This window comes from Empidonax traillii, unplaced genomic scaffold, assembly GCF_003031625.1.
Source record: "Empidonax traillii isolate 1590-97213 ecotype Southwest subspecies unplaced genomic scaffold, ASM303162v1 scaffold86:size2944007, whole genome shotgun sequence".
Classification (NCBI taxonomy): domain Eukaryota; kingdom Metazoa; phylum Chordata; class Aves; order Passeriformes; family Tyrannidae; genus Empidonax; species Empidonax traillii.
The window spans coordinates 754,202-825,596 of record NW_020955279.1 but is presented as its reverse complement, the minus strand read 5'-3'; the positions used below and the strand labels follow the sequence as shown (position 1 = coordinate 825,596).

The following is a 71,395-nucleotide window of genomic DNA, read 5'->3' as shown; positions in this document are numbered from 1 at the left end:
TTTGTCCATGTAACCTGACAGATTCAAAGCCAAACATGGAAATTTCTCAGGGTGCTGATGTGCATTTTTCCTGTTAAAGTTTCTCTGAAAACTGGCCTGGTTCTTGTGAAGAAAAAAAACAAAAAAAAAAAGAGAGAGAGAGAGATAGAAGGAAGAGGATATTTTCAAATAAAATTAGGTTTGGGTGCAGCCATTTTTAAAGTGACTGTTATAGGCAATTGGGAAATTAGTAAAATAAAAATATTTAATCAAATATTTTTGGCCAAAATGTGTGTGGGGTTCTGTTGGTTTTGTTTGTTTGTGGGGTTTTTTTGGTTTGTTTTTTTTTTTTTTAAATTAAGATTTTGATCCAATTATCTAAAATCATTAGAATTCAGAATAAAACAAAATCCAGGAATGAAAAGGAAACACAGAAAATAAAATAGGGCAAAACAAAATGGCAAATGCTGTGCATTTTCATCTGGAATTTACAGCAGTGTCTAAAGCTCACTCACACCAGACAGTAAATGCTTGTTCCAAGCACAATAAAATAATCCCAGAATAAATCTTTTTACTTTCTACTGATCCCATCCAAAACTTACCCACACTGACAGTGAGACCTTGCAGGTCTGCTGGGGCCCAGGCGTCACTTTGCACACGTGAGCGATGTCATCCTGGGGCACTGGGGCTGCCAGCCCAAATCACCACATTCTGGTTCCTGTGGCAAAATACGAGAAACTCGATATTTTAAATGGATTTTGTCCAGATCATAAAGCAGAATCATGCTGTCCTAGTCCAAAACAGGAAAATATGTTAAAAACTGAGCGCAGCTGTAAACAAGACACACATTGGCAGGGCTCATCCCCCTGGCGAGGGATAATTGTTCTCAAGTTCAATCAAGGTAGAAGGTGGGGATTTGGAAGCATTGCATCCATGGCAAGCTTCCCTGCTTTGTCACATCACACTAAACACTCGATAAAAGCTCCCTTTGAAGAGGAGCCAAGTCTGTCCTCGCTTGACTACAGAGATACTGCACTGGGCTTTGCTGAGCCACCTTCCAGTTTTGCGAAGCATTTACAAGAGGTAGAAAAAGAGTAGGAGTGAACAGAAAGTGTTGCAGCTCAAAGAACACTACAAAAGACAGAGCAGTAATTAATTATTGGGGTTTGTCTCTAATTTTTTGCCAGCAGCGGGTAAACAGACTGTTGGTAAAATGTATTATGAGGAGGCCTGCCTTCTCTATAGATTTGGATATGTGTCTTTAAATATCCAAAAATCACTTGCTATCCCCAGAATCATGAGATTAGTAAGAAAATCAAGAGATTAAAAAAAACTAAGAATAACAAAGGGTTTTCTTTTGTGTCTTTGGTTCTGAGGTGTTAGTCTGCCAAGCTAATTTCAATAGAAACTCAGTTAAAAGAAATTAAAAAAGGGAAGGTGAGACTTTCCCATGATTATACCAGAAGTTCAGTTTCCCAGGAAAGCGAATCTGTAATGTGATGAGATCACTTCCAGCTGATGAATCCGAAGTTTGTTTTTAGAAGGCTAAAAACAACAAAAAAAAATAAGATTAAGAAAAAAAGCTGCACCCAAAGGCAGATCACTTGCACACTGGGTATTTGGGCCCAGCCAGAGCATGTAAAGTATGTGCCATCTCCCCTGCTTTCCAGTTAGGGCAAAGTGATGCTGGTTTTCCTTAGAGAATTCATACTTAGGCAGAGATGTGAGTGGTGACTGATCTGCTGCCTCTGCCAGACAAGGAATGCCCAATTTTCTCCTTGCGACAACCCTTTGATTTGTCCTCTGGTGTGACCCACACCCCAGCCAAGAGCAGGACTGGTTGGAGGGCAGTCCCACTCCAGGGCTTTCCTCCTGGCAGGCACAGAGGAGTCACTGTCCATCACTCACCAGCCAGGGTACAGGGAAAGCAGGAGCTCGCCCATTTCTGCCTCTCGCATTAGCACAGCCTGATGGAGATATCATCTTCCTCCTGCCTCTGCCAGCAGCCCCACCCAGAGCCCAGGCTGCACCAACAGCCTCTGCCCACCAGCTCCCTTTCAGCCCGTGCCCAGCTCCTCTGGCAGGTGTTGTTTGCTCTCCCGCCACAGCCCTTGTTTGGAGAGGAGGCGACCACAAAAGCTCAGCGTCGTTGCTATTGATTCTCAGCCCTGGTTTCGTTGTGATGACCAAAGTGAGTGGCAGGAGGTTGGTCCTTCGACTTATTTTCTGCTGGATGGGGACATCAAATATTTGCTTTCCGAAATATTTGAAGCAGCTCCACTACAATTAACAACATCAATTGAAATGCTCAAAAAGAGTGGGGGAGTGGTCCCGTGCCTTCACTCTTCCCCGAGCTTTGCTAGGATGACTCAGAAAATCTCGTTGCTTTGCCATGGAGTGCGTCTCATGGGCAACACATAGGATGGGCTTCTCTTTGGTTTCAGTGGAAGATGCCTGTGGGACTGGAGCAGAGACTCCTGGTTCCTATTCCATACCTTTGCAGCTCTTAGGGAACAGCTTTCACTAACACGATGCAGAGCAGTTAATGGACTCACTAAACCAACACTATTGCAGCAGAACAAGGCCTTGCATTTCAGGAACAAAACTGCCTGAGGTTATGTGCTAATTACAGACTACTCCTATCATTCTAGTTTACATTTCAGGACGCTGTCCAAACCACCAACCAGAGGAAGAGTGTCTTATCTTCCACGTGAGGCAGCCCCAGCTGTGATGGAGCATGGATGTTGCATTCAAGGCGAATTTAGGGAGGGGCTTCATTTTAAATGGGGAAGCCTGAGCCAAGACCTCCTGTGTATGAGCTACACAGTCTGTTCAGTAGCTGGTGTCCGTAGCAGAGTCACTGAGTGAGGTGTCTTCATGAGAGACCTTTCGAAGTGCACTGAATCCCAGGTAAGTTTTCCCCATTCAAAACACACTCACACAATGGCCATATTTCAAGAGCACACTTGGAATTTTGGAGGCAAAATTCTCCATTGCTGAGATGTGTAAAGGCCTCTGTGCTCTGAGGGACTCGCAATGTCTCCAGACACGGCAGAGGCAGTGGGAGAGGGGTTTGCTTCCAGGTAGGAATCATTGTTCACTGCTGCAATAGATATTCAAAGCCACAACTCAGCATAAGCTTTGCAAAAGGGAGACACCTACACAAACCACGGGATTGCTTGGGACTGAGTGCTGCATCCAAAGACCTGCTAGGGAAATGCCATTTACCCGCAGGGGGAAACATGGGATGGCAGAGAATGCATCCATCCAACCAGGCAAGTCTGAGATAGAGACTCTGGTGAGTGGGTGCAAGCCATGGCAGTCTCCTCCCCAGGTCTCAATGTTCTTCATCCCCTCTTCTGGATGACTGACAACAGGCAACCCTTCAGGAGTGGATTTTAACTCAGCGCCATCGATCACTGAGAGGATCAGACCCACAGAGTCTGCAGGGTGTGACTCAGTGCTAAGTGCCTTCTATTCTGCAGTCTTCTAGGCAGAGACTATGCTTTTGGCTTCATGTGCTCTGCAGTTTCTCTCTTTTCCTTCTTCTTTTTTTTTTTTTTTCCCTTGTAAAGACTTTGCTATGTCAGAATCTGTCAAACAACTCCTTGTGCCATGTTTTCACAAGAATCCTACTTGCTGGCCAGTGCCAAGCTCCCTTTTAAACAATACTCAGTGAAGCATTGCACTGCCTGTGCTCTGCTCTTGCATGCCATATTTAGACAAAAGCCAGGGAATTCCCTGCCTTACATGAGGGTTTGAATGAGTGTGTTCTTCTTCCTCCTCGACTGAAAATGTATGTGCTCTCATCAGCCAGGCCTTCTACCCAGTGTTATTTTTATTTCATGCTTTGATTGCCTACCTAGAAATCAGAAGGGGAGAAAACAAGAAAAAAAAGGAAAATATAAAGAAAAAAAAATTTAAACAAATGAATATGACCAAAGATACACACTTAGTCCCACTTGGTGCATTCCCAAAGAGGCCAAAACCCAGCAGCAGTGGAAACAAAACACCCAAACCCCACACCACCCCCCACCCAGCTGCGCAGCTGACAACAGCTGGATCATGGCCACAGATGGCCTTTGGTGCTCTGGCCCAGGGCAGGCAAACAGCAAAGCTACAGCTGATATTGATGCAGATTTGACAAGGGGGGTTCTGGCAATGCACCTGAGTCACTGGGGCATCACATTCCCATGGAGCAAAGGAAACCCCCATCAGCAGGACATAGGGCAGGGTGTGCAGAGCCAGAGCAGGGAGCTCTGTCATTGCTGCACACACAGCCCTGCACGTTCCCATTCACACTGGCAAAAGCTGGAGTGTGAGGGCTCTTTCCTGACGCTGCAGAAGTCAATGGGGCTGCAGATCCTTCTGGAGCGGCTATTGAAACACCACATTCCAGAGCACTATGCTAATCGCTTTCAGCCAGCCCTCCAGCATCACTCCACTCACTGATGTTTAAATTCTTTGCCATACTTTTGTCAGCAGTGCATGGGCCCCCCAGATTTTTTGACATGTGGTTCTTCTGCTCACTGCCAAGTCTGCTGGGAGAGGATGTCAGCCTTGCAGGACCAAAACAGATGCTGTCCATGCACTAACTCTGTTGGAAAAGCTTCAGATAAAGGCTCGTCTGTCCTCCTCCCTTGCTGCACAAACACTAAAAAATATTCATCTGCCCCAAGACCCTACTTAGGAGAAAATTTGAATCCTGAAATTGAGAGTCAGAGCATTGTCAAGTACAGTGCACATGGCCTGAAACACGGGATGAAATACTCTGAAAAACAAGGCAGAATTTGCACTTGATTTTTGTTTTCATATACATACATGCATATAAATAAAATCTAGCAAAGCTATCTCAAATATATCCATCCTGCTGGTAGTGATGACGGTGACCCTACTGCAAACTGGATACAGACAGGCACCTTTTAACTGCTGTCATTTAATTCTGCTCAGTGTGGCTTGAGCTGACATCATAACTGAGGCATCACTCAAGCCTTGACTAGCCCAGTGCTTCTGGTGTTATTGCTGCTGCTGCTGGGAGCATTCTGGGGACAGTGAGAGAGGAAAGAAATTATATGGACAGAGCTGTAGTGTTATGAAATGCACCCTTAGGATCATATGTTCAAAAGCACTCAGCTCCCATTTAGGAACCTAAATGAAGTTGGCAGGATTTCAGAAGTGCTCAGCATCTATCAGCTCCTACTGAGAACACGCTGAGCTCTTCTTAAAATTGTCAGAGAAAAACAATTCCAAGATAAGAGCCAGCTTGTGGCTTACAATTAACATCATTGTATGGGTCTTCTGAGGAGTTTGGCAAGAGCAAGAATAGCTGCTTTCACAGATACTGTATGTTAATCCACATCTCCAAGCATGGGGTCAGGTCTATAAGCAGCCACCTCACTGGCTGCCTCTTGCAAGAGCTCTGCACCCCAAGGAGCATTTTCCACTTTGTGTCAGTGATTCCTTCATAGCACTTAGTAAGTGGGAGTTTGCACCTGATCATGCCAGGAGTAACCACATCAGTGGAGATGAGAAGGACCAGTTTGAGCACCTAACAGCTCAGAACATAACCCACGGTGCTGCAAGCAGGGCGACTGTGAAAACATCTGGACAAGTGCACTAATTTAGTCCTAACTTGTATTAGTTTTTGATATATAATTAGTGGCAGAATTAAATGTCAGTTGGTACCTTTTGTCTTTGAATGCCCAAGAGCTCTTTGTTCTGTGAATGAGGAAGATGCCTTGTCCCAGGGGTGACATGAACAGTTTGCCTCACACTGTCATGGCTGGGCCAACACCATGGGAACCTTCAACAGATAGAAAGATTTGTCAAATCTCTTCAAACACTTCCAGAGGCATCAATCCAGTAAAGAACTTAATCACTGCAGCAGTACCACTTGCCCTCCTGGAACCACTGATCTATTTAAAAGAAAGGCTGTGAATTCAAATCCTCCCCCTGCTCGCAGCTCCTCCAGCCTTGAACCAGCTGAACCTTGGTACTACACCAAAAAAAAAAAAAAAACAAAAACCAAATCAAGTACAACAGCTTGTGTCAGGCTTCAGCTCTCCCAGAGATATGTTATGATTCTTGAAGGGGGTTAAGAACGAATTCTTCTTATCAAGCTCCTCTTTTTCACAGTGTCCCTCATCTTACATTGAGATTCCAGAAGTTATCTTCCAGGTAGGAAAAAGATTAAACATTGTGCCATCAAGCATTACCAGACTTTACAAACTCTGGCCGTGTTGATTTGCTTCCTGACATCTCAACATGAAGGCAGAACAACAGAAAAAAAGCATAGCACTATTTTCCACTCTAACTAAAACAAGTAGTCCAAAATATGCATGAATTTAATTTGTCACTCCTCAAACATAACAACTCATTATGATTCATTACTCCTAAGTATTCGAGCTCATTTTCTACAGCTAATTAACCTTGTAGGCAACAATTCACTCATCAGAGGATCACTTTATTCCCACAGGGAAGGCTGCACTCTGCTGCCTTCTACAGAACATGCTTGCCATGGCTTGGCCAAGGGGCCCTGCTGCACTTTCACTCCTGAATTTACCGAACAGGGACAGCCTGAGAAGACTCATTTAGAAAGAAATGGAGAATTCTCAGTGTCAGTGAGCAGCATGTGTCCAATCCAGACACAGTCTCTTTAGGAGCAGGGAAGGGCCAGTTGACCATTACTGCAGCCACTGGAGGTTAACAAACACTCATCCTTTGCACAGCTGAGATGTGCTCAACTAGGCAGGAGAGAGGAGGGTGAGAAGGAAGATAAAGAGACTAACACTCCTGGAACAGTGAGAGGAATGGTGAATAGTGCAGCTCCCTGGGATGATGCCCTGTCCTAGGGAAGCCAGCAGCTCACACAACTGTGTAGAGTTTGGACAAGACCTTGGAGTCTTTCTCTTGGTCCCTTTTATCCCTTGCTCAGATTTAAACATCCTCTAAACTTCTCATGTATATTTAGACCAAAGAAAAACACCATTAAAATGCCAAGGAGGGTTTCATGACAATTGTTTTGTTATATTAAACCAGCTCCAATTCTAAACTCTGCTTCTGTGAAATTACTCACTGGACAGAACACTTTAATCCTGAATTACTAATTAAGTGCTGCTGTCAGTGTCAGATGATTGCTGTTTTCACAGGTCAACCACAGCAGGAAGGGGAATTATAACAAAACATTGCCTGACCCCAGGGATTTACAGGCAGCTGCTTCTGCATTAGGCACCATGGTATAAAGTCACACATTCTTCATTATAGAAGTCTTCATAAAGTACCAGTGCTGAGACCTGAGCACTGCTGCTCCTTTTGAAACACTAAATGCCATTTCACTGCTCCCATGGACGCTTCACCGGCGACTGTAGGACAGCGCAGCCTGAGCGTCACCCAGTGAAACCCAAGAGCTGTGTCCATTTTTAGAACCAGCCTGCCTGAAGATATGTTGCATTATCTGGGCAACACGTAAGGGAACAAGATGAACTGCAGCTCCCCCAGCCACTTATTTACCTCCTGTTTAAACAGAGCCTCTGCAGCCACTCCGCTCCCCTCCCGTGCACCCACTTACTCGGCACCTCGTGCAGGGCTGCCACTCTATTTTTAAAGGCTTGCTGCTGGCTTTCATCTGAAGCTGCCTGATTTTTTTTTTTTTTTTTTTTTAGCTCCTGTACTCTTTAAACCTATTTAAAACATGTTGGTAGATAAAAGTAGCGAGGGGAGATATAGCAAATGCATCATGGTTGGCATTGCAAGTGGAGATTAAGGCAAGAGATACAACACAAACAGAATAAAAATGAACATCTAAACTCAATTATTAGGGACAAACAGCAGCTATCCTTGCTAAGGGGAGCATCTCCCATGTACTCAAAGGGGGGTTATCTGAAGACTTTAGAGTTTGTTCTGCAGCAAACACACTGGGGTGCTCACAGTGAAGAGGAACAGTGACTGACAGCTGTGAGGGGTCCTGTCAGTGCATGTGGTCCCTGTAAGCCACTTTGAAATTGTCCAGGGTTTGCCAGGGGGTCAAAGGCTCTGTTGGTTCCAGTTCTGAGCCAACATGAGCAGCACTGGACTTGCACAGTCACACAGGTGGAGGAAACACTGGTAGGGGAGTCTCCAGCACTGTTCTCTGTGAGGGAAGGTGGAAGAGTGCCAGAAACACAGGGCATGAAAATCCACTGTCCCAGTTGTGCCCCAAACCAGGATGCACTGAACACCCTTGAACAGGGAGTCTGGCTTCAATCTTGAGCCTAAAACCCTCAGCAACTCTCAGCTGTAACAAGAATGAGACTGTTGGGGCCATGAAGACCGACAAGCCACTAGATGTAAATAGGGATGATGGTTGACTACACTGATACATCACCAACAATATGGAAAACCACTTCCAAAACTTCACATTTGGGTAGCTTGGAGATTTTTCTACCCCGTGCCTTTGATCTCAATTTTTCTCTGCTAATATTCAGGTGCCAGGCTCTGTCACCACTCTAGAGCTGCCCTGAGCATCCTGTGGATGCTCCTGGAGTTCCTGACACACACATACCTGCCTCTGCTGCACTGTGCAGGCTGAGCTCAGCTCCATTTCACATTCAGGACATCTCTGAGAACTGGTTGAAACGAGGACTCAGTAACGTTTCCATCAGATGCTGATGGGCTTTTTTGTGCCAGGAAAATGGATGCGTGTAACAACAGCAAAAGTGGCTGGAAGCATCCCAAAGCCTGAGTGAAATGGGGGAATGTTGAGTGGCACCAAACAAAAGGAGCAGTGATTTAATCTCCACAGATGGGGAGAGGGGAGCAGTGTCAGGAAAAGCAGGAGGATGAGATTAGCTGGGCAGTAAAACAAAAATGAGCAAGAGGTGGAGCAAACTGTGCTGAGATAAGAGGAGGTGGATTACAGGGCTGGCAGATGGAAGGGGAGCAGGCAGCCAAACAGTGAACAAAAAACACGTAATAAATCTGGAAAAATTGTCATCAACAATGTTAAATACCATTTCCAACCCATCTTCTCCAAGGAGGTAAGTGGTTATGGCAGGAGGATGCACAGTGAAACCCTGTGCCATCCCCTCGGGGTGCAGTGACACTGCCCTGTGCTGCTGCACTGGCCTTCAACCCTGGCCACTGCAAATAGCCATCAAGGTGTGTTTGGTTGGACTCTAAACTCTTGTAAGACAGCCAGAATGCTTTCTGCCAATGGATAAAGCACTCCTTTAACACAAGAGGTGAAAGAAATGGCTTCTTTCTGGAGGGCTGGACCATCCATTTGACTCAGGCTAATTCAGGAAAGTGACACATCGTCTCCTTTGCTGCCGACAGGAGCATTTCCTCAAGCCTTGCTGGAGCACATTAGGCTGGGTATCTCAGTTCCGGACGATAAGGCAGCTTTTATCAAGAAACCCTCATTAATGCAGTTCAACTGGCAATAGGTGATTGATAACAAGCAGACATTTGACTGCTATTTAAGTCATTAAGCCCTTGACCACTGAATTTTTGGAGGATAATCTCTAGAATATCTTTGGCTGTGTCATTTTAGAAAAGCCATGCTGCAACTTTCCAGATCTGTCATTCCCCCATGAATCCCTCAACCTTCCATCACCCCAGGTGGATCAGTGCCTGCTGGCATCTATCTCAGTTCTCCCTATCTCAGGAGGATACTTGAAATCATTTATTTTTCACTGCACTTTGAGTCTGTGAGAGAAACAATATTATCTGGGTACTTAAAAAAAAAGAAAAAGGGAAATTAATGGACAAAGATAAGTAATTACCTTGTGAGTCTGAGACCTCTTTGGGGTAGAGACAGCTTTTTGCTTTGCACTGGTGCAGTGCCTGGTCCAAGGATTTGTGTCATGGTGCTATTGCCAGGGAAAGGAACAGCAGTGATGGCTCATATGTCATTGCAAACAACCTGGTTTGAGTTGACAACTTCCCACCCAAATGTGGGGAACGCTCAGAATAATCCCATTGCTGCTGACCTGGGTTACATGTCCGCCCCCTCCTAATTCCACAAATGGATACCTATTCTTCCTCTGCCCCTCAAGCTTATTTAATATCTCTCTAACCTTCAGCACAACCAGGACAGGAGACAAGCAGCAGAGGGGGTGCAGTTTGGGGAGAGGGATGGGATCAAGGGGAAGGCAGGGAAAGCCTTGGTCAGGAGATCATCCAAGGGCCTTCTTGAAAACTCCCACTCCTTCTAACTGTGAGGAATAACAAACATTTCTACCATGCTGAAATGAGTGCATTTAAGAGCATTTGCTTTCCTAGGAAAGCACTGTGATTAGGCAGTTCTTGGATAGACTGTGGGAGTTAAGTGCAGGAAATTCAATACTCTGTTATATACCAGAGGTCAGGCTAAGGGTCCCTTCAGATCTAAACCATAAACTTAATAAACTATTACCAAAAAAGCCCCTCCAAAACTCCCTCCAGTCTTCCATTCAGCTTCTAGAAAACTCTTAAATAACAAGATTTGATTGGTGAAAATTAGCAAAGAAACCAAAACCATCCAGACTACATCTGACTCCAGTTTTTATGGCACTCCTGTGCCCTGCCCAGCCCCAGGGAGGCTCTGGAAACAGAATTGCCTGAAGAAGCCCAGAGCTGTAACCAAAAGGGCTGAGGGCTCCCAACTCCACAGGCACTTGCTCCTCATCTGACCCCAGAAGCTGCTGTATTTCACATGCTGTTCCTCCCTCACCCAAGCTGGGAGGTGGGACAGCTCATCCTGCTGGAAACCATAACAAAAACACTGTCTAAACACAAACCCTTTTGCCGGGAGGGGAGGAGCAGTTCCCATCCAGCACAGAGAGAAGGGACTTGAATTAATGGCTGGGCTGAAAGTGGCCCAGGAGGGCAGCCTGGGACAGCAGCTCCAGAGGGGAGGTTTTACAGGAGGACATCAGCACACAGCACCAGGCAGAGCGTGCCCAGTGCTTTCTGAGCTGGGATATGCCCAAATCCAGCCCACGAGGCTGCATATGCTGTAGCTGAAATCAGTTGTGTCAGGTCCTAGCACCAGGTGTTAGGAGGAGCTGATTTCCACCACGGGATTAGCAGCAGGATATACAGCATATACTCACTGCAAAACTGTGATGATATCAAAGCTCCATCTGTACTCAGGCTGGAGCTCAGAGCTACTAATGACTACTGGGGGAGAGCTAACAATTTTTTCTTACTACCACTTAAATAAGCTTCCTACACCTTGAAAACTAATAATTATTTTTTTCTGTAATGATATGTGTATATACATACCATTTTTTTTAAATATAGATAATATATACACATGTAGGGAGAGGGACAGTCGCACAGATTTTAACAAACAGAATATTTTAAATGCTGTGTTTATCCTTTTCTTTAGAGGAGCTCAACTGTTCTCTGCTTGGATGCAAAGACACATACTTTCACTCTAGGTATTTTTGGTCAGAAGGAAAAGATAAATAGATAGTGTATTTCAAACGTCACACTTTCAGCTGGCTTTATCTAACTTTGGTCAAGAATTTAAAGCTTTGCACTGGACGCTAGCACATGTTAAGCTTGAGCTGTAACTCTCTTCTCCTGACAAGAATTCGCTGCTAACCAAGCCTATCATCTGTGACATGGGAACCAACAGGCTGAAGCTGAAACCAAGGCTGTCAAACTCACTTCACTTATTAGTTATGAAATGGGAAAAAACAGTAATCTGTGGTGCCACATGGAAACATGAGCGCAGCGGTGACACAGCCTTTCATAGGGTGTCAGCACTAAAACCAGAGTATAGATTATTTGGAAAATAATAAACACCAATCTCGTGATTCTATTCTGGGTGAGTCCACGACAAAAAAGGAAGGAAAAAAAACCCCTAAACCATCAAAACAAAACCAGAAGCTGACAGCCCAAGGCAGTTTGCAGTCCTGTCCCACCAGCCATCTCAGGAGGGCATCCGTGCCCAGGACACACATGACTCCCCCAGCCTCCCACCCCCAAGGTCAGCGCAGATGCTCGGAATGGCTCTTTCTAATCTTCAGCACGTCAAACCTTATTAGTTGATTTTATTAAATCTCTCTCCAAACATCTCTGAAGTAACACTTGGTGTTGCTGTATCCCGAAATAGCCGCTCAGTATAAGCTTTTGGCAGCCAGCACAGAGGCTGGATGAGACCCTGGAGAGTCGGATTAAGAAGTAAACTCACAGCCCAACCTGTTTTGTCCTTGAGACTTGTACAGCCTCTTTCCAGCCCCAAACGGCCCCCAGACCTCTTTTACCTTAGGCACTCTTCAAGCATCCCTGCTCCTCTGGCTGCCTTGAGCTCCAAACTTGGTGCAGGACAAAATCCTACTTACAAATAACTCCAGTTGTAGGAAAAGATCTGCACTGGACCCAAACTTTACAGCTGCAGGAACCTCCCACCACTGTGCAGCCCTCATGACTCTTCCAGGCCTTATTTCTGCTGTCTGAGAGGTGAGATATCCATGAGATAGAGGTACAGAACCCCCTGCCACTGTTAATTATTAAAAGCATTTATCACTGAATCTATAGCGATGGGCAGGTGGCAAATCTTTCGTGAGCCATAAAATTTCCATGCAAGAACTTCTCAGGGGAAAGAGCTGGAGGAAATCATAGCACATTTTAAATGTAATATGAATTCTTATCAGTGCCTGTTTTGACACAGTTTTAACCTCTGACTACAGAGGTTTACAATTTAAAAGACATCTGGTAACTGATGATTTTGCAAGGCAGACAATTTAAAAGACATCTGGCAACCGATGATTTTTCAAAGCTAGATGTCCATTGCATACATTCAAATGAGCTTGAAAGAAAGCACAGGCACATCTGGTGTCTTGAATCAGAGCTCAGAAAAATCTACATTCTCTGTTGCAATGTTGCTGGTTCTGCCAGTGTTGAAGTTGCAGGTGAGTGAAAGCGGCACAGACCTGACCTGAGGGCTGGAGGGACCAGACAGGCAGCTGCCCTCATGGGCTGAGCAGTCTGGAGCTGGACTGAGAGAACTTCTGCCAGTTCTTCACCTGCATCCCAGGCTTATGATGCCTCCTGCCTTCCCACAGGTCACCCTCTGTTTCTTAATTCCATGCCAATTTTTTTGGGATGTGCAGTGGCCATTGGATTTGCAAACCTGGAGCCACTGCATTGCTTGCTGCTAAGACCAACATCAACAGGAACAGGCCCAGGATATTCAAAATACCCTCTGCCTGCACTGTGTCAGTGCTCCTGCAGAACAGAGCACAGAGGGAACCACGGTGCTTTCAGTTACCATTTACTTTCAGCTGGATATGAACAATGTGATAACACAAATGAGTGGCTGCTCATCCACCAGCACAGCCTCCAAACTGCTGTGTAGCCTCCTCCAGGTCTGGGGGTCTTTCCACTACTTCCCATCAGATCTATAAGCAATGGTGGTCCTGTGATACAGCAGGTCTATGGCTTGATCCTCAACCCATCCTTCCTCTTAGGGCCAGGCCAGCAGCTGGGGCCACCTTGCCTTATCCTGAATATCAGCTTTCTTCACCCATCCCTAGAATTATTTACCTCTTTCCAATGGAAGAAAAATGGTCAGATTCAGCCCTGAGTCAAAAGATCCTCATTTGGTCCTGGATGTGTTGAGAGCATGGGTCACACACCAGAGCTGGAGCACAGGAAATCCTGGCTGTGTAAGTACCAGGGAATTCTGCCAAGAAGACCAGGGATTTTTTCTGTAGTTGGCCCTTGGAGAATGCTTCCTTTGACACACACACACAAAAAACTATATAGAAAAAAATCCATGTCTTGCAAGCTTTTGAAAGCATGGTCATGTGCCACAGAGGCTAATGGGCTCACCAGTAATGCTCCCCATCATATAACTCAACATACTCTAACAGGAACATACTCTAAGAAGTCCTCACCCCCTCTTGTCTTTTTTTTTTTTTTTTAATTTATTTTGGTTTGTTTTAAATAAAGCCATGAGACCCTTGAAAAAGCAACCATTACAAACCACAAAAGGAGTTTTCTAAAGTGCTGAGCAGCCCCTCACAGAACCAGAAGGAAAGTTTTCCACAGAAAGTTTTCCACGTTATCCTCGCACAGAAGAAAACACTGAGAGGGCAAAGCTCTGCCTGGGATAGTGTGGGAAAAAGGTCCAGTCTCAACTGAGCAAGGTGTGAGTTCCCTCTTCCCTTCCATTCCTCCCAAAGAGGATAAACCATCCTGGTTTTTTAGGCAGGTGTAGCTTCCCTCAAACTTGACCAGAAGTTTTGCACATCCCTCTTTAACCACCATGCCCACGCTGATGGAGATGCCACCAGCATTAGCCATTTCAGAGAGCTGCCACGCTCTGAGCACACTGGATTACAAGGCAATCCCAATCTTTCCTTCTTTGCAGGGACAAACCTTTCAGCTAAACAATCACATTTCTCTCTAACAGTCTGTTCCACCACCTGTCCAGAAACTTCACCAAATTATAGACAGTGTGACTTGTCTCCTGAGCAGGCCCTGCCAGGAAAATGACCTGAAGCCCTCTTCACCAGGGTCTATTCTTCTTCTGTTGCATTTGATGGGAATTCTCTGGTTCCAGCAAGGGGAGGCTCAGCCCACAGTTTCCCAGCTGTCACTGTTCTCCAGGGTTTGTGCTATCTGGAGATTTTCCTGCAGCCAGGCTGGCTCAATTCCAAAAACCAGGAATGAGCTTCCCGAGACATCCCTCCCTCTTATCACTCACTGCCTTAAACAAGTTTGACCTTTTGATTGATTTGAACTTTGGACAGCATTAAAACACTTGTTCTAGCAGATGAGGTCAGTCCCTCAGCTTTCTGCTGTGTGTAATGGGGCAGTTAATGCTACAGCAGTTTTAAATCATGGCATATTCCCAACTGTGAGGACAGGGAAAGAAACAAAGCTCACCAGAGGTTGTCCCCTGACATCAGGCTGGGCCAGGCTTGTGTTGCACAGCTTCAGTTTTCAACTCCTGCCTCATGGTTACTTCTTCTACTACATGTTGCAAAGAAAAAGAAACCTTTCAAATAGCCCAGAAAAAGTTCTTATCCCTCGGTCTTCCTCTCCTCTCTATCCTCCCCTCATGATTTCCTGAAGCCATCTACACGAAATCCCTGGAAATGCCTCCTGCAAAGGATGATGGTGTCACTGGTGACCTTAAGCAGAGGTTTCTAATAACCAACAACGACAAACAAAAGGAGTAAGAAAACATTTCTATGGCATTTAAAATAGACTTGGAAGGAAAGATATTTTGTCTAAACAAATAAATATTCCTCAAGCTGTCACAGGCCAGAATTTGTAACATCACACTATATGTCAGACTTGGAAAGAAAAAAAGCCCAACTGGAAATGGATTACAAAGAGCAAGTTGAAATAAATGCAAAAACCAACCACACAGGGAAAACCACATTGGAGTGAACCCAAATCTTTTCATCACTGTAAAATATTTTATGTTAACGTGAAGAGGAACTTATTCTTTTATTAATGCAGGATTTTTTTTCTCTGCCATCTATTCAGGACTCAATACAGACAAATAAAAGCACTGTCAGTGACTTCATTGCCCTCAGTCTTATATAAAGGGGTTGAACACACACTAATGGGCATTTCTTGGAGCCCTGTGACAAACAGGGGTAATGATGGGCCACTTTTTTCCCTGCTTGCAGAAGAATGCTCATGACTAATAATGTTTGCTTATTTACAGTTACGGTTCTAAAAATTACTAAAGGAAATCTTAGTTGTTGTAGGGAAATTTACAGATAAACCTCAGTACTGAGAAACAGTTTTTCTTCAGTGGTTTGTACTCACAAGCCTCCCCCATGTTGGTCACTGTGTCATTGCTGTGAGAGGTCATGGCTGTGAACGTGATCTCTCAGATTGTTAGGGCATATCCAAAGGGAAAGATCCTGGATTTGATCACTTCTAAGGATGGTGTGACCACCTCCTAATTAGATGGGCTGATGCACCCTCTGTCAAGTAAAACTTTTTTCCTGGCCTATAGATTGATTTTTAGGTGCGATGAATTCCAGCTAAGGTGCATGGAAATTTGAAATAAGCTCATCACAGCATTCCACTGTGGCTAATTTCCTAACTATTAATTTCCTGTATTGCCCCAAAGGCCTGCAACTGCCATACTCCATTGCTTCCTGCCAACTCTAGTAAAGAATCTGGTGTTACTCACCCAAAATATGCCATTTCTTCAGGGAAATATGGCTAAACTTCTAGTCTGAGGGGTCTGATGGTCAGGATGCACCAGTGGTCACCTAGAGCAGGGTCAGTGATGCTGTGCACCTTCAGCCAGGGCTGGACCACAGCACTGTGCTCTAGGCACACACTATCCCAAAACACTCCCAGGAAGGACACAGCCCTGCAGCACTGACTGCATGGGAATACAAAGGGAGGGAGGAAGGCAGGAGAGCAAGAACATTGTTTTTCAGAGCTCATCATTCAACACTGACACACAGAAAATTCCCCAGAGCCTTGCAGGGCCCTGAACACCCACCAGCAGGGAGAGAAGAAAACAAATAATATTTTCTTAATTTAATTTTAAAAACAAGCACACAAAATATGAGTGCCCATAAATTTTACATAGCAACATTCTGTCCTTTGGATCATCTCCCCAATCCACTCCCGTCTGGAAAGTTAAACAAAGCTAGTTATCTTGTAAAATATTAATTAAAGTAAGCATTGTATTGGGTCCCATGAATCATTTTGTGTTCAATATTTGCAGTGTCACCATGGTGAGGAGCTGCACCTAGTGACAGTGCATTACTTATAAAGACTGGTGAGCTCAGCTATTGCTACTGGCTCCCCAAACTATAAACCTGTCGTCCGGACTATGACAGCTCAGAGATCATAAAATGAGGCTTCAAAGTCAGCATATCTACAAAACACACATTGACTGAGATAAAATTGAAGATGGAGCCTTTCACAGAAACCTGAGGCAATAACCTGATGGGATATAACATGAAGTGTGAAAGCTTTAGTGATCACAAGAGAAAAAAAAAAAGGAAAGTAATTCAAAAGCTCCCTCACTAACGTGCCCTCCCAAGAGATTCTGTACAGCCCAGTTTCAAGGCATATCTCTAAATCACTGGGGAAAATTTCTTACAGATTATATTTCTTGGAAAGGGCTTTGCAACACAATGCTCCTACATTCCCAGAGATCCAGTGGCCACTCACAAGTATTCAAAGCAGTGTCTCATGTCTGGCAAAAATGGCACTAGTTGTGCTTCTTAGCAAGTTTGGATCCAAGGACTGGCTTTGTGTAAGGTTCCAAATGTGAGTGAGCACTGGGAGATGATCCATTGACACCCTGCCTCTGCCACCTGGTAGGCAAAGTGTTTTGTACAAAGTGCCTCATGTGGCCGCTCAGACACTTGTCTGAGTACTTCTACATTAAATCAGTCACAGCAAGAACAATTTAAAACTGTTGAGCAAAACATCTGGACCAGACACTGCTAAGGCTGTTGTTTGACCACGCTGGCTCTCCAGGGCTGGTGTTGGGAGGAGGTTTTTGGTACCCTCCCATGCTCCGTCTGGGCCGCAGAAATGAGACTGAGCCATTCCCTGGCACGAAGCATCTGACCAGACAAACCACAGAGCAAAGCAAACCTCGCACGTCCCTCCCTCCTCCCCTGCTCTCAGCCCACTGATTATCTCAGATCATCAGTGTTTTGGATGACCGAATAAACAGGATTATCCTCTCCCAGTGCCTGTTAAGTCAAAACTGTATGGCGATCCTATTAGTGGATCGCAGTGGTGTGAGTATATCCAAGCAGGAGATTAGCTTTTGCTTGCTCTGTGGAGCTGAAAACAGCACCGGGAAATTTTTAATCTCCATGAAGGGGACACTAGAGCTCACAGAAAAGAAAATCAAATTCATCTTTATTATCCTTCCCAATCAGCTGCCTAGCTCAGAAAAAAAAAAAAAAAAAAAAAAAAAAAAAAAAAAAAAAAAAAAAAAAAAAAAAAAAAAAAGAAAAAAATTATCCCAATAGACAAAGTCATAACCTTCTTTCACTGATATGGCACCGGATTTGGGATGCCAATGAAAAACATCTTACATGCATAGCCTTTTTCATCCAAACTGATCCCAGAGTGCTTTACAAGTGCTGCATGCAAATGGCACGTGGGATTAGCAGCACTTTACAGTGGTCTGCCTCTGTTCCCACTGAGGTTAACGGGAACAGAAGTGGGACTTGCTGTTGAGTAAAATGTGAACCAGGCTGGAACAGGGCCAGGACACTGAGATCAAGACTCGCATTCATTTGGAAGCTGCTGCCACAATGGCCCTATTGATCAGGACTTTGGGTTTACGTCTTGTCCAAAACAATGTACCAAGCTACAATAGGACATGAAATGCTGCCATTTAAAACCTGTTGGTAATTCACCACTATTTATTTTTCAAGCACTCAAAGATAAAAATATTGAAAGAACAAGCAACAGGGGAAATTCCCGTATCTAAATTAAAATCTTCTTACATAAACTATCTAGATTTTAACACAGGGCAGCATGCAAGAAAAGCCAGCCAGCTCCCAACCCTCTCAATACACGCATGCAGAAAAATAAGTTCCTTCAAAAGAAGCTTTGAAGAGCATAATTAGGCATGAAAGTAACCATATATTAAATTATACATCTAGTAAAAAAGAGTCATTAGCCCAACAAATAGGCTGTTAATGATTTCAGGTTTGCCTAAGGCCATAAGCTAATAAACTAGTGATGCTGCTGTTGAAAGCTGAAGCCTGGTGCCACAGTGCTTGCCCATGGATGAGAGACTGCAGAAAAACGAAAAGCAATGGAAAAAATCACAATATTTTGGACATGGAAACTACCAAAGTTTCAGATGGATGAAAGCTCTGCTCTCAGGCACTGTGAGCTCCATCACTTATCCAGACTCCTCATTTCCACTGTGTGCTGGGATTGCAAAACATGGGACTTCCCAAGTCCAAGGAGAAGCAAATAGAGCAGCCAAAACAGTCCCTTCTAAGGCAAGAAAAACTCTCCATAATGTGTCCTGGCACAGACCATGCCCAGGGAAGCCACGTCAGGAGTGTCTCCCTGTCTATTTGGAAGTCACTGCCAGTCCCTGCTTGGGACACCTCCCTGCTGTTCTTGACCTTGGGAGCTGCTACTTCTCTCCTCTGAGGCCACACTTCGGTGATCCTGGCAGCCGTTTATATGGAAAGTAATCCCATAAAAGTGTGCTTGACAGCTTCCTTCACACATTTCTTAGCAACTGGTAATAAAAGGAAAAAAACAGTGGGCCGTTTGGTCAGCCAGCTCTCTCCAAAACACCAGTACTTACTTTCCACCTCACAGTTTGAAGAGCTGAGGATGTGGGAACCAAAACTTGCACAAAGTAGTCCATTCCAAGGCTTGAAACAGCAGAAGCAGGGAGGATGGTGCCCACTCACTCTTGTCAGGATGACATGAGAGCTTATATACGAAATGAAAACACAAGCACGTGCACAAACCTCACCTCCACACAAGAAAAGGGACGTTTGTCAATGCAATTTAATACAAATAAAACAGTTTTTCACTGACAGACAGTGCACTGGGTCCAAAGAACTAGATAAATGAAACATTTTTCAAAGGATGTAATTACTCAGTAGCTTGAAGCAGAGAAAGGAAACAATCCAGTAAATTTAAGAACAAAGTTGTTCATCTCTCAACCAGCATCTTCACCAGCAAGCTCAAAGCCCCTCAATTTGGCTTTATAACAGGCGAGGGACAATGCCTGAGCTTCCCAAACTTTGCAAGAAGAAATGCCCATCCGTGTACATATTGCAGTTCACAGAATAGCCCCAAACCACTGAGAGACCCTGGAGACTGAGCCAGAATTCTGCTGGGTGCAGAATCCCCATCACACATTGTTGCTGGGGTGGCCAGGGATGCTGCAAGAGCCCAGCACGGCATTCCCAGGACCGCCCAACAGCCACCCTGGGAGGGCTCAGCTGCTCCCCTCAGTGCTGAGTTATCTGCCTCTCTCCTCTCTGACTTCTCCATCTCTTGCATCCTGTGGTGAAATGTGGAAGTGTGGAAACTGCATTTCTCCAGAGGGGCCCCGAGCTGTGTTTTGCCATTTGCTGCCCGGAGAGTTGCTAATGGTTTGATCTGACATAAAGTTCTCACACTTAAAGTAAATGCTATAAACACAGCACCCTCCAGGAAGGCCTAAAAGCAAAATGAGAGATTTGTTTGATTTAAGGAAGCCTTTCCCCAAGTATTTTTTAATGCTTTCTAATAGTTGGATGACTTTTTTTTTTTTTACATAAAAAGACAAAGTATTTTCCTTCCTAAGTGTAATTAAGGTCTAAGATTTATATCTCCACATAAGAAGACAAAAAAAAAAAGAAAAGAATTGGATCCTGTTTCAGTAGAGACCATAGCAAACACTCCTACTGGCTGCAGTTACCAACACAAGGCCCATGTGCAAATTTCAGAGGTAAGTTTTCCTGGAAACCACTTACCAAATACTGCAAAGAGTTCACAAATATTTTCTTAATGTCTAGTTTCCTTACAGTAATATTTGCAGCACAGTTTCAGACATGTTGTTGAACTGTTTTTTTGAAACTTACATTACCCTGGCATATAAGTCCTATGCATGGTTCCTGACTTTTCAAATAAATGCTCTATTTTTCCATATTATTATTACAAAAAGCACATAGCTTGATTTCAGCAGCAGTTGCATAGCCTTCACATTAAATATAGCAGTCATTGACTTTCCCTGAGATTCAGACACTTCTGAAAATAAGCTTTTTGGCACCCACTAAGGAACACACTGAACATCTCCTTTAGTTACAAGCCCTCAAAATAAAAAAGGCTTACAAAGTTCTTACATGTATCTCTAAGAATTTGATCTGAGATCTTATTTAACTCTCCTTATAAATATTCAGGGCTGGTCCAGCTCTTGCTGAAGTCAGAATATCTTCAGTGCAATCAGTGGGGGCATCTCAGTGCACAACTGGACAAGAGAGATAACTAAATATAAGAATTTAATTATTCCTTTTAACAGCCCCACCTGTCCTTGTGGGCTTGTACAAGAGAGGTCATATACAGAGCACCGACACGAGATCCTGAATGCCAAAACTTCTCCAGCACACAGCCCTGCCCTTCAGCCACAGTTCTTAATATTTAAAATGACCTTTCCAAATCTGTTTTGTTTTTAATATATTAAAAAATCTTTCCCACTGAAGTGGGGAGATTTTCCAGTGAACTCCACCACTTAACCCTGCAGCATTTTACTATTTCGAGATTAGAGCATGAGTTTCAAAACTTGTCCTGAACAACAAATATCTGCATGAAGTTATGATGACGTTGTACTGAGCCTAAGAGTCATCCTGGAATAGCAAACAATCCAAGCAACAATATTTGGCTCTGGATAGAAGTTTTCCCAGGAGTTCAGGAGTAATTTTCTCTTGTCCGCTAAGGTTACAAGTAATTCTGTCTGGGCTCCTGTGTGTGGCTCCTGAGGCCCACATGCTGTATAATCTGTCAAAATTGAATATTCTGTCATGAATAGCTTGTATTATACCTTTTCTAATTCTTTTTAGTTCCAAATATGACCTTCTGAAGAGGGCTAATCCTAAAACAGTTTTACCTTCTGTACAAATGCAAACAGACTTTGTGAGGTCCCCAGCATTTACCTTCACAAGGAACTACAAGAGATTTGCATTATTTCTTATTAAAACCATTTTGTTTTGCTATAAAAAAAAGTCCAGCAGGAGTGTTTTATTACCACAGCTGACCACAAGATGGAAATCCTTTTCCGTAAGATGCCTCCTGATTAGGAAAAATACTAATTTAAAAAAAAAAACAAAAAAACAACCAACAAAACACAAACTAGTCTTTTTCCAGGAAAGTGTTTTAGAGGAAGCAAAGCAGAGTTCTCGTCACATCAACAGCCTGTTTGGGAGGCCTCATCAAGCCTTTGCCTGAGAAGGTTTCCCTTTTCCAGGAAGGGCAGTTTCCCTCTGAAGTCGTTCTGATGGAAATCCCTCGCTGGCTCTAGTCCTTGTGCCAGCAGCTCAGATGCACCAAGCACGGAAAAGCACCATCGACATGTACTCATTGTTAAATTTGGAAATGTGAAGGATAAAGTAAACTCTTTCCTCATACCATTACAGGTTATTTTTAGAGTTAAAAAAGCCCTCTGAGGAACAGTTCCAGCCACCTAAAGCCTGGGATGGCAGAACTCAGGGAGCTCAGTGGGGTTTTATCTAACCTGCTACACTGTACCCTGCACAACCAAAACCACTGGTCTGGGATCTAAATGCTAAATGTCATTTATTTTTGTTATTGTTCACTTAACAAAAGTGTGCAGAGACTTACACTGGGATGCAACTGGACATAAACAGAACCAAAAGGCCATTCCTGTCCCCAGGGGCAGGGACAGGGCTAGTGAAGAGGGTGGCGGGTCCCTTTCCCACCTCCAAAGCACCTGTGGCATCTCCTGCAGCTCCGGAGGGGAGGGCTGGGGGTGCTGTTGCAGGACCCTCACTCAGTGCTTCATCCAGTCAACTTTGCTGTTGAACAAACTACTGCTGGGAAAGAGAATGAAAGAACAGCTTCCATGTTTTTCATTATCTGATCATGTTTTCCACTCTAAATCTAACAGAGGCAGCAAGCAGGGAGCTACACTTGGGAGACAGACAACACATTTGCATCTGTTTTGCTGATTACAGTAGTTGCACATTTTACTTTAAACATCAATGGGTTGCAACTGCTATTCAAATGATATGGAAATTGCTACTTTATACTGAAACGTCCCCTAAGCAACAAAGGAAAGGATTAGCACAGGGCTTTGGTTTTTTTTTTCTCTTCTTCTTTTCATTTTAATAAAACACAGTGGCAGTGGAAAACTCTTTGATGGTTCATGAACTACACCTGTATATTTTAATGTTTTATTCATACTAAGGTAGAGAATATTTGAATCCTTTTGTATAACTATTATGACAACAATTTCTAACAAACATCCTTCTTTATCTGAGACACTGAATTAATTTCACTTTCACAAGACTTCTTCCCCAAACAAATACTCACTCACACAAAGCAATATGAATAATTATTCAAGGTAATTAAGGTACCATCACCAATTTATGATTATTTTCAGATTTAGATGAAGGTAAGAAAATGCCTTAATGGAATCTGTCTTGTTTCCACATACCCAAAAACCATTTCTCATATGGTCATCCTCTTTCAAGCCTGAATCCTACCCACTTCTAACAGGATGTAAGAGAGTCAGTATAAATGAGAATCAGACCACAGTCAAATCACAGTGGGAATTTTTCCCACTGCAGCTCTCATAAATAGAATCAGTTCCATTTCAACAGTTTGCAGGATTGATCCTTTAATCCCAGCCCAACTCTGCACTTTTTATGCAATCCTCAAACAGCAACCTTTTGGGGAATTTTAATTGTAAACTTCATTCTGGAAGTAAGGGATATATAAAGACACCTTATTATTCTCCCCAGAATCAATTTCTTTTACAGAAGACCAATTAAAAACACTTTATACATTTGGGATGTTATTGCAAATTATTGATATGGCAGAGAAACATCAGCAAATGGATATCACTGGCCTCTGACATAACTTACAGGGACCTCCAAAGGAAAAGTTTCAAGAGGACCTCCATCCTTGTCCACTCACTGTTGTCATAGAATCTTCATCATCCCCATCTTGCACTTTATTCTGAACATCTCCTCTTCAGCAGAGCTATCCAGAAACTGCTGAGAAAAGTAAAAGCATGTTACTAACCAAATATTTTTTAAAAATAATCCCATGCAGACACATTGACAAAAACAGTTTGTCTAAAGAAACTGACTCACAGTGTTTCTATTCTGATGTCAAAGCTTTGAGTGTTCAGGGTGCTGAAAGGTGGGAAATGATCAAGTCTTGACCAAATCAGATACATTCCTATTCTCGAAATTACTTAATTATCTTTAAAACTAAAGCACTGAGCTCAGTCTGTGGGGTTTTGTGTTCCTTAAGTATCTAGAACAGACCTGGAGAGAAACCTTCAATTCTTCATAGGCAGGTTCAGAAGAGACATGTGAGCAAATACAGCAACTCCTTTCTTTCAATAACAATTTTCATCACATCACCCACGACAGACAGCAATGCCCCATCTAGAACTGCATCATGCAGGGCACAAACCCTGCTCTTACCCACGTGCCTCTGCAATCCCACTACCTTTGGTACTTTTCTTTTTTCCCTCACAAGTGTAGAAAGGACAACATTACTTTCAAACATTTACCCCGCGTTCATCACACTAAAACCACCACAGCAGGGCCAGCTACAATATATTCACACAGGAGCCCTGATAACCACACTTGCACTTTTGGTTTTGTTAGTCCCACATGAATATTTATGCACACTTCCATGCTACGTCCCCGGGTTTGCACAGGGCACAGGTTGTCAGCAGCTGAAAGCCATTAGCATCTGACAGCTGCTAAAAAAGCCTGTTGGAAACAAATAGGTGGTGCCGGGCATTGTGGGGCCGGCAGGTGATTACGGCATCATTACAAACTGCAGCTTCTTTGGCAGCTGCACGGACAAGGAGGGCCCTTCGTGCACTGCTCAGACCTGCCTGGCAGAGGGGAGATTTAATTATCATCACTACATAATGGGCAGTTTGTGGAAGGCAGAGACCTGACAGAAACAGATAGTGGGCAAACACAGGGCACAGCTCGCAGCCGACGAGGTAATTACAGTCCAAATAAGAGTGTAGGCGCTGGCTGGGAGCAGCAGATGTTGCTGTCCATCAGCATCTCCACACACAGCATATGTTCAAATGGTACTTGAAAACAAGGCAGCAGAGCGTTATTTGCAGAGCTACAGGATGCTTGGGGTGGGGTGGGGTGGATGTGTGATCAGGGAGGAAAACTGGGTTCTCACAGGGAAAATTCAGGGAACCTCCCAGGGGCAGAGAGGTAGAAGACATCCAGCACACAGGGCAGGGACTGCATGGAGGGACCAGGGAGGAAGAAAGACACCCTCCCCTCCCAAACCTGCTCCATGGATTTGATTCTCAGGGAGGGAGAGTGGGGCGGGAGCCAAGAAATTGTAACTCAGTGGAATAGAGAAATGAAACCTGTGCCCCCAGGCAGTCAGAGCCCATGATTTTCCACTTCAGGTGGGCAGCCTTGGGAAGGTGGACAAAGTTCTCCTCACATTTAACCCCTCAGGTGGAACAGTTTGCATACATGGCACATAAAAGGTGCTGCTCAGTTTTTGTTCAAGTCATGGCACTTGCTTTCTCAAAACCAAAATAAAAGCATATGTTGGGGTGGTCAAATGCAACAGAAGAGAGGTACAGTGCAAGACTGAGATGCTGGAAATGTTTGTCTTCCTGCCCCACTGGTGAACACAATTACTCCACTGAAGGCTATTTCATAAGTTGTTTTTTAAAAAAAATTATGGAAAAGCAGGAAATGCCAACATGTGCACATTACTTTCTTCCAAACCATTTTCTTGGCAACCATCCCGTCTGGCCTACCTCATTCTTTCTTCCAAAAGAGAATTAATACTCATCTTCCCAAACATTGTATTTGAAGAAGTTCTGCAACGGCTATACCTACACAGCATCACCTTCCAGACTTGTGACGCTGTTGCTTTCACCACACTTCATTCTTCCAGCATTCTTTCTTGCTTCTAAAACTGTGTGAATAATTACCATTGTAAATAAATTTATGCACCGGTTAAAAAAAAAAAAAATCCCCCAAACCACCAAAAAACCACCATAGTCAGTAGCAACATAAATTTGGGTTGTAAATTGCCACACAACACTGTCACATGATAAACAATGACGTACCTGCACAGTTTCAGTGCCTTTGATGAACAGCCAGATTCAGATCTTTTCAACATTTTCTTATTAAGGATAAATTACAGAACAAACTGAGTGTGCTTGAGTGAGGTGGCCTTGATGGAAATGGTGTCCAGGTGTCAGGGTTTCTCTGATGTCCCTACAGCCTTTCAGATATTGCAGCCTTTTCTTTGGAGATGCAAAGTCTCTGAATCAGGGGGTTTTTTAGTAAAAGCATCATTCCTGGATACTGTCCACCTGAAGAGAGAATCATGTCTTTTGATTTTGCCTGGACTCACAAGAAGGGATGGCAGAAAAGGAGACTCTGTGTATGTGTCACATGTTGGGAACTACTACTCAGTTTTACTCAATCTGGTCTTGCTCTCTTAGCAGACTTTTTGTCCCATGTTCTGTGTACATCATTAATATTATAAGCACAATCACAGTGAATGTTTGTGCAAACGATTAGCTCTTAAACTTCTTGGTACTTTATACATCTCTCTTACTATTTTTATTTTTACTTGTATTTTTGGAAATGGTGAGCATGAAAATATACCCGCTTTCCTGGAAGCAGATACACAATATGGCTCTCATTCACAAGCCTCAAAGCTAATAAGAACAGCAAACATTTATTGCTCGAATCATCAGTGAAGAACTGACCCCGGTTATCCAGTCCCAGGGCTCACAAAATGCTCAGCGCTGCATGTTTGTGCAATGTATTTTTAAAGCAGACACTGTTTAAAATATGCACAATTAATATTAACAAAGACCTGTCGTTCTCAGTGCGAGTGGCTGGAACAAGTGCTGCCTTCTGTCTGATGTGCAATGACCTTTTGAAGTATTTTTAGGCACTGTCCTATAAGCAATGTGTCTTGCACAAATTACTTCTGCCCAGACATAAAGCAACATTAACCATGAGAAGGAAAGAGCAACATGGAGTAAATCTCAGTTTTCCAAAATTGGGAGAAAAAGAAAAGTACCAGGTTTTGTGAGAGGATTTATGAACTGAATAATTTTCTCTCTTATTTAATCCTAACATACAGGATGATGGGCCACAGATAGGAACATTCATAATGGGCTGAGGTGTTGTGTGATTCTTCCATTTTTGAGTAAAGGAAGAAGACTGCAGCAATCAGTTCCTTGTAAGAAACAGAATTAACAGAATCCATTACGTATTTAATTAAGAAGCGTTTGTGTCTTCAGGGAGGGTAAAGATTAATTTAGGTAACTACTAAAATTTTTCAATCTTCATAACTTTAAGTGAAAAATTAAATTTAGAAGAAACCTGTGCGGAGAAATAGCACTCTGTGTTGGAAGTGATTGTCTCTGAGCCACAGGAGAAGTCAAACTGCACTGTGGTATATAAGTAGCTCACACAGTCATGTATCTACATATATCAATAATGAAACAGTCTAGGAAATTACATGAAGGATTAGGACAAGATCAGATAAATAAATAAAACAGAAAATATAAAATCAGACATTTTCACACCTCAGAATTTTTGTCCAAGTTGGAATCGGATTCCGGAGTCTACTTACTTACAGTTAGAAAAGTCAAGTGTCAGAGAGTAATTCTCAGCACCCAAAAGATGAAACGCATTCTAAGTTGTTTTTTTATTTATTTAGTCAAGGTTTCGGAAAAAAAAAAAAAAAAAGGTGGAGCAGGAAATAAAACTCAATATAGAATTACTTCTGATGCAGGAAAAAACTCAGGGTGTGATTGTATAAAGGATCACCTGCTTTAGGTGACACTGCCAGTCAATTTCCTTCCCTGTTACATCACCACCAGGCTCCTCATTAAGCTCATTTCTTTAAAAGACACCCACAAAGGCCCCATGCAATCAAAATAGCTTGGTTTACTGACATCAAACTACGAAGAAATTTAAAAAAATAAATTTTCCCATTAAATCGGATAAAAAGGTGTAATCTGTGGAAGTTTTCCATTTAAGACTTGGATAACAAATTCTTCTGGTGTAATGGTGCCACCAGCAGATAACAGTTAGAACTCATGTTAGCTGTAAAACCTAGACAGGATTACAAATAGCTCTATCTAGGTTATTTAAGCTTCTGAGAATGAATCCTTTAACTTCAATATTTTGATAAGAACATGGAGCTAAAAAACTTGTTCTAAATGTGAATTATTGGTAGATAAAACTTCGGATTCCTAACTCTCTGTGTAAGTTTCTTATGTGTTCCTCCATGATTTATAAAGACAGGGAAGTGTTTGGGACAGCGTGGGGGTTTTCCCACAATAGGAACTGGTGATTTTTCATGCCTGAACAACTGACAAACACTGGAACAGGAACAACAACATTAAACTCTGATAACTGAATTACTGGAACTCTTCAGTTTTGTCTACACAAACACTGATCTGATAAACACTGAATATCTCAGTGGAGCAACTCCTGTTGTCCATGGAGATCCAGGACTCTCTTCTGTTGCAGGGTGGGAATTGAGAGCACATGTTTCTCCAGACACTGCAGTGTTGACATTCCCAATGTTACTGACACCTTTCTACCTATAGCACCTTCATTACATTGGTCACTTCTCATTCATATTTACTTAGCAGGTTTAGGAATTTGGAATATAGGAAGAAGTGCTTGCCATGCAGGTATGGATTTCCTTTCAGAAAAGGAACTGGGAACGAGATCACGGTTGCAGTAGTGTCATTGAACTAAACTCAACTGCCCTGAGAAAAGTCACTCCAGACTGAAACACAAATAGAGTAACACGAGAATCAGATCAGTTCTCAGAAAGATCATTTAACACAAGTCTTCCATTGGCTGATTTACAGATATGGAATACAAGAAAATTTGTAGGAAACACACATATTCTGCAATTCTTTACAGCCACAGCCTCTCCCTGTGTTGCTCTCAAGTTTAATGGAGCTAATCTGGAGCACTCCTGGTAGCCCTGCAGGGCCCCCAGCACTCAAACCCACAGCTGAAAGTCACTGTCCCCCGTTGTGCATTCACACTATTGCACCTGCATATTTTATTTCACACACAAAAGGTCAAAAGCTTGCCAGCAGGCTGCCTGCCTTCTCAGACACACAATGCGTGCAGAAAAATAACTCCAAGGAGCTGCCTGCTGTAATTTCCTGCAATTTAAGACTATTTATTTTTAAAACTTTTGCTGCCAACCTCCCCATCTGACTGTCACACTCTTGCTGAATTTTACCATCAGAACATAGTAATTTATTAGAGATCAAATCCAACCGGTTATTTGACTGTCTTGGTTTTAAATACTACTCAGCCTTTTTAGGCTTTTTAGCTCTGAATCCTTCGGGCTCTCTATAATTAATGTTCCTTCAGCAGAGGCAGTGAGGGGACTGGTTGTGCACAGTTAACCCTTTGCTGAGACCAACACAAAACCACAGCAAGGGGCTGTGTTGGCAAAGAGCTTGCCACGAAGGTTCCACTGAATTCCTTCTACTTCTTTGCACTTGGAAATTAATCTTTCATACAAATGGGCTGAGTATAGCCACCACCTACCCACTTGATTAGAAACTGGTCTGTGCCTGCAAATGTTAATTAACAGACGGGGGGGGAGGGGTCACACACCCACACATATGGCATTTTGGGAGAGACTGGAACTTTCATAAAGCTTCTGTGGCAGCTGAAGGGATTTGAGACGAGAGAAGGGGAATGATCAAGGTAAAGGCCAAATATTTGCAGTGTCAGGTATGTATATGGGGGCTGTAATGGTAGCACAGAAGGAAACACGTATGTGAGAACCAGGGATGAGCCAGCATGGAGCATTTGAGCCAGACAGCGTGCTGGTAGGTGATCACTCCACCTGAGAGAGCACCAGAAGAGAAGAATAAGGATGCCCAGCATTAGGCACACTGATTTTCCCCTCCAAAATTGACCCAAAAAACTGAAGCTTTACTGATCCTGAGAAAGTGATGCATTAGGGTCTAGATCCACTTGACTGGGGAGCAGCTCTTAGGAAAAGGACCAGGAGGTCCTGGTGACCAACAAGCTCAATATGAGTGACCAGTGAGCTGCTGGGGCAGAGACACAACAGGCTGCTGGGCTGCATCAATAAGTGCATCACCAGCAGAGATAAAGAAGTCATTTTCCCACTTGATTCAGCACTTGTCAGGCCTCACCTGGAACACTGTTCAGTGGTTTTGGTCCCTGCTATACAAAAAAAAAAAATGTGGAAAGGCTGAAGAGAGTCCAGAGAAGGGCCACAAAGATGATCAAAGAACTGGGGAGCTGGCACATGAGGAAAGTCTGAGAGTACTGTGTTTGCTTAGCCTTGAGAAAAGAAGGCTTAGGGAGAACTCCTTACCAAGTTCTACTATTTAAAGAAGATGGAAACTCCCCTTTTTACAAAGAGTCACATGGAAAAGACAAGAGGTAATGGGTACAAATTACTGCTGGGGAGATTCTGCTTGGACACAAGAGGGAAATTTTTCACAGTGAGGACAATTAGCCGTTGGAACAACCTCCTCAGGGAAGGGATGGATTTCCCAAAGTCAGACACGTTTCAAATTCAGCCGGACAGGGTGCTGGGCCGTCTTGTCAAGACTGTGCTTTTGCCTAGGGAGGTTGGATCAGATGATTCTTGAGGACCTTTCCAACCTGGTATTCTATGGCTCTATGAAAAATATTTATGAGAAAATATTGAATTTATTCCTACATTGAAAGACGATCTCCTGTGCTCTTTAGGTCAATATTATCATAGCCCAGAGAAGGTCAAATAGCAGATATTTGGCAAGAAGTAAAGACCAGTAAATTGCACAGTAAAAGTAGGCCAATAATGAACATATTTTCCTTTAAATTTTAGCATCTTGTTATCATACTTTTTTTCTCCAGCAATGTGACCTATGCCATGAATAGCAAAAAAATATAACCTAGCATAGGAAAACAACAATATTAATCAAGGTCTACTCTCAGATATACATTTTTGCTAGTGAGTATTTCATAGTTAGGAGGGCTTAATTTGACCTCATAACATTCCAGTAATCTGCTGTAAAACAAAATCACAGAAAAATTACTATGTTTGATATTTACTTATTAAAAATTCTAACTGCAGTTGGAATTCTGAAGGGGCTGCCCTAAGAAAGCTTCGTCCTTTCTGGGTGAACTATTTAAGGCAGTATCCTTGACTGAACTTCCAGCATTTCAGCTCATTTGACCATGTTTGTCTATCACCCAAAGCACTCCCAGCAAAAATAGCTGCCAGAGCTCCTGTGCAGCAGTTTGTCTCAAGAACTCTGGTTTTTGCAGTTCTCTTATGCTGTATTTTAAGCAGATCTTTTCCCAAGTCTCTTATCAAATAGCTTTTAGTAGTGACAGATATGTTTGGTGTAAGCAGATATGTTAGTTTCCCACGAGCAGGAGCTTTTAGAGAGACTTTCAAGAGATTATTTGAATTAAAGAAACTAAATTACCATAAATAAATATCAAGATCTATGGTGGGCATGAATAAGTGGCAAAAGGCATAAACAAAACAACCATAATATCAGATTGTTATTGAAACAATACAAAAAATGTAAAATTCTATTCTGAACAACATGTTTGTTATTTCAAAGGAATTTCAACCAAAGTAATCAGAAAATCATTCCATTTTACAGATTGCATGCATATTCTACTGTACTAAATGGAGTCTGAAACATATAAACAATCTGTACTAATCTAATTATAAATGTACTAATCTATGTTGGCACAATTTTTCTTATGACTATCTTACTACCTACTTTATTTCTTAGCAGTAAAGACAAGTTTATAATAATACTTGTTTGAGAGTTATGTGATGTAAACCACAGCCTTTATCAGCGTGGAAAGTCTCAGCAATTTCACTGAATAAAAAGGGAACTTGACTGAATAAATTGTAACAGGAGAGCAAAGTTTTATTATTACAGTATCTACACTGGCATGTAGTTTAGGGACAGGTACTTGTCTTCCCTATCACACTTGCTTGGAGTTGGAACAGAAAAATCCAGGAAGGAGGAAATAACAGCAGATTAAAAAAGACTAAAGCAGTTTCCAGAAATGTTACTCTCCCCTTGCCTTTGTCTAAGTGTTGGTATAAAGGAACATGCCTCAACACGCAAACCAGCCCCAGAGAGCATCGGAGAGGAACAAGCCTTTGTTTAGAGCAACACCAGGTTACCCTGCACTTCTTCATTCTGCCAGCTTCTGGTAACCATAGAAAACTGACACAGGACACACAGAGCCTGAATGGTGAATGAAAATGTCTGTTAATAAAGAGGATCATGTGTAGTGCTGGATGCTCACTCACCTCCTCACTAATGGCTGGGGAATCATAATCCTTTATGTAGTTTTGACAGAAAACGAACACTGTAACTCTGTAACTTCTTTCAAAAACAAACATTTTGCTTCCAATTCCTTGGGCCTCTACTAAAAAAAAAATTAAAAAAAAAAAAAAAAAAAAGGAAGAAAAATTCCCCCCAACGGGCAAAGAAACAGTCCATTAAAATAGGAAGTGTTCTGTGGTATAGACAACATTCAAACACAGTTGCTGGAGGTAAAAAACCACAACATATTCTTTGTATTTGAATTAGTTCCTGCCATTTCAACTCCTTACTGAGCACAACCTCTGTTTGATGTTTCTTATTCTTCATACAGTTAAACTCTAAGGCTGACTGATTGATAATGGTGTTACTTATTTCCCCAGTTTCCAACCAGCAATGCAACCACAAAGCTTTTGGATTTTAGTCCTGTTCAGTAAGAAGCATAAGACTGGCTTGGTTTTGTAACATGACAAAGAAACATGAAATGATATCATTATTTTTGTACCTTTTGTAAGGTATGAATATAAACGGACAGTTTATCTACACTGCAGAGAACAGGTTGCTGTCAGTGACCAACACTGTTTACAACTTCTTTGTAAATGCACAGTCATAAAAAATTGAGTCATATTCAATAGAAAAGGACATTCTTAACAGCTAAGCATTATGGTAAATGTAAATAAATATACTTATGTGCCCAGTTTGTGCTGATTCCCAGGCTAGATGAGTGTCCCAGGGAGCATGGGCTAGAAGGGAACAAATTTCATCACTTCCTCACTTCCTTGCTAATGATCTCTATATCATGCAGCACAAGGACTGACGTAAATTACTTCTTAATTAAGCAAGAGTACACATGTATTTAGGGAAGATATATTTCCTCAAGTCAGAGCGCTTAAAAAAACAAAAAAAAATCAGTTTCTAAAAATAAGGATTTGATCATGAATGTCATTATTGCAAAATCTTAGAGAGAGTTTTACTGGTTTTGTAAAACAGAACAACCTGAATTCTGAAAATTAAAAATTAATCTTTGATCAATGATTTCAGTGGACATCACATGAAACAGCTTTGCCTACACCCATTAAATCGTGGGTTGTTACTTTCCCACCCCGTGCACTCACAAACAGGCTGGAGCACACAAGGTTTTTGTTCACCTGGAAACATCACCGGGTACCACAGCACCACCCACCCCTGCACAGACCGAGCCACTGATGCTTCTGAAAGTTATATTTGTACTGCATTTTGAGATACGTAAATAACCTTAAATCAGTTATGTTTTCTAGAAAATCCAAATGGTTTCACCTTCCTCTCATTTACAAGTATAAGAAACTTGGGCCCCAATATCTAAAACTGCTACCTAGCTGTTATTAGACTCTTAATTTTGAGTTTTACCTCAGAATAGTGGAGTTGTAATTTAACAGCAAGTACTGATATCCTGAGAAATGTTACATCCTTTCATCACTTCTCATTCCCCACTATGAATTCTCATCCTAGTATTTTAGCATTGCTGATTTCTGGGCCTTGTGAAAGGGTGGAATAAAGAGCTGATTTTATGGCAGGCCTGCTGCTTGTGTCTGTTACTGTTCACTCTCCATCAGGAAAGCTTTTTGTATTAAGTTGTAAAGGAGTCACTGGACAAACATAAAAAAATGAATCAATCACTGTAAGAAAAAGATGCACTTTCAAGTTAAATATTATGAATTATGTATATTCATTCATTCATGCTGCTTATTGATATTTGTTGTGAAGTAACAACAGCTTGTGTATTCATCAAAGGATTTAACACTAAATGGCAATTTTATGTTTAAATCACAATTACTTCTCTGTTTCAGAATGGGGCTATTTCTTATTCATCTGCCAACATGGCTGGATTAGGAAAAAGAATCAAGAGAACTTTCTCCATTTGTATCTCATGAAAGAACTTTCTTGATTTAAAGCACGGGATGAAGTTCACTTCCAAGTATATATTTACCAACAGAGTCACTGCCTGATGCTTTGTGACGGGAGCTGCATCCTCAGGGTGCAATTACAGCAATTATCTGGATGGATCTTCTCATCAGTGACCTTTGACTCATCTCCTACAAACTGTCAGTCTTCATCACCAAATGGGGAAAGCAGAGTATTGTTTCGACTCAATCAGCTGCTCCTGAGAAAGAGAAAACCCCACATTAGGGCAGGCTGGCTGCCCACACTGACCTCCTGCAGCCAGCCTGCATCTGCCAGGCGAGGGGAGCCCGGCAGGAACAGCAGGTCCCTCCTGGGCTGCTCCCCTGGCAGGATGAAGCCAGCAGCACCTCCACACACTCCTGCATTCCTTCGGCACTGCAAGAGAAGAAGAAATAAATCTTTTTGGATTCAAAGTGCGGAGTACTCTCATCTTCTCTTCTTTGTTGGTTTTGCGTCAATTTTTGGAAGTTTGCCCCAAAACCCTCTGTCTCACTTCGCATTTAACTGGAATGAACTCGCTGAACCAACCGAATTTACTATGAAATCACACCTATGCAAAGTCCTACCTTACCACTATTATGACATTTATTATCTCACAGTTTTACTGAAGTAAAACTCCTGCGTAAGTTTTGTTCGAGGACATGGCCTGGAGGGTACAGCTCATGAGAAATTAAACTATTTAAACTCACAGTCAGTAATGCTAAATGATGAAGGGATAAATGACTCAGTTCAAACAGCAAGACATTTAAAACGGAATTGGAAAATAGCAACTATAAACATTTTTATAACTTTCACTTTGCAGTGAAACAGCTGATGACTGACTATAACAGAAAAATTAAATACCACTTTTGCCTTAAAGGGAGGAGAGCTTAATTCTCCCAGCACACAGTTCTTCCAGAAAAAGGATGGCAGTTCTAAGTCTGAATTATAATGACCATTACCTGCTACCTACCATTTAATCAGTTGGTAATAAAAGCAGGGCTCTTCCTTATCAAAGCAATCAGCAATGTCACTCCTTGGCATTCCTCCCATTAGCTGCAAATGTTGTGATGCGGACAGAGCAGGGATAAAACCAACAACAGACAATCTGGGAAAAAAACCTCCAAAGCTAAAAATAAACAAAATAATTTACAGAGGTAACTCAGTCAACTACTAAAGGAGAAAGAAACTAAACTTTCATTGTCAAGTGTCAATTCAAAGTGAAAACAGATTGAACCAAAACTGTCCAAAAACGCTTTACCATTTTGTAACACTCACACCCCCCAACGCCAGACAGAGCCCAGCTGTTTCTGTGGCTAACTTCAAACAATAGCTGGGCTGTTTAAAAGCTCAACAACAGGGAATGATGTTTGCCTGAAGACATACTGTATTAATGTAAATTGCTTTCAAATGCACATTCAGTTCCTTAAACAAAACAAAAAGAAGATATTAAACTGTGAGAGTGGAGGTTACTGTTAGAGCCACATATAACCCTGTCAGCCATAATTCAGTCACCCATTAGGGACCACATGGGGGGAGCTTGCATTCAGAGGGAAGGACAGCAAAAGGGGCCTCTATTTCTGTAAAAGGAAAGTGTTATTCATTTTCCTACTTCAGAAAGGCCTCAAGAATATGGAGTTGTGTCTCCTCTATGAACCTTCCAATTGCTATGAGATGAAACCCTCTGTACTTCCTCCTTATGGGATGCTCTACACTCATGCCTATGGCTGGTAGTCCTGCTGCCAGAGTGCCCTCATATCACCTTAAGCACTGACCTTTAAAAAATTATAAATGTTATTTCAGCTTTAATATTCTGATTTTAGTGTCTCTGGAAGTGATTAACAGCACTGGTTTTATGTCTTCAGGTCCTTGCCTGTTTGCTCATCACCTTCTGCTAATGTAACTTAATCATTACACGCTGTAACACCCCAGGTTTCTATTTCTAGTTCACTGAAATTAAACTAGTAATAAGCAGCAGCATACTGTATCATCAGTGGGCTTTCATTGTTCCTGAAGGCAAAAGGATTAAATCAGAGATTAATTTTGTTCTGTGTATCATCTTTCTCATCTGTACAATGGGGACAACATAGCTATAGTTGAGAGAAAGCAAAGCTTCCTCACAACAACAATTACATTCCCATCTGCTAATTTTTTGTCAGTTATCTTTGCAGTAGAGTTGTGAGATTTTTAAATAACCAAATTTGTGTAACTAACAAAAAAGTGATCATGGCAAAGATCTTCAGTAGATGTGCCGACAGACAGCAGACATGTTTGCCTAATCCAGACTTGGTAATCAGCAAAAAGATTTGAAAGACAGGAAAAAGATTAGTTTGGATACAATGGAGAGGATGGCAGGAACGTTACGATGACAGTTCAAGAACATCTCTTGGAACACTCACAAAAATGGAAATCAGCTGGGAATCCACCATTTCCTCATCTACACTACTAGAATAATGCTTAGACGATGAGTAAAGACCATCTCATGGTAAAATCTTCCATCACAGCATGAAAAGACCCAGTGTCGTGGTGATGCTGACTGTGCACCGTTCCCACACTGTTGTGTCAACACTTCACTTGGAGAACATATAAAAGAAACCTACTGGGTTTGACAAGTGCACCCTTTATCAAAGGGCCAGATCACTCCTCGTGGCCTGTGTACACACTCCACCTCACCTTAAAGGACTTCTAAAATTTGTCTAATGTATCTGTTGCTTGTTAAAAGCCATAAAACATCTTTAAGTAAGGATTTCTTAGATAAGCAGCTGAAATTATCAATAAACATAAACTTTACCGATATGTTAAATTATTTATCTGCAACAGAAAATACATTAGCATGCTCCTAGTGTATATTAATTGCACGTTAACTGCACCTCCTTTGCACTGGTGGCACGCACCTGCCAACTCAGCCAAGTAAAGCAGAGCTGAAGGCAAACACAGCAAGGGCACGTGCAGGGTTGAAGAGGATTCACAGTCAGTGAACGTGGAGGGACCGGCCGTCCAGCTGAGCCTGTGCCAGCCCCACCGGGGACAAATTCCCATTCCAGGAGCAACAAGGCAGCCCCATCCCATCCCATCCCATCCCATCCCATCCCATCCCATCCCAGATGGGCTTCACAGAATATGCCACGTTGGAAGGGACCCTCAAGGATCATCGAGTCCAACCCTTAGTCCTGCACAGACCCATCCCCAAGAGTCACACCCTGTGCCTGAGAGTGTTGTCCAAACACTCCTGGAGCTCTGGCAGCCCTGGTGAGCCTATTCAGTGACATCCACCAACTTCTGGGGTAGAAACCTTTTCCTGGGATCCAACGTAAGCCTGCCCTGACCCAGCTCCAGACCATTCCCTGGGTCCTGTCCCTGGTCCCCACAGAGCAGAGATCAGAGCCTGCCCCTCTTCAGGAAGTTTTAAGTGCAGAAAGGTCTCCCCTCAGTCTCCTCCAGCTGAAGACACCAAGTGCCCTCAGCCGTTCCTCACACGGCTTCCCCTCAAGACCCTTCCCCATCTCCGTTTCCCTCCTTTGGATGCTCTCTAACAGCTCCAGCAGAAGCCAGGTGTGTACATCCCATCCCTCTTTCCTGGCGGGGGTGACTACACTTTGCGGTGACACCAGGACTTTATTACTACAAAGAGCTCTTTCCCTATCGCCGTGCCGTGCACGCAGTGACCCGGGCGGTGCCGGAGAGCAGCTGAGGAGCAATGCCCGGCCCGGCCCAGGCGCTGCCGCCTCCGGTGCCCCCGCAGCGCCCCCTGCGGGCCCCGCCGGGCACGGCCGCTCCCCGAACCTCCCCGCGGGAGCGCCCACGGCCCCGGCTCCGCTTCCCCACTGCCCCCGGGGGCAATTCCACCTCGCAAGCTTCCCCTTCCTTCCCAAATAACTCAGTCATCTGAGAGCACCGTTAGGGAATACTATAGGATACTTCAGTCTTACCTGTTTCATGACATGAACAACTCCTGCGTATTTAACAACTCCTCCAAAATTACTAACTTAAAGTATTTCAAAAATTGGTTTCTACTCAGAATATGTATTGCCTTAAAAGATATTAATACATGCATACTGGTCTGAATATACGAATAATATAATTAAATCTTTGCAAAACACCAACCTGAATAATGACAAAAATATTTGCATAGTTATGCAAATCCTTAATCGAGAAGAACAATCACTGTTTGCTGCCATAAAGCACAAGACCACTAGGAATGACTCCTGAAGATGTCAAACCATTCTTTCTTGATTCCCAAAAGGATGCATTTCCAGCTTCTAACTACTGAAGAAAATAATTTTGCAAGTTCAGATATAAATGTATCTTTTATTACTATTCATACTCCACTTCACGTAGTCTGATTCTGTGCCGACTTATAAGAATGAGTCAGCTTAGCTATTAACAACTATTAAATGAACAATATATATTCATAACATTCATCAAGTAATTTAAACACCTCTGCTGCTTAGATTTTATAACAACAATGGAAACAGTACAACAAGAATAAAGCCAACACTATTATTTAATCAATTATCATGGACAAAAGCATTCTTCAGTCTTGTCACTGGTAAGAACAAATGAGCTTACTAAAACTTTACCATTGTGAAAATAGACACAAACCAATAAATATGAACCTCATAACTCAAATAACTGTCATGGAAGGACAAAGCCAGTGACTAATTTTGATGAATTCAAGCACTCTGACTTCTCAGTGTTTGCCAAACACTACAAAACTGAATGAGGTTTCTGTCACCAAAATGGTAATTCCTGTCCATGTATTTTTCACAAAAATGCTTTTTCACAAAATTGTGTTTTAGCATCACGAATTCTATTGGAAACCAAAGTGTTTGCAGAAAGGAGGTTTAGTAAATGCTCCTTGCATTAAAAAATCATTGCCTTTCATGTGCTCACCCCAGCAAAGCACAAACCATCTGAAGTTCATGCAGCTCTCAGTGCTCTGGAGCTACTGAGGCAGAACTTTGCCTCAAAACAGTCTACAATTCTGTGAGTAAGGTTGGAGAAAAATGAAATGCAAGGTGAAACAAAACTATCCATTTTTTAATAAATTACTCTGAAATTATTTTTTTTTCATTGTTATCATATTTATGTAATAAACCAGGTAAAAATTCCCTATAATTTTCACACTTTGGCAGTGGTACTTAGGCTACACAGCAGAAATTACAGCAAGAAGAAATATGAGCGCAGAGAGGCTTCAACAGCTTTCAACCAGCACCTTTTCCAACTTTTTAACTGGAGGTAGTTCAACACTTTGAAACGATCAGTTACAACCATTGAGAACGAGCAAGACCAGTCAGTTTGTGAGTTATCTGTCCATCGTGTTGAGAAGCCATTTCACAGGTCGCTTCTGTTTTGTCTTCTCTCAGAGTTGCTGTTTCTATCCCATCTAAAACAGGAACAATCTCACTGGCACAATGTTCATTTTTCACAGTAGAAATATCTTGGAATGATTTCAGGGCAACTTTGAGGAAAAAAAAAAAATTAAATATTGTGATGATTAACTGGAAAGACAAGTAAATATTTCAATAAATTTAACAAATATGCAGTTTAATTTAGCGGAGAAAATACTGCCAATACGTACCAACATCTTTTACACTTTATTTGGGGAATGAATCTATCTTATGTCAAATATTACATTACAAGCCATGTTACTGAGTATGGTATTCTCATCAGAGGAAAACGAAGCATTATTTAACTGGAAATTTAATTCTCATATACATCTTTTTGCTTTTTTATTAGTAACAGCATATCACTGACAGCACCAGTCTCACAAGTTATCTTTTGTAAAGCCACAAAGAGGATCCCACAGATCCTTTCAAGTTATGCAGGAAGTGGACAGTGACACCCAAATATCTGAAACTTCACCTCTGGGGAAAAACCTTCTGAAACAGCACAGAAATTTCTAATATTTGTGTGAGTCAATTTATGAACTGGGTATTTGCATGAAAAACATCTAAAGATACATTACATAGCTCTAGAAAAAAATCAAGCTTTCAGATGAAGATATTTGCAAGATACCAAAAAGAAACTGTTTGCATGTAGGAAAACATTAATAAACAGCAAAATCTAATTACTGCAAAAACATAAACACTGCAGCTGTAACACTCCTCTCTAACCATACCATTACAGCCTCACCAGTGAAAACAGAAGTGTCAATGCTACTGTAAACTCAGCTGCGAATATATATTCATCAGATTCAGAAAAGCTCCAACATTTCTTCTTCTCACAATGTCAGATTTTCTCTCAGTGTCACTGGCCCCAGATCAGTGCAGATACCACCTGATATATGAAAAGGTAAGGTTTGGGGACACCCAGGCCAAAGATGTATCTGTATTCTTGTCTCTTACTCCATAAAAATCACATGAGAAATCCTATCAAGGAGACTATTATGGCTTTCAAACACCATGGGGGAAGCACAGGGGCAAATGATGGCTACTTTTTGGCCCTGGTGGCCCTGAAGGTGACCTTGGAAACACAGAACCAGCTCTCACCCTGCAACAGTGCAGAGACTGAAGTGACAGAATAAACACTCAGTGCTCCAGAGCAACCCACAAAGAGCAACACTAAGTAATTATGGGTGATTTTCTGACTTCACAGACGTGCGTGACCAAGGGCTCCATGAATGGGCCTGCTCATCTTTGCAGTGTGAGAGACGCCATTTAAATCAGTAACATTTTATTATTATTTGATCATTACCTGGTCTAAGTATGACAGAAAGGTGGTGAACAATTTCTTTATTAAGATGGGTTAGACCTTTTGTGGTCATAAGGCAATCTGAGCCCTGAAAGTGAAAAGTTTTTAATCTGGTCTGTATTAAAGCAGTGTATTATAAATCATGAGCTCTCAAGAAACCTCACTAGGGCTTAACTCAATGATGGGTCTCATTCTCATTTATAAAGGCAAAGGGAATTTGCAAAAGGGAAAAGAAAACCATATTTGTAAGCACTGCTAAGCAGGGAGTTTAGGAACTCGTTTGGAGCAGGGGAATGGCCCAGACTGGGCACCTGAGCAACGACTCAACACAGATGATAAGAATTTCTGACACACAAAAAAGCCTATTCTGAAGTATTCTTCCACTGTTAGCTTCACTATGAAACAGTAATTAAACAGCAGGGAAGACTCACTGCCTTGGCCTTTTAGTCTTGATTCTAATTTACATGATTAAATTCTAACTTACTCGCTGATTACCTTCTGACTTTACACGCTTGGGGTTCTCATGGATTTTATTTTTCCCCTTGCTTCTTTTTCTGGGTGCAGCAGTTTCCGCCCTCCCCAGTCCACAATTTTCAGCATGCTTACGCATATTTTTCTGTCAGCATAATGAAGAATACATATATGAATCAAATATTAATCTATGCAAGCAACTTAACACACAAAAAACAAATACAGCTCTAACAGACAAATTTTGGAATGCTAAGGGGAAGACTGACTCAGTTAACAACATTCATAAAACTCCTGAAGATTTTCCAGAGTATGTATTGAAATTCTGCTGTAAAGGAGCGTTGCCATTTGGTGGGTATAAAATAAAATTTATAATTTTCCGGTTCCCAGATAAGCAATAAAGTTTTACATGTAAAATCTGTACATTGAAAAAAGGTTGCACTTACTTTAAAGTGTGCACAGTTAACCCAAAATGAGAAGTATGTTCTCACTGCATAGGGTTTTGGAGTAGGCAGGGACACCTTCCACTATCCCAGGTTGTTCCAAGCCCCATCCAACCTGGCCTTGGACACTTCCAGGGATGGGGCAGCCACAGCTTCCCTGGGCAGCCTGTGCCAGGGCCTCACCACTCTCACAGTAAAGATTTTATTTTCTAATATCCAATCTCAGCCTACTCTCTGTCAGTTTAAAGCCATTCCCCCTTGTTCTGTCGCTACATGCCCTTGTAAATAGTCCCTTGTGCCAATATGATCTGCAATACTTGCTAAAGGTAACTCCACTGAGATCCCTTAAAAGGAAGTATCTTACCCTGCCCTTATCTATCTTTGCCCTTACCACATTTAGGGCATTTATAAACTGCAGGTTTAACACTACAGTCCTGGTGCTTCCTAAAGGGAAGAGTGAGAAGCTGCTTCCATCAACAGCTCTTGCTGCAGCACGAGCAAGTGAAGGGCTCCTCACCAGTATGGGTTTGTTTATGTGCAATTCAGCACAAAAATATCTGTAACATTACTACCCAGCTCTGTGACACATGTACAAACAACTCTCACAGGCACCAGAAAAGTGTTAGGGTGTTGCACAGACTCCTTATTTATCCTCCACTGTGAGCAGATGCTGAAGAACACACTGGGATACTGCTCTCCCTTGGAGAAGGTCAGAGGTTTTCCTCCTAACTTTAATAAGGATTGCTGAGAAAATAACCAGACCAGAGTAATGATACATTCCAACATATCAAGGCCAAAGCTATTCTAAATATCCTAAATGTACTCTTTAAAATAAAACTTTCAGTTCAGACTGAATTCATTCTGCGTCACTGCTGAAAATCACATTTCAGGCTCAAATCCCATATTTTGTTCTTATCAGGACATCACCAAAAGTGATTGCTCTTACTTTACACTTCTAAGCAGTTCATGCAAAAAAGATTTACCAAGAATACTTTTCTTGATAAAAAAGATTTCATTTTCACTGTTTATTTGTGAACAAATTATCCTGGAAATAAACATAACTACACTATTTTAGCCAGACCGCAGGCACAAAAGCTTTAATTCTCTTCAGGTAAATATAACCCCAAAGCCAACCACACCTTGCCTGCCAAACCACCAGCTGTGCAAGCAGGGAATTTGAGTTCTCAGGGAATTTAAATACCTGATTACATGTGTAGCTGCAATGAGCACATTTGAATCTTTTTCCTCCTCTGTGAGTCTTCTTGTGCTGAAGGAAAGCGTAGCGTTCGTGAAAAACGGCCTCACAGGCGCTGCACTTGATGGCCTCTTCCATGTAGGAGTGAAGATTGCGCAAGTGGACACCTGAGCAGTTATCCAAAACAAGTCCTTTTAATGGCAAACTTTTGATTTCCACAATTTTGAATAAAAGATGGACTGTTTATATCCCTGAGTAAGACATGACAGAACCTTCAGCGCTCTCTCCAGTAGATGTAAAATAGCCAAATAGGCAAATTAGTTTGAGATAACTAAAGTTGCAGCAAGGTGTTGTAACTTTCCATAGAAATAAAGCAATATAAGCCTAAATCCTGTTGATTTCAATGAAAATTGTTTAACAAACTACTTTCAAAAATTCCAGTAACTCCCTGCTTTAGTCTATACATAATTCGTTGAAAAATGTTACCCAAAGTAGTATTTACAATATAAAAGTGAACACTGCAAAAATACATGAACAAAGAAATTGTATGTATGCAAACAAGAATTCCACTCCTACCTTCAAATATTTACCATATTTCAATTGAATCTTTATTTCAAAACATAAATAGATTCTGAAGGCATTTTGTATGTCTAAGTATTTCTTTAACATAGCTTTTTCATATATTTCTGGAAACTTAAAATTTTATATAGGTTTTGTTATTACTGGTCAGGTCTACTGCTTCAAATATTTCTTATGAAAGGACAGAAGGTCACAGTGCCACAGGTACCAAGCAAAAGAAAAAGCTAAACCTTTGCTACTTTGCATTTTAAACAAATTAAAACATCAACCACAAGATGTCACCACATCTCCTTGCAGGAGGAACTTACCTGTAAAACATTAATACATTTTCCATAGCAGTATTTTGTGATGATACAAAGTGAAATATAACACATTTGGTGAAATTTTGTGAAGATGAGTTATTTCACCTTTACTTATCTCTATGTTTCATTTTCATTTTTTTCCTTTAAACTCACCCAAATCACTTTTTTGGGAAATAAGGGTACTGCAATGTGGACACTGGTGTTTTGGGACATTTTCTCCGTGCTTTTGTAACATGTGGATTTTCATGGTACCACTCTGAGTGAATCTGGCCCGGCAAACACAACATTCATAGCGTTTTTCCCCTATTAAAAAGATATTAAAACAAGTGCTCAGAAACTCTACTCATTTAAGTGCAAATTCCCACAGATCTCAACATGTTCTAACGCCAACAGTCTCCGGACCAACCAAAAGTTACTACTAGTTGACAATGCACAAAAGGCTAAATAAGTTTCCATAAGTTTAGATAACAGATTATAACACAAAATTTGGGCTTCCAGAATCTACAAGGCAAAAACTGTCTCAAGACATGAACCAATGAGGGATAAGTGGGGATATATGGAAGACTTGATTCAAACCACACAGTCACACTCTGAAACAAACTAAAACATTAATCATAACACCCATTACATATCACAACTGAGCTAAGTTAAACCCTGAAATACAGGATAGATACCAACTGCCCTCTCAGAAGACTTGCACATTACAGAGCTGTGACTGGAACACACTGCTTTCAATGTTTAAGCAATTTAATCCTTTTGACCAAATTAGTTGCTACCAGTCTGGGGCCACACAAATGTCCATGTTTTGAACAGACATTAAAAAACCTCCCATCAGACACACTCCATATAAAATCAACTAATCGAGAAATAAAAGTGACAACTTGATCCTACCTGTATGAGTTAACATGTGCCTTTTCAGTTTATAGGCATCTTTGCTGGCATAACTGCACAGGTCACAGGGATAGGGACGCTCTCCCGTGTGGGAACGAATGTGCCGTCTCATTTTGCTGGCCTAACATAAAAATCAGAGATTTGCTAAAGTAACACCTACATTAGAGACTTAATCAATTAAAATATAAGCAATGTTACACAATACACCCATTGCGATTTAAAATATTGCATTAATCCAAAAATTAGCACTCTCCTGTCCATGTTTCCCCCCCCCTCCTTTTTTCTTGCACAATCAGCCTGTTGTGGTTCTAGGTAACACTTGACTCTTTCCCAAATGATCTTATTTCCATATTTATTGTCCACATTAGAAGAAATTTTATAGTAAGAACACAAAAGCTACCATTTTATAAAGAGGATACCTACTACTGTCACGTTACTTGGACACACCGAACACAAAATTCTTTGAAAATACTCAGGAAAACCAATGAAAGACCAAACTCATTAACCAAAGTCTATTCACCTTTAAGTCCCAACGTTGCTAAGTTTAATTCATTCTACTTTTTTATACTGTTCTGAGCTGTTCTACATAAATATTGTAAATACGCAATTAGGAGTTACCAAATGTTCAATTCCTCCATTTCTAAACATATTTAAGGAATTCACTGACAGATCCATTCAAACCTACAACACTCTTCAAATAAAATTAAACATGACTGCCAACCTTTGCTATACAAAAGTCAAATAATTTGCATGGTAGTACTAGAGAGCTCCTTCAGCTTTCCTCTTTCAGGTAAAGCTCACAGGAATGAGAGTCCTGGAAGAGCAATGAGTGCTGAATACTTCCTTATTGAAACAAGGGAAAGAGTAGAATAATTCAAAATAAACTGTCAGGGTTTTTAAAGATGTAAGCTACCCAAAGTCTAATTAATAAGGTAAAGTGTGTGGAATAAAGTTAAGGCTTGCTTACAGCTTCAGATCTGGACACAGTATATAAAAAATTCAGGTATTGTATATCCACTAAACTGTGACAGTGATTCAATCATAGCTGACTGTGACTGTGATTCAATCACAGGTGCATTTCTGAAATCCTGTTTTTTCCAAGTGAACCCTTAAGCAGACTCTCAGTTTTTTATTTCTTGATTAAGAAAATTTCAGTTCTGGAAAGAAAACCAAACATCATCAAGTACATAAACATAATACATGAGCTTTATTTTAGACATCAGCTAGCATTGTCCTACAGTATGAAGTGTAAATGAGGAGGACCAAATTCACACAAACACACTGTCTGGCAGCAGTTTTAGCATCATAAAAAAGAAAATGCTCTTAAACTAGTTTTAAAAAGCTAAATGATTGTACTTACTTCTACACTGCAGTATTCACATACTGTGCACTTGAAAGGTTTTTCTAAGGTGTGTTTGTACCGCCTGTGTCGTGATAGCTCACCCCTGGTCACAAACGCTGTATCACACTCACTGCATTTATGGGGTTTGGTCCCTGCAAGAACACATCATTAGAATTTTATTTAACATCAACATGCACAATTTTTTAATAGAACCTTTCCTGATATTCTGATGTTTTATATACAGTAAATCATAGAACGGTTTGGGTTGGAAGGGACCTTAAAGACCATCTTGTTCCAAATCCCCTTCACTAGATCAGGTTGCTCAATCCAAGCAGACCTTGAACGTTTCCAGGGATGGGGCATCCACAGGTTCTCTGGACCTCGCCCTTCTCACAGTAGAGAATTTCTTCCATATATATGAACACTATAAGTTTGTAATAAACAGAATTTATCACTTTGCTTCACATGTTTATACAGCAAAATGAAAATACCACAGAAAATTCTACTATGCATAGAGGAATCAGGTACAACTGAAGTCACTATTCACTTGCCAAAAATTTTTAGAATGATATTTAATAAAATAAATAAACACATACACGGAGATTACTAACAACAGACAATGTCTTTTCAGTGTGGAACTCCAAACAAAACCAGAGAAACTTCTGAGCACAAAATGATCACAGCTCTAAGGCAAAGTCATTTGCCTGTTAATTCAATTTTGCAGACAGTGTGTAAAATGAAGTATTTTCAAGCGTTAGACACCTGTGTGTGTGTTCACATGGTTGTGCAGCAGAGTTGCTGTACGAAAAGCCTTCGGGCAGAGGTGACACAAGTAACGTTTCTCATCAGAATGGGTTTTCAAGTGACGCTTCAGATTTGACAATCTGGCTGAGGTGAATGTGCAGAAACAACAGCTGAAACCTTCTTTTTCTCCTGTTGGAACAAAGACACATTTAGACTGTACAAGCCACAAAATAATGACTTTACATTTTCAAAAAATAGTACCAATTTCAACAGAGTTTCTCTACTTTGGGTAAAAATACTTCATACTTCTACATCAAAGGACTTAAGACTTCAGTGATTTGCCCCAAAAATAGTGCTTTATGTTAGTGTTACAGTTTAGATTCTAATCTCAGAAAACCTAACTTCTACTCTAGCTCTCACCTCCGAGACATGATGAGACTTCTTCTCTCAATACCATCATTAAGACATGGTTCATCAAGGCACTTACAACCTGTGCAACACACTTCTTGATGACAACTGTGTAATTAGTACTAAGGAAGTTTATTCAAAGATTTGGAAATGGCAGCTTAAGCTATTCTCAGCTTTCTGGTAGTCCTGAATCTGTAAAGTGTATATAAAAAAATCATGATGTAAAAGCCTCTTTAGGATTACCAGTTGAACTTGAGGAAAAAAAAAAACAAATCAATTTCTCGAGGAAGTCACAGAATAAAGTTCGTGTCACAACAGAAATTAATTTCTTTTGAGAGTAACAAGTTAAGATTAAATGTGCAACACTTTCAGTTATGAAAAAGATTTGAAACTGTGAAATGGCAAATACGTCATATTTGAGAAGTCTTTCCAGAACAGTTGTCTCAGCTCCCAAGCGCACTCTCTGTAATGCTTTTCATGCTGAGACCAAAATGCATTTTATACAATGCTTTATACCACACAGAGATGTGCAGATAACACTTCACTTCAGTAACAGCAAACAAAACCACTTTATTGTCATTTATTCATTGTGGATTCATGCCCACACAAAAGAACATTGTTAGCTTTGTTAAAGCTGCTCAAATGCGTTTCCTATAAGGGCTGTAACTAAAACAAGGGACATTAACAATTTGTACAACTTCCATAAACAACCTCAGCCAAGACACCTTAACATCCAGATACTACAACACACACATTTACAGACTCAACATCACTGATGTCATCCAACTTTTATAGCACACACACATAGTTTCTATGGAAACAGATGCTTATCTGTTCCCTTCCAAGTCAGTTCTTAACTTCTGCAACGTACTTTCACATTTCTAAAATCTTAAATCAGCCATTTTCTGTCACTTTTATTTAGGTTCTGGGAAAGACTTTGCTGACAAGTATTGTCTGATACTTGCCCACCACTCCTCTGCCAGCAACGTGGAACAATTCTAAGCTCATCCATAAACCCTCAAAAAAAGCTCATTTTCAAGCTGAATGAGTGAATTAAGAGACTAAATAAATCACTAGGTTTACTCAAAGGCATTTATACAATATTAACTTTGAAATCTCCCCGAAGGTTTCAAACACCACATACTGCTCAAAAGACCATTAATTTCTAAATGCCATCCAAAATGTCTCTCCTGACATCAGCCTGAACGAGATCTTCCAACGCTTAAGGCTGAAAGTATTATTTCTTCTTCCAAATTTCCACAGAATTTTAAGACTTAACCTAACCTAAAGTTAACAATTACCACAGTATTAAATATAAAATTTCAGCCTCACTTCAAAATCTTACCCAACATACACTATCTAAAAATGAACTACAAATTTTATTATCTTTTTACCTTTTTTCTGACGTGGTGCACAAGCTTGAAATTTTAGATTCTTGGAATTTTTTACAACTGTTTGTTCTGATGCAGTTGCATGTTCCTGCTCTTTACTTCCATTACATAACTCTGACAAATTTTCACCAGCTTTGCAGCTTTGGCTCTTTGTTTCCCCAACTGTGGGAAAAAGTTTCTTTCCCTCTCCCTCTTCAGATGGGCTCAGCTGCTGGATGTTATTTTCATACGCCATGGCATCATTATCTCTGTCAATCTAATTTAAAAAAAAAAAAGTTTTACAACTTTCTCAATCAAGGGCAGTCACTAGCGGCAAATCAACTGAGCAGTCAACAAACGACAAGCTACTAATTCGTCTTGATTTTCAGTCTTAAATGTGGTGGACAAAACTGCAACAAAAAATTTGCATTTAGCACACAGGAGATTATCTAGGAAGTCAAAAATTACTAAAATTGAGCTCTACCTCTTCAAAATTTTATGTGACATTTCAGAGCATCATGTTAAGATTATACCATTGAGAATACAAACCTCTGCATCTTCATTTTTCAAAAAGATTTTAAAATTCACTTCAGTACATTTACCTTTTAAAAGAAAACAAGAAGTATGCTCTCGGTTTTTTATCAAATACAGGACTCCTGCAGCCTAATTGTAATGCTTTCTTTGTCATAAGGCAATTAACAGGATTTTGATACTTCTTGCATTAGCTAAATTAAATATGACCTACCTCAGAAGTTATCTAGTAGTGCATGAATTTTAAAAGAAAAAAATAGTATTTTATTATAAAACCAATAGCTGGCACAGAATAAATAGCAGTGTTTGCATGTCCTTCTAATAAAATTCATTTCAATATTACACACCCAGCTTTAACAACGACACTGCAGTACTGAACTAACTGAATTATAGAGAAGGGAAATTGTGTAATGCTACTTAAGAGAGGCCGTCAAACCAAACAGTACCGAAACGCAGCACTGAATTAAAAACTTGTCTGAATTTCAACAAGTTAGTCATCTAGAAAACTTAAAGTTTTAGTTTGTCTTTTTAAAAAAATGGGACGAGACTATAAAAAGCTGTTCAAAGGACTGGATACTTAGAACCTAATCGGCGCGATAGTAGGAGCTAACAGGTAAACGTATCTCCACTTGTACCTCCATCAGGAGCACGTCTGGTGGTTTCTCAGTTGCCTTGCTTTCTGAACTCTTTTCTTGCCCTTCTTCTTGCAGGACATGAATCTGTGCCTGCTCTAGGTCATAGAACACGCAGATCCCTTCCCGCAGAGTCAGAGCCATGCCCTGGGACACGCCGTGCACCGCGGCCTCTCCCTGCCCCTGCCTCGGCACCACCACTGCCCCGGCCAGCGCTGCCATGGGCAGGGGCCTGCGGGGCTCCCTCCTCGTCCTCCTCCTCCGCCTCCACACACTCTGTGAGCAGGGCCGGTGTTTTTCACCCTCCTCAGGAGACAGGGACCGCTCTGGGGGACAGGAGCCCCCGCCCGCACTCGGGTCACGGGCACCGCTCTGCTCCTCCGCTCGGCTTTGCCCGGCCCCACCGCGCTCTTCTCCGCTGCCGTCGTTGGTTCCCCCGCAGCCCTAAGGCCTCGCACGATGCTGAGCGAACTTGTTCGAAAGGCGACGTTAAACACGAGGGCAAACCACGGGCGTTCGGGACAGGCCGCCGCCCTGCCTCGCACCGCGGACCCCTCACGCTGCCCGCCCCGCTCCCCGCCTCTCGCAGCCTCGGGCCAGCCCTCACGCCCTCGGCTTGTGCTGCTGCTCTTCGTGCGGAGGAGAGGAGCTCCCCCGACACAAGGCACCTCACGGCCCGCCACGGGCGGTGCCCCCTCCCGCCCTCCGCCCTCCACCTCCACCTCCACCTCCACCTCCACAACGGAGAAGGGGCCCAGCAGCCCGTTGAACACCTCGGCGTGGCTGCCCTGCCCTCCCTGCGCCGCGCCCTCAGCTGCAGGGGGAAGCACCTCCTGTGTGGGACAGCTGGTTCTCACCTCTAATTTACCACCAGGCACAAAACCCTGACGTGGGTGAACCGGCAGAGCTTCTCCCGTCCGTGCATGGGGTGCTCGGTGCTCAGCAAAGAGCCCGTCCCCTCCTAACGAGAGCACAGCAGGGCCTGTAGGAGCAGCTGCCATTTTGCCGCCCTCGAGCTCTAAATGAAGATCTCTCGGTCTTAATTGCAGGCCCTTAACCTCCTGCTCCCTCTTGGCTGGAGACCACGGGGCTGAGCTCAGCTGGTTTCCCCACTTGCAGAATCTCTGGAGTGCTTCCCATGTTTCCCTGACGGAAACCCTTCAGCCGGGTGCCGTGGAGCTGAGTGGTGCTGAAGGGCTGCCTGACGCCGCTGCCGCGGCGGCTCCCACCCGGGAGCTGAAGTGTTGTACAAAACTGGCTGAAGTGGGCTTGCAGAGCCAGTGGAGCGATATATAAGCATCATTTCACTGTACTTTAGGCCAGGATTGGGTATTCAGTGAGAGCAAGTTCAAAAGAGTTCTCCAAAGGCATTGTAAAAAATGTCTTTGAGGTAAACTTGCACAATTTGAGAGACTTAATGTTTAATCTTGTGTGCCCTTCTAGACTAGCAATTTCCAACCATCAAATGTTTTAGAAGGCCCATTTACTATGAATACTCTATTACAGTGGAAAGGACAGATTTGGAGCTTTAGCTCTAAGTATTAGCTCAGTGTGTTGCAGGGTATAGTACATTGCAAAGGGACTGCAGCCCAGTGTGGTCCAGATCCTGTTAAACTGAATTACTGAACACTAATCAAAGCCTCAAACCCACTGATGACATTTCTCGCCTGTGGAAGTAACCCAGTAAAACTGGCATTTGTGAAATATCCATAGCACAAAAGCAGCACGCGCCACTGGCCTTTCAAGCTGTACCCTCAGATGAGGTGGGGTCATGCCCAAAGCCCATTGTATTTTGTGTTTCTGAGCACAGTTAACACCGCTGGGTACCCGGGAACCACACATTCCCTTTCCCATGGAATTTGTCAGGGTCATTATTGCTATTTCTGTGTAGTGGGTACCTGGGCTATATAGCACCATTGGAAAAGCCAGTGAGTCTAATTCCCACAAAGGATGTAGCTGTGAAAAGTACATTAGTGGGGCCACTGTAACTAGTTGTAAGAATGAAAAATTAAAATCTTCACATCTTGAAAAAGCATGATTTTAGGTCGTTGGACTATATCCTCAGAGACAGGAACTGAAAATCCCATAAATACCCTTGACAACAACTACTCCTATCCACTGCAGAATCTTAAATGCAGAAATAATACCAAATTTTTTACATTTGACATCTGCAAGTTAGTCATAACTATTCTGCTACTTGTAATCAACACAATTCCAAAGCAATTATTTGAGGTTGAATATGTGTTCCAGCAATGTAGAGCTGATATTTTAGTTAGACACCACATTATTCATCATCCACGAATCTGTGGGCTCTCAAAACTAAAGAACATGATGCAGAGTAAATAATATATTCACATAATTATGCTGCCAGTAACTGTGGCCAGAGACTTTACTTCTCACACATTTCTGAATCTTTTCAAGTTGCTACATATATTGTGCAATTATTATAGTTGAAGGGCACTGTAGGAAAAAAGTTGTTATAATAATACACCCTCCTTTAGGTAATTTTAATGAGGTTTTCTGCACTTCAACAGTCATCAGCTTCCAAGAGCTGTCCTGCCTTGCACTTCTGCATTATTAATACCAGCACCATCCGTGCAGCTACACTAAAGGTCTTATCATTATTTCCATTATTAACTGGTATTTCCAAGGATTTATAACTCAAACACAGAATAGCCCTTCAGGTTTTGTTTTTTTTGGTTGAATTTAAAGGAGTCACTTGGATCAGCAAGCTGCAAATTCAACCAGTTTCTGATTAGGTTTTGACACACTAGAGGTTAACAGCTCCATAATGGCCATTATGGTCTGCTGTGTGTACAGTCTCCAGTTACCACTGCTGCTGCATCGTCTATCTCTAGCTGCAATCAAGCTTCTACCCACTCCTCTGGGAGTCTGGTTCTTTCTAACACATCAACAGTCTGCCTGAAAAATCTATCACGAAAAGAATAGAGAGCCATTTTATTTTTAAAGTAATAATTGCACTTCGGGGGGTAAACATTCAGTATGAGTTATTGTTTGTTAGGAGTAGCTTATGAGGAATATAAGGAATTTAATGTAGGCACATTTTCTTGTGCTAAAGTAATGTTGCATAAAGAAACAAAATTCAGCCACAAAATTGCAGATAAATTGCTGATAAGGATCTGCCAGTGCATGAAAATGAATACATGGACAACTGAAATCCTCAATCAGCAGAGTAAATTCTACCCTTGACTGCACTAAGGAAACACAGCGAACTTTGTTCTGATCTGTGGTTTTCTACTCAAGTATAAACAGTGTGGCTGATTTTTGAAAAGAGTAAAATATTGGGTTATCTGTTCAGATTACCAGTCTTAAATTTGAATAACGCCTTTTATAATATTTAAGACATTTAATGCTTGATAGGTGGAGCTTTTTGAAATGCTCCATTAGCATGTACATAAAGCATATTTGACCTTGAAGGTAGTTCGAAGTTTCCTTTCCTTACAGTGTTTTAGAAAATCACTTTGGATGACTGCAGAGGCTGTTTAACAAGCCTCTGCTGAGATGCTTTGCACCTCCATCACAGGTTCTAAACTGCAGAGCTCTGATGCCAATGGAAGGATTGCCATCAATTTAACTGGGTTTGGAATTAGGCCCAGAATAGATAACTATGAGAAGAAATGACGGTGTGATTTATTTACACGTTTTTGACCTGTCCACAAAATGCAGAGTAAATCAAGACTGCTGTAGTGCAGTTGGAAGAGAAAAGGAAAAAAATAAAAAGGAAAAAAAAGAGGGAGACCAAAGCAAAAAAACCCCTGAAACAAATAGGCCCCAGTTTAACCTCCAATGCTCGTAATTGTTTCATTTATGATACTGTGTCATGTGGTTGAAAACTCCATTCTTCTGCAGAACATGACTCCTGTTAGTCTACGAGAAAACCCAGCCTTTGTTGTGACTTATTTTGACAGCTTTAATACCATTTTCCACCTGGCATCTGGAAAGTTTTCCATTTTCACTTTCCTCCAATGTCTCACTTTTGTTTCCAAGTCTATGTCGTGTTCGCACCGCACCTGTCAGAGCGGTGTCTGTGCCTTAACACCGCTCTGCAAACACACACGCCTTTGCTTTGCTCTTACACCAGGGACAATCACTACCTTCATCACCTGTTTTGCAGTGAGATATTGCCCCTCTTAATAATGACAGCAGGAGATAACCTCCTTCACACCATCACCTGTTTCAGAGAAAGGGAGTTTACTTTTATCATCTTCTAATTCATCTGGTTCCTTTAAACACTGTTCGGTTCTTGAAGCTGTAGTCACTAAATGGTTGAAATATTTTCTGATGCTGTTGTCAGCTTGTGCCTTTTGTGTCCCACTTTCACAGAGATGAAGCATTTCTTCAGAGACCACCAAATACCCTAATTAAAAAACAAAACAAAACCAAAACCATGCAACGTTTCAGCTAATGAGTGAGATTAAAAAAAGAAAGTTAGATTCTTTTGGGTGCTATTCTAAGCAACTCAACTGAAAGTTGCAGATTCAGAATTAACTCAGTGCTTCAGTGCTGGCCTGGAAGATTCTCAGGAGAAAATATACAGTCTGATCACTTGAAAAGAAGGACAGTATTAAAATATTTTAGATTTTTTTTTTTTTATTTTGTTCTGTTTGTTTATTTGATTGTTTTTTGGTTTTCCCCCCATATCTCTGGTTCTGAGGTGGGAGCTGCAGTTTATTCTAGAAGACATGATTTAGGATTCGGATCTGACTTAGATTTCTTGTTTGCCCCAAAAAACACAATTCTCTTCTCCCCATCTCTACAGTCATATAAAAGCTACTCAGACCTCAGACCCAGGAACACCAGAACATACAGTCCTACTTGTTTCCTTATTCCCCAGAGCAAAGGGAAGATGGAAGCATTGCAAAGCAAAGACAGATGGAAATCATCACGGAGGGTATTGATTGACTGGTGTCTAGGCAGGCTATAAATTACCACTTTTCAGTGCAAAGAGGAGAGTGAGGAGAGCTGCAGAGCTGTCTGGGGCACAGTGCTGGGACTGTTCATGAACAATCAGCTAAATATTTGCTTTCCCCAGGCATGGGGAAGGCTGGGCTTTGCTCTACCTCCAATCCTCATCTTGGCTTTGAGAAGACAAATCATCTCTTTAAACAGGAGTGAATTCTTGTAGCAGAACCAAACCAACTTAAGTTAAAAGACTTAATGCTTTCAAGTGTTGTCTATGTGCTTGAAATCCCGCTCCAGACTGTAAATTATTATAATTATATAGCATGACAAAAAAACCAAGACATAATAGTGTACAGATGTGGGATATATAAAAGGGAAGTATTTAACATAAGCTTACTGGAGCTGAAAGTACCAGGGATGATTGATTGTTCAGACACAAGCCAGGGAAGTGGTCTAAAAATTATTAACCATAATTGTAATTTGTCTGTTAACTGTTTCATCCAACATTATGATATATTTAGAAACATGCCATCCAGTAATGCACAGTTTGCTGCTTGTGGCAAACAGCAGAGCTGCGTGCCTGGGTCTGTTTGGAAGAAGGGTGTTTATTGGGAAGGACATTACTTCTTCCATTTCAAAAGAAATTAGTGTGGTTATGCAGTTAAGTACACCTCAGTGATTTCCACTGTTTTTACAGAATACTCTTTAATCCAAGAGATAGCAAAGAAAGTTTTAAAGACAACTCCCCTTAGTTAGTTATTAAAGGTTTCTGTTGCTGTTTGTGCAAGGGTCAAAGAATTAAAAGCTTAAAAAGGCAGAAAGTTTTCCTGTTGTTTTGACTAAATGGGGGGAAACGTGCTAGAGCTGTGCAGAATTTGATTGCCAAACACAGAGAGAAGATACACAGTGAGAAAGGATAGTAAAGGTTTAACCCAGCTGATGTAAGAAACAAACTCCAAGGATGCCCATGTTTCCTTCTTTTATCGCATTGTTAATCTTTAATCAGAAAAACAGTTCAGAGAACAGCTCTTTGTGCACAGATGAACAGACACCAAAAGTAGGAAGTTAATAGGATCACAGAGAAGGGGACTCTTGAATCATTGTCCTAATGAATCTAGGAGTGAGATGTACAACCCAAAGGAGTTCAAATTCTGCTTCCACGTGGAAATGCAGCAAGTACACATTAAACCTTGCAGAATCAGCAGTGAGGAGGTGGTTGGTGGGTTCAGGAGAGCAGTGGGTTCCCATGCACTTTTTTCCCAGCTCAGATAACAAATTGTCTTGGGTGGTGAACTTTCTAAGGAGTCCAAATCAAGCTTCTTAATTCAAAAATCTAAAGAAATCAAGAAAATTTAAGGGCCTATTTAAAGACGTGTATATTAGTCTCACTTCTGAACGGTGGGTGATTTAGTCTTTGATATTTATCGGTGGAGATACCTTAAATCTTAGTCTTCTGCACTGCTGCAATGTCAAATCTTCACTTAAATGCCTCTCCATCAGGAACTGGTAAAAGAAACATGGTATAGCAGGCTTAGTTTTACATATTTTTTTCTCCTGTAGTAAGAAACCCAGTCATCCTTTCAGTCCTTGCAGTCTTTTTAAACAGCAGGATGAGGCAGTGCCTAGAAAGCAAACGAGAATAGCTAAGTGACAGTTTTGTGAATCATGCTTATTGTTCTGTTCAGAGCTGCCTCTACAAACAAAGTCTCTTGATCTGTCATTCATAGCCTTCTTTCGTTTAAGATCTCCTGGGCAGAGCCCAGTTGTGCTTCACCCAAAATAATAAGGCCTTAGAGCTGTTGCAGAGGAAATACCTGAACTCTACAAGGTTAAAAAGTGGGTGGGTTTTTTTAATATTTTTTTGAAGAATGCAAGTTGGTTGCTATTAATTTGTACATACATACATGCTTATGTATCATTCTGAGTCAGTAAATTTGGAGACAGTCACAGTTGGTCACTCAACAGGCACAGGTACAGCAGTCAGAATTCTGTCTTCCTGAAAGCATAAGAAAAAAGTGTGATCTCCAGGGTCCAGTTGAACCCTTGATCTCTTTACTGAGTGTTGTTTGCAGCAATAATCATCGTGGCACTTGTCTCATAGGAACCATTACAGTGACCAAGCAAAAGTGCTTTTGGAAAAAAATCCCGTTGTTGTCCACCAGTGTTGCCTTGTTCCTATTAGAATGGTGCTGTGCAGAAGTGTGCAGTGTGTAGGATTGCACCAAACCTGTTAACACTTACATAAGAGTTTTCCAGTAAACACGGGCTCTGATACAGGGATTATTGGGTTTTTTTGCAATGTTGATTTTCCTCCAGCTGCCAGGTTCAAGAACCAAAAGGTATGTAGTGCTTGACATAGGCACATTTGCCTTCTGACCTTTTGATGTAGTTTGGCTTTCATTTCTGCACAATCAGCTTTTCTATCCTGTTTGGCTTCCAGTGGTATATAATGCTTGAAATATTAATCAAAGCTATTTTCCTGGGGAAAAAGGTATGGAACAAATCTCACTTGAAACAGAAAATACAGTTAAGCCCATGTTGCTGCTGTTGTGTTCGCATTAAAGGAGAAACCAGGTTACAGTATATGTTTTTAATTTCAAATAAGAACATACTATTTGTATTACTGTAACCTAGAGAGGACCCAGCAGGGACTATCTGTGGCACAGACATAAAAATAAAAAGAGATAATTATCATGTCTAATTAGGTTTTAAACTCTTCTAACTGGGAACTACCAGCCAAACTAGGAGAATGCATAAGAACGGGGAGAAATTGGCATTATCACTCCTTCCATGGAGATGATAAAGGCTTAGTTACATGTCCAAAATCAAATAGGAAATCCACGAGAGAGGAAGAAACAGAACCTAAACCTTCAGGGTCTGCACCAACACTTACTGGTTAAAGCCATCCTTTAAGGAAGTCAGCTCCTGAAGGACATACAGAACTGTGACCAGGGGGACAGGCTGCATGTAACAGGGGACAAAAACACTGAGAGAGAACAAAGGTAAGTGGAAGCATTTAAAGAAAGGAGAAAAAGCACATTGCACAGGTAGAGCTGGGTAGCCCTGAAATGACAAGTGCTGACAGAGTGCTGCTAGCAAACAAAGGATCACAGGGAATAATGAACAACATGCAAGAAGAAGGAGCAAGAGGTTGTGCTATCCTAGAAAAATTGAACAAACTTAGATTCTAATAGGTGCTCCTTAGGCCTGAGGAGGTGAAGTCTCTGTAAAAGGGCAGAGTTAGCAGAACCCTGGTTATCCACAGGAAGACAGAAGCTCTTGAAGAGCCTGTGTACAAGGATTTGTTGGTTACCTGTTCCCCAGGTAGGAAGCAGGGAGCCCTTGACAGCTGCAAACACACACCTGTGTGGTAAACAGATTTCACTCCAGCAAGGGTCACCGTTTTTATTTGCAAACTGAATCTCTGAGCCATCTGGGCTTTGTGTGACTGAGCAGAGCAGATGCTGCACAGGTGAAGGGAAACACAAACCCTCTACTGACTGTTTTCCACAGTGTTTTGTATAGTTTGTCCCCTTCTCTCCTAGCTGTTGTTCTGCTGTTCATTCACCCAAAAAATTGCAGTAACTGTGCAAAAATCATAATTATGTTCTGGCTACTGTACAGTCAGTCAAAGTCTTGGTGGGACCAAATTCTCTGTATGACTCTTAGACTTTCTGCAGTAGATTAGAAGAGCTCCCAAGCTGACAGGATTCCACATAGCTGGCCACTGGTCAGGTGCCAGTGGCTACAGAGCCCATTACTCATATATTCACACTGATAGGAGTTTTATGAAAGAATGGACAGTATTCCTTACATAAGGCATTGCTTGGAAGTGTCAAGGTGCCCCTCTAGCAAGACTCGAGTTCTTATTTCTTACAGCAAAAAATAGAAGAGAGACCCCACCTCCCCTCATGACTATAACAATGTCTCAGAGCCTGTAAAAGCGAGCTTAAAAATAAAGTAATAATAATAACAACAATAATACCTATTTTATCTGCCAAAGAAGAAGAATAACAAGCATGTGTCAACTGTGGTATAATGTCAGCAATGTCATGTACTGTGGCACACCAGGACTTTCCCTTAAATACAGCTCAGGAAGGATTGAGCACTTTGGCTGATACTAAACTAAGCATCAGAGGTTGGTGACTTTCTTCAGAGACCTTAAACATGCACCAGTGCATGTTCCTGGCTGCCAGCATTCACTTCCATTTGTTTGAAAAATGTTAGCATGTCTGTGGTCAAGCTGAAAATGCTGGACAGGCAGCAGTATAGTCAGGATAAATCTGTGTATTCTTTTCTGCTTTTCCATTCCTCTGCCATCAGAGCAAGGCACTTAACTTTGAACACAGCCAAAAAAGTTACATCACAAACATTATTATATCTTACAGCCTGCCCCAGACAAATGCTGTATCATTTGGGGTTGGAAAGGAAGAGGTAAGAAGGAAAGTGCTGTGCTCCCAGTTTGCTGGTACCTGTTGTGCCTGCTCCCAGAGGCTCAGTCTCACGGTTCACGTGGCACACGAGGAGGGGAGTGTGCAGCACGTGTGGCAGAGCCCCCAGACCTCCTGCAGATGGGTCAGTGCCAAAGAACTGCCTGCAAGGAAAGGGGCTGTGAGGCGGAAATATCGCACAGGGCTGTGCGGGGCCTGGAATAAACACTTGGCTTGGTCACAGACTCTTTTGCAACTGCAGGCAATTTGCACGGTTCAGGTTTTCTTCTGGAAGCTGAGAGAACAGTCCCTGCCCTGGTCTCTGTGAGCTGTTTGCTTGCAAGGGCTGCCCTTGGATCTGGGCTCTGTGGCACCCAGTCCAGCAGCAATTGCAGTGTGCTCACAGCAGGAAATAACAATCCAGAGGCAATGCTCTGCCCTTAGTAGAGCAGCTCAGAGAATCTTTAAAAAAAGCTACAATTTTATAACAAAATATCCAAGTGACAAACTCTTTGGAGGTGATAGTATGTAGGATAATTAGCAATGGGAGGGGAGTAGAATTTCTGAGTATTATTATATGCCATTAACAACTTTCAGAGCTCATTGAGAGTGCTTTATTGCACCTTGGTTTGTAGTGATGAGTTAAGCTTTCTAATGATGCTTTTTCTGAGCATCTAAGAACTTTTACATTTATTGCATTGAGTTCCAGTAAGTCTATAAATCTAAGTGCTCAAAACCTCTATTTTGAACAGCCTGAATAGTGTCCATCAAAGCAAACATCCTAAAAACCCTCCTTTCAAGGCACTTGTTGAACACTATCATCTTGAAATGTCAGATTCACATGCATTTAAATGATTTGACAGCTTCCAAGGCGGCACCTGATGAGCATCACATTCAAATGTCAAGAAGCACAGAGAAAAAGTGCCAAAAAAAGTTAGATCTGAAGAAATTGTATCAGCTATTAGATGAGCATTATAATGCAGTTACTACTAAAAAAGATTTCTCATTTAAATGGCAAATAAACTTTACATTGTAGACAAATTTTTTTAAAGGCCTTACATTGCCCCAGACCACCTCCCATGCTTTTCACTAGTGAGACCTTCCAGAACCTGAATCCAGGCAGCAGACACACACTGGTACTGGGTGAACACCTCAAGACCACTGTAACTGAGCCATTGGAGGTGCTACTTCTAGGTTTGGGGTTTTTTTTGTGGGAAACACTGTGTGTTATGAAAATTCACTATCTTCTGTTAAAACCTTTAATGCCTTCTGTTGGCTGTCTAAAAGCTGAATCTCTAAATGAGAAGACTCTTGAAAAAAAATCTTGGCCCTGATTTGCATATGCTCCAGTTATTTCATTGCACCAAACACTGTGTGTGTTTTATATAGGGGCTTGAGGCTTACTGTGTGTTTGTGATATGCTTTGAGATCCTCTGATGGGAGGTGTTACCTAAATAAAAGTAATTTGATGCTGAAGTGTCTAGAATTCCCAGTGGACATCTGCACTCGAGCCCTGCTGCCATCACAAATGAAAAACATTTGGAATCCTTAATGTGATTTTTAATGGACATATGTTCGTAACACGGTGCCACCAATTTGGCATATTTAGTGTCTCCTCAAGAGAAGCCCACAGTTTGTATAGCAAGATTGTGGGAGGTTAGGATTGCAGTGTGAGAAAATTTGCACAACACCTGCCTGACTGCAATTTAATTGGCAGAAATTAATGCTCTGGGTTTGGGGATTTTTTCCTGCTCTCAGAACCAAAGAGACACTAGGACTGATCCTGCTGTATTGCACTGTTGTATTTAAGCTTTTATTCTGACTTCACTTGTGCTGTAACATGATCATTTTCTGGTCCACTGTCTTCCTAACCACTGAGCATTGCTGGCTTATTCTCAGTTGCTATTTCTATGTGTACTGACTTACCTGGCCAGCAGAAAGCACTCAGTATTTTTGTACCTCACTGAAAAAGGGCTCTGCTTAGTATTACTGAAGATTATACCCCATTTTATTTTTAATTAAGTACTTAATGGTATGTTTTAAAAGGAAAGCATTTGGCTGAAATATTTCTGATCAGCTCCACCAGCAGCACATTTGTGGACTCTGAAGACAAACACCAGCACTGTTATTATTAAATTGGTTTTGGTTTTTACCTGTTCTTACAGCAGAGCCCTATCTGGAAGAGCCTTTCGCACCTCTTATGCCACCGGATTTTTGTTTTCCTTTTGGAATGTTTGGCCTTGCAGTGCATCAAGGACAGCCCCTCTTACCTCACTGTTTTCTTCCCTTATTTACAAAACATAATAAAAGGCTTTGCAAGAGAGATAGAGGATACAGTCCCAGGAGGGGCGTTCCTGCAGGGGGAGGTTCAGCTCGGCAGTATTTTAGGCTTGCAGGGCAGGAGGCTGAGCTGCAGTCCTGATCCCTGCTGCTCTGCCAACCTGGCATTTCAGGGCTGGCAAAGCAGTGCTGGCTGCCTCAGCGAGAGCCCTGCTGGAAAACATCTCATTGACTCACAACCCTGAGCAGCATTGTGAGTATCCTGTCTGTAGGATACTCACATCAATTTTGTTGCTTTAAAGAACTCCCTGAAACCTAACTGGGGTTCCCAGATTTCCTGTTCTGCAAACCACTGCTGCAATATTTTGCTTTCATGGTGAAAGACCCATCAATGCAAAAAAAAATGACAGGAAGATGAGCCTTTCTTTGTGGGCACAATGGTGTAAAATGGAATAGTGGAAGCTAAAGAGCTAAAGACAGGCAGGCAGAAACAGAGGTAAGAGCTCAGAGTGTCTCAGGCCACACTAACACAAAGAATTATAAGAGTAGTGGTGGCTGTTGGTATCATATACTGATGCAAATATGGACTCACGTGCATGTACACATGCATACAGTGCATTGCACACATAGAACACACTGTGCAGCCCCATTTCTGAGCACTTTTGTGCCTTTTCTTCAAGTACTAATTCAAGGATGGGTTAATATTTTATGACCTCGCCCCCATAGAACTCGCAGTAAAATAAAACATAATATTTGAAAGAGGAGGTTAATTATTGAGGCACTTGCTGCTCTGCCTCTTCTGAGCTTGTAGCAATAGAAAATAATGCTTAGTTTGCAAGAGCCTAAAGCAAGCCATAAGCAAAAAACTTCCTCTCTCACACTCAAGGAAACCCAACATTTAGATTTATATTGGGATTTTTTTAGAATTTCATGGACAAAAATAAGACCTCTGGGCCTCGTGTATGTAGTGGTTATTCAGACCTGTCAGTGCTCACTGTTGATCTTTAATACCTGGATCAGGCAGTGTTCCCAAGGTGAGTAAACACTCCTTGGATGAGCCTCCACTTCACAGCCAACTAGTGAGCATCTGCCTGCAAAATGTGCCAACTGCACTTTGCCTCCGTGCGTGACCTTTGTGTTCCTGGTTCCAGAAACTCTTTGTACCCGACCTTTCCCACACGCCGAGAAGTTATGACGTTTTTGATTTGAAAGCCAAACTGGATCAAAGTTTGGTTAAACTGCTAAATTTTGTAACTGCTTCAAAACAGCAAACCCGGGGGCGAAGAACCTCCGCTTCCAGCATTCATTAATCAAGTCTGTTAAATGATTACCTCGTCAGGGCTGCTTTGTTGACAACTCTGCATGATGACAATGTCAGTGGCACGGTCCCAAGACACATCCAGTGGTGATGTAAAGGGCAAGCCCCCCTCACCTCAACTAGTGGGATGGACACTGCCACACAGAATATTTAAGGCAGGAGGATGCGTCCTTGGAAAGCAGCGATTGCAAGAGCGCTCCAAGGCAAGGGAGGCACCGCTCAACTGAAAGGGACAGCAAAACCCTCTCTGACATCCAACTCCACCCTGCATAGACAGTAAGTAGAATGGCCTCTATTTTTTCCACCTTGACATTACCAATTAGTCAGATTCCCCATCTTGATTTTAAAGCACGATCAAGACCATTACAAATTCGACCTTTGTGTTAAACCTTGTTATGAGGGCTTTGTGACACTGGTTAGAGCGTGTGCTAACACACCCAATATATTTGATTTTAGATTGTGATCAGTATTTCAAAGCCGTCAACAAGATCCACTACAGCTTCAATAATGCCCCCACAGTTGAAAGCCGAGATGAATGTCATGCCCAAGGTTGTCCACGGGGATTTGGAGAGCCTGCCTCCAGAAGCGAGGGATTTCATCGAAACTAATGCCAAGCTGTGCCAGCCTGAGAACATCCACATCTGTGATGGCTCGGAGGAGGAAAACAAAAAAATTCTGGACATCATGGTAGAACAAGGGATGGTCAAGAAGCTGAGGAAGTATGAGAACTGGTGAGTAGCCTACACTAAGTCAAACATCATCTCAGAGTTGTAAAATGCATTTCCTGTCCTGTTTACTTTAAAAACTCCTTATAACTCTTCAGTATTTACCTTCCATGAACATTTTGGCACTGTAGCTTACACAGGTGAAATAATCAGGAAAAGCAAATTTTTTCCTCCAAAAATTAACATAGAGTGTATTTTTCAATTGGACTACCAACTGTACATTGTCTCTATTGATTAATTACATCAGGGAACTGAAATAATGTCATGAGAATTACATAACTTATCATTAGCAATGGCTAAATATTATTTAGCAAATCTTCTTTTGAAGAATTCTACTATTTTAGTCAATTAGTTTATTCATCACATACTTTTTTGCAGCATTCAAATAGGTCTGTGGGTGTTCAAATATTATTCAGTACAGGCATTATTCATATCATGCCGATGAGCTTTGACTCTAATGTATTCAGCAAATACTTTTTTCAAATATTTCATCATTTCTCCCAACTAACTGAACATGAAAGGAGAATATTAACAACAAGTACGTACTCAGGAATTACGTGCCGATCAAGAGATCTTCATGGAAGAAATCTGCAAAGACTTTTTAATAACTAAGTGCAGGAATTTGGCAATCTGTTTGCAGACTATTTGGGAGAGAAAAGGGCAAGATTCACCAGATAAATTATTCATTGTTAATTATATGCTTAGCTATAGTGATGATGGTTATGACAGCCCAACTAGAACATTTTTATGCTCGTGGAAAATTTCGATGCACAGAGGTGAAAACGTAAGACAATCCTCTCTATTGTAAATAGATGGCAAATATTCTTTAGAGAGGGAAAAGAATCCCTTTTAATGAACTCCTTCACTTTTAATGATCATGCTTATACTCAGTATTTCCTTTGTGATGCCTCCTAACTTGAAGGACTACGCCAACCCGCTAAGCAGGGTTCTGATCCCACTAGCACTTACACCAACACTTAAAGTACTTTGCTTGGCATCCACTTAGGTTGAGGCATCATTTTGTGGTCCCCGTACAAAATAACTTCACACTGATGAGAATGAGAATTAAATGAGATTAACTTTTCCCTGAAAGTTCGTAACAGAGAGTAAGGCTGAGATGAGAGGCAAAGGAGGATTAACATGTAACCAGAATTTCCTAGGCCATATAACTTGTTATTCCTACTTGAAAGTCTTAAAACAATATGTATGAGAGGATGTATCTGACTGATTTTTGAGATTGGCTGTCACACTGACTCTGTTACTTTCGGTATTGCTTTACAAAGCATTGTAGCCCTTTGTGCTAAACTGGTCCGGTGGAAGGGTAAAAAATGTTCCATCAACAATTTAAGTCTAATTTCCTGGGGTTTGGTGAATTGCAGCTGGTTGGCTCTCACTGATCCAAGAGATGTGGCAAGAGTTGAGAGCAAAACTGTCATCATCACTCAGGAACAGAGAGATACCACTCCGATTCCTAAAACTGGCACCAGCCAGCTGGGTCGCTGGATGTCTGAGGAAGATTTTGAGAAAGCCTTCAACACCAGGTTCCCAGGCTGCATGAAAGGTGGGCGAGAAAAAGATGAATAACACTAAATTTCTAGGATTGCCAAGACACTTATAACTATTACTAGTTACTGTAATCTTTAAAGAATGATTTTAGCTGAATATTTATGTTTATACCCCCCATAATCACTTGTTGGTTTCATGCAGATCTTTATCATAGACCCAAATGTCAGGGCGAGGATAGTCCTCTGTCTCTTTCCAGTATTCTTTGCTTCCTAAAGAGGGGCAAAGTCAGGTATGAAAATTTGGCTGACTTTATTCAGAGAGTCACACAGCAATTAAGCAGCAGATAGGAAGTGTGAAGAGAATGAGGGACCCCCTATCCCCAGCAACAATTTCAGGTTCAGCAATTTACACCAGCAGAGAACTTGGCCTCCACCCACCTCTACTCCTAGCCAGACAATCTTCCTAAAGTGCTGCTTTCAGCATTTCAGATAAAAAGTCTTGCTACACAATTAGACAAACAGAAAGCTACAGCTCTTTAAACATCATCAGAAGTACTGACAAGACAAACATCTTTCAAAGAAGTGAGAGACAACCTGCATGTTAATAAAGATTATCACAAGAGTTCCTTGTTTTGCTCTTTGCCACATCTTGCTACTCCTTGTTTTCCAGGACGTACCATGTATGTCATCCCCTTCAGCATGGGGCCCATTGGGTCTCCTTTGTCCAAGATTGGGATCGAGCTGACAGATTCACCATACGTAGTGGCCAGCATGAGGATCATGACCCGGATGGGAACAGATGCTTTGAAAGCCCTGGGCAACGGGGAGTTTGTGAAATGCCTTCACTCGGTTGGATGTCCTCTACCACTAAAAGGTAAGAGCTGTTAAAAACTGTCACACCTGGAAATTCCCAAGGTGTGTTTTAGAGCTGACTGCATGTCCTCAGCACATGGGAGACCCTCACCATCGAACAAGATCAGGCTGGTTTGTGCAGCAACACTGGGTTCAAAACTCAATTAAAGGAATCAAAGCTCACTGAGAGTTTCATGGAGGGAAGATTATTATCACCAGCATTTACCGGGGATTTCCTTTGAAGCATCTGTTAGGGGTTGCTGTCAGAGGCCCGACGCTGATGAAACAACAGCGTGATCAGGCATGGAAATTGCTGCATTCATGAGTACAACATTCTGTTCTGCAGAACCATTAATCAACAACTGGCCGTGCAACCCGGAGCTAACGCTGATTGCTCATCTCCCGGATCGCAGGGAGATCATTTCGTTTGGCAGCGGCTACGGAGGAAACTCCTTGCTGGGGAAGAAATGCTTTGCTCTCCGGATCGCCAGCAGACTCGCCAAAGAGGAGGGCTGGCTCGCTGAGCACATGCTGGTAAGAGCCACTAAATCATGAAAGTTTGAACAGCACTTAAACCCTAAATTAGCTCCACACAAATACATCACATCTCGCTGTGAAATAAGTCTCATCTGTATAGTCCTGTAATGTTAGATACAAGTCTATCACATGCCAGGCTTATGAGGAATAGAAAACTGCTTGCAAGGCCAAATGCTAGACATTTTAAAATAGTACCTGTATTATCATAAACCAAGAAAGATTTGGAACTTCTGCCAGTGGCTACTTGTGTGTAGACCCATGTACTTGAGCAGAGCCTAAACATCATCACTGGACATCCACAAGTCTAATAGCAAAAGATTTATGCAAGTTTTCAAAATTGTCTTTCATATTGTGAAGAAGTCTATGGCGCTCAAAAACCTGCAAGTATCAGATTTTCTAAATTAGTTCTGCCATGTACCCTTCCTGCTTTTACTTTCTGCTGTCATTTAAACCATTCTCTAGCATAAAATACTACTGAAAAAAAGAATTTCAAAATCTATAAGAGAACAGTCTCAGAAAAAATATCTGTGGACTCTGAGAAGAGCAGAAATGTCTGTGCACAGAGGGCACACTTCATTCCACTTGTGCAGCCAAAAGAATATTGCCTATTTTTCATCTGTCTCAGCAGAGAAACACAGCTATTTGTGTGTCTTTAATCAGAAAAATAAAGATAAATGTTTGAAGTATATACATTCCTAACATTTTTTAAAAAGTATAAGAACTCCTTACAGATATTCTAACGGCAAAAAGAGAAGAGACTTTGATTTAAAAAGAGTAGTTTGAGTTATTTATCAACTATATTATGTAGTGCTTCTTCTGCAGGAACAAATTTGTGTAATTAAATATTTTATCATTACCACTTGCTGGGAGACAACTTTCAAAATGAAAAGTGCAAGAAAAAAGACTGTGTTTAACAGTTGCATTAATTTTTCAATAGATCCTGGGAATTACTAATCCAGAAGGTAAAAAGAAGTATTTTGCTGCAGCATTCCCTAGTGCATGTGGAAAAACTAACTTGGCCATGATGAACCCAAGCCTGCCAGGGTGGAAAATCGAGTGTGTGGGTGATGATATTGCCTGGATGAAATTTGATGAGCAAGGTATGGAAATTAATTTGGAATGTTTTACAGCCCAGTACAGGTTGCTTTTAGGTGCAGTAGGACATGCTACAAAACTCTGGGTAAGATTAAGTCAGTATGATTTAAATCAGTATTTTGTCATTTAACTTCCAGGCAACTTAAGGGCAATCAATCCAGAAAATGGCTTTTTTGGTGTCGCCCCTGGAACCTCAGTCAAAACAAACCCCAATGCTATCAAAACCATATTCAAGAACACCATCTTTACCAACGTAGCAGAAACCAGTGATGGAGGTGTCTACTGGGAAGGCATTGATGAGCCATTGCCACCTGGAGTAACAGTGACTTCATGGAAGAACAAGGATTGGACCCCAGATAATGGTAACCTGGACATCACCACGGTCTCTCTTGGCTTCCTCTGCTGAATTCAAGTTAATTCTGCCATTATGACCTTTTTATTTATTGTGTTCTGTGCAGGGGAACCTTGTGCTCATCCCAACTCGAGGTTCTGCTCTCCAGCCAAGCAGTGCCCCATCATGGACCCTGCGTGGGAGTCACCTGAAGGTGTGCCCATCGAAGGGATCATATTTGGAGGCCGCAGACCTGTCGGTAAGAGATGCAGCAGCCACATTTCAAAGCTGAAGTGCTGACCACAGAAGGGTTGAGACCCAACCTGTCCTATGTTGGACATGGACACAGCTTTTTCCAACTCCTCTCTGTTAGCCTTTGGCACACGTGCTTTCAGCCACTGATATTTCAATGCCTGAGTTGTTTGTTGTTAACACAAAGCAGGTAATAATAATAATAAAGGGCTGGAGAGAGATCAGGACCCACCAAGCTGGGTAAGACACATATTGCTATACTGGTTCCAGTTTGCTTGTGGTTTAACTAGTTCAGATAGGAAATGGTTAGAGAAATGAACCAGTTTTAGATGGTTTACAGAAAAGGAAGTAAAATAAATTGTTCTGTTAAAGGTCACCTGACGTAAAAGAAATAGAAGTAATGCTAGGTCTGAGTCTCATATCATGACCACAGGACCAGATTCTGTTTCCACTAAAATCTGCTGGAGGTTCTGATGTCCCAGATATCTCACACTGAGCAACTAAACATGGATGTGTTCAGTAATCAGCAGGCAGTTTTGAAAACACTGATATAAACTTCTTTTCCGTAGGAGAGCAGGAAATGAATTGATTAAAAAACCAGGAAAAGATAGAATACATTATCCAGTAACATGCATTCAGCAGTATCTCAGGTAGCAAAACCTGTTATAAAAATGTTTCTGGACCTCTAATTACTGAAGTGATTTTGCTCTTTACAGGTGTGCCTCTTGTATATGAGGCCTTTAACTGGAAGCATGGAGTATTTGTAGGAGCAGCTATGAGATCTGAAGCAACAGCAGCTGCTGAGCACAAAGGTAAATCAAAATTTAATCTGCCTACCTGTATTAAAAGCAGTGCCCTCTGGAGTGCCTGCTCTGTCCTCCCCCCTTGCTCTTTCACATTTCAGTCTTGGCAGCTAATTTTGCAACCTGTGCATTTTCACAATAGAAAATATTTGTGCTGGAATTAAAAGACAAATTCTCTGTAAAAGTCAAATTAAGCAAAATAATCCCTTAGGTGGCAAGCACACAGAACAGGACACAGGCACAGGGTTGCCAGAAGCCTTGATAGAGAGTTCTTGTTACAGTCTGGGATAAATAAACTTAAGTTTTCTCTTCTGCTAGAGCTCTACATAAATACACGAATGATGAAAGCCAGCTCTTGAGGATCTTCATTTAAGCTGCTTGACCTGAGATTGGAGAAATTTAATTTCCACTGATTACAAAAATTAATTTAATTTGTACCCTGTTCTGTACATCAAGGATAATGCCTGTATTGTTTCTTAAAGCTCTCTGGTTCAGTGCAGGAGGGTGGTGAAGGGACTGTGGGTATTAAACCCTGGGGTGATCTGACTCTGTGCTTTAGAAGGAATGTGCTATTTATTCCCTTATGTTCTCCATTTGTGTTTTGAACAGGCAAAATCATTATGCACGATCCATTTGCCATGAGGCCTTTCTTTGGCTACAACTTTGGCAAGTACTTGGCCCACTGGCTGAGCATGGCACAGCGTCCAGCTGCAAAACTGCCACGGATCTTTCATGTCAACTGGTTCCGGAAAGACAGCCAAGGGAAATTCCTGTGGCCTGGCTTCGGGGAGAATTCCCGTGTGCTGGAGTGGATGTTCAACAGAATTGAAGGGAAAGCCTCTGCCAAACCAGCTGCCATAGGTTACATCCCTACTGACAGTGCTTTGAACTTGAAGGGTTTGAAAGATATCAACTTGACCGAACTGTTTGAGATCTCAAAAGAGTTCTGGGAAAAGGAGGTAGAAGAAATCAAACAATACTTTGAAGTGCAAGTTAATGCTGACCTTCCCTATGAAATAGAAAGGGAATTGCTTGCCTTAGAGATGAGGATAAAACAGCTGTGAGCTGATCAAAACTACAATTATTTATCAATTCACACATAGTAAGACAGGGCAAACACATTTTACCAAATCACCACGAAGCATAACAGCACACTGATGGGCAGGGGGTTATAATGAAAGTAGGTCATAGCTTAGTTAGAATATAGGTACAGACATTCTAGAAGTAACTCCAGACCTAATGATTTATAACTGCATCGGTTGTTGTGAATAGGTGAGCAGCTGTGGGAATGGACGTGCACAGGGTCTTCAAACCCCTGATCTGTCACTTGCATGCACATAGAGCCATGATGTGTGTAAATTATTTGCCTAGTTCTGCATACACAATCCAAACCCATGCAGCCTTCCAGTTGTAGCACATTGTTTCCATCACAGAAACCTCAGGAGTCTCAGACTTTACAGAAAAGAAAGAGAAAATTAGATGCTGTATATATGTATTGCCTAAACATATTTCATGGCTTAAATATTTTTTAGAAAAATGAAGTTGTAACTTCTATCAGAGTGAAAGACGACTTTATATTACTAATGCATATTTAAGATATTGCTATTATATATTACTCATGTTCCTGTGATTTCCAGATGTTTTGAATGGCTTGTTCTTAAACTATAAAATAAATGTTTATACAAAATATGATCTCATTTCCAGTATTCTTGCTCTTCATAAACTACATGCATATAAATTGAACCTCCTGTCAATACCACAGCATGGGGAGACATTCACATGTGGAAGTTAGACGTTGACTAGAGCTGATCTGCGACTCCTAAGCCAGCTAGTTAAAGCCACATGCTGTCTTTGCAACTTGAATTTAAGCCAAAGGAATGATCCAGAAATTATGATACCAGCTGTGAGCAGTCATCCAGCTGGTGACGTACTCTCCATAACTGGGCATTGTTAGTTACTTCAGGCATTTATAAAATAAACTACCCTCTAGGAAAGCCCCATAACAGGACCTTGCTCATTCGTTAAAGTCATAGGATTTGTCTCTGTTCCACAGCACCTTGGCTTTTGCAAGAGTAACTAGTGCAGCTGTTGAAGTAAAGACAGTTTGGGAAGAGTTTTCTGGATTTGTTGAGATGCCTAAAGCCTTAGAGCTCAATGAAAATCAGGGTAGGAGCCTGTGCTGGCTGCCTTGTAGATCCAAGACACTAAAACCATCCCATGTTCTCCCAATTAAAGGTGTAATTTATGTGCTTCCCACATCCCTGGCAGGTATCCTGCTTTTTCACTTTGAATGCTTGATCTCCCAAAACATGAGGCAAATATTTGCTTAGCAAAAAGAAAACCACTTACAAGCCTTTTTACAGACCCCACTTCCTTGCAAAGCAAACACTCCCAAGGCTGGTCAACAGATGCCCTTCAAGGTTTGCTAGGAGAGGTCACATAGTCTGAAAAGGCTCTGACTACCTCCTGACTCCATGTTTAAGACCGAACACAAATATTATCAATTCTAAAATGAATAATTCAGTGCAAGTCAAGAGGTGGGACACACAAAGAGCAGACAATAGAAAACTGTGACAAAAGTGCAGGAGATTGGAGCAGCCTCTGCAGAGATGATCATCAGTTGCTGTTCAAAAACCACATCTCTATGGATGCAGGTCTCCTTTAGGGTCATCTATAGTATGTGTACTGTTGAGTGGGTGCCAAATTAAAGAAAATTAAGATGGAAGACAGCAAATAAGTCAGAAGGAGTGAGCCAAGGGAGTCTGGAATATGCACTCCTCAGATTCAAGGACTACTATCAAGTGTATAAGATGAAGTTGTTAAT

General features: G+C 41.7%; 2 protein-coding genes and 1 long non-coding RNA gene across 12 annotated transcripts; 1 reads left to right on the top strand and 2 right to left on the bottom strand.

Annotated features, from left to right (window-relative positions):
- Nucleotides 1-14,838: 14,838 nt before the first annotated feature.
- LOC114056231 lies at nt 14,839-36,970 on the bottom strand. 4 transcript variants are annotated; one of them, XR_003570959.1, is made up of 7 exons: nt 34,896-36,909; nt 33,969-34,318; nt 31,990-32,108; nt 25,512-25,590; nt 23,529-23,657; nt 16,112-16,309; nt 14,839-14,928 (listed from the first exon to the last, which is right to left on the bottom strand). It is a non-coding gene; the product is annotated as an uncharacterized LOC114056231 (long non-coding RNA). The 4 variants fall into 4 exon arrangements; XR_003570960.1 differs by lacking the exons at nt 14,839-14,928; nt 16,112-16,309 and adding an exon at nt 17,908-20,106 and having other exon boundaries at nt 22,244-23,657; nt 34,896-36,970; XR_003570958.1 differs by lacking the exons at nt 14,839-14,928; nt 16,112-16,309 and having other exon boundaries at nt 20,705-23,657; nt 34,896-36,907.
- A 1,806-nt stretch (nt 36,971-38,776) lies between these two features.
- On the bottom strand, nt 38,777-59,021 carry CTCFL (CCCTC-binding factor like). 6 transcript variants are annotated; one of them, XM_027881256.1, is made up of 9 exons: nt 58,916-59,021; nt 53,713-53,898; nt 46,598-46,768; nt 45,854-45,987; nt 44,494-44,614; nt 43,756-43,905; nt 42,728-42,888; nt 41,111-41,231; nt 38,777-39,383 (listed from the first exon to the last, which is right to left on the bottom strand). In XM_027881256.1, the coding sequence occupies exons 2-9, from the start codon at nt 53,873-53,875 to the stop codon at nt 39,187-39,189; spliced, it is 1,218 nt and encodes a 405-aa protein (XP_027737057.1). In that variant the 5' UTR covers nt 53,876-53,898; nt 58,916-59,021; the 3' UTR covers nt 38,777-39,186. The 6 variants fall into 6 exon arrangements, with proteins under 6 accessions (XP_027737057.1, XP_027737056.1, XP_027737055.1 ...); XM_027881255.1 differs by lacking the exon at nt 58,916-59,021 and adding an exon at nt 54,183-54,498; XM_027881254.1 differs by lacking the exon at nt 58,916-59,021 and adding an exon at nt 48,382-48,634 and having other exon boundaries at nt 53,713-53,848.
- Nucleotides 59,022-62,605: 3,584 nt separating this feature from the next.
- Nucleotides 62,606-70,260, top strand: PCK1 (phosphoenolpyruvate carboxykinase 1). 2 transcript variants are annotated; one of them, XM_027881251.1, is made up of 10 exons: nt 62,606-62,747; nt 62,991-63,202; nt 64,576-64,757; nt 65,372-65,575; nt 65,900-66,087; nt 67,028-67,190; nt 67,323-67,547; nt 67,644-67,775; nt 68,485-68,580; nt 69,181-70,260. In XM_027881251.1, the coding sequence occupies exons 2-10, from the start codon at nt 63,003-63,005 to the stop codon at nt 69,633-69,635; spliced, it is 1,845 nt and encodes a 614-aa protein (XP_027737052.1). In that variant the 5' UTR covers nt 62,606-62,747; nt 62,991-63,002; the 3' UTR covers nt 69,636-70,260. The 2 variants fall into 2 exon arrangements, with proteins under 2 accessions (XP_027737052.1, XP_027737051.1); XM_027881250.1 differs by having other exon boundaries at nt 62,607-62,747; nt 62,928-63,202.
- The last annotated feature ends 1,135 nt before the right edge of the window (nt 70,261-71,395 follow it).

Excerpts from the sequence above, each read along its gene's own strand:
- CTCFL (XM_027881252.1), bottom strand. The coding sequence starts at position 49,742 with ATGGCAGCGCTGGCCGGGGCAGTGGTGGTGCCGAGGCAGGGGCAGGGA. Across the intron at positions 42,889-43,755 it reads TTCCCAAAAAAGTGATTTGG|GTGTCCACTTGCGCAATCTT; the intron begins GTGAGTTTAAAG and ends ATAACTGCTCAG. Across the intron at positions 39,384-41,110 it reads CAAGCGTGTAAAGTCAGAAG|TTGCCCTGAAATCATTCCAA; the intron begins GTAATCAGCGAG and ends TTTTCCTCAAAG.
- PCK1 (XM_027881250.1), top strand. The coding sequence starts at position 62,979 with ATGCCCCCACAGTTGAAAGCCGAGATGAATGTCATGCCCAAGGTTGTC. Across the intron at positions 65,576-65,899 it reads ATGTCCTCTACCACTAAAAG|AACCATTAATCAACAACTGG; the intron begins GTAAGAGCTGTT and ends TCTGTTCTGCAG. Across the intron at positions 67,548-67,643 it reads GGATTGGACCCCAGATAATG|GGGAACCTTGTGCTCATCCC; the intron begins GTAACCTGGACA and ends TGTTCTGTGCAG.